General features: G+C 30.9%; 2 protein-coding genes and 1 long non-coding RNA gene across 4 annotated transcripts; 2 read left to right on the top strand and 1 right to left on the bottom strand.

Annotated features, from left to right (window-relative positions):
* Positions 1-17,168: 17,168 nt before the first annotated feature.
* On the top strand, positions 17,169-33,593 carry LOC143190382 (opsin, ultraviolet-sensitive). The gene is made up of 6 exons (XM_076394625.1): positions 17,169-17,280; positions 22,299-22,622; positions 22,681-22,811; positions 25,290-25,432; positions 29,512-29,774; positions 32,840-33,593. The coding sequence occupies exons 2-6, from the start codon at positions 22,342-22,344 to the stop codon at positions 33,405-33,407; spliced, it is 1,386 nt and encodes a 461-aa protein (XP_076250740.1). The 5' UTR covers positions 17,169-17,280; positions 22,299-22,341; the 3' UTR covers positions 33,408-33,593.
* Positions 27,834-29,086, bottom strand: LOC143190383 (uncharacterized). 2 transcript variants are annotated; one of them, XR_013004224.1, is made up of 2 exons: positions 28,984-29,086; positions 27,834-28,894 (listed from the first exon to the last, which is right to left on the bottom strand). It is a non-coding gene; the product is annotated as an uncharacterized LOC143190383 (long non-coding RNA). The 2 variants fall into 2 exon arrangements; XR_013004225.1 differs by having other exon boundaries at positions 28,968-29,086.
* A 4,607-nt stretch (positions 33,594-38,200) lies between the features above and the next one.
* LOC143190384 (serine protease inhibitor Kazal-type 1) lies at positions 38,201-59,652 on the top strand. Its single transcript, XM_076394626.1, has 3 exons — positions 38,201-38,355; positions 56,922-57,107; positions 59,349-59,652. The coding sequence occupies exons 1-3, from the start codon at positions 38,322-38,324 to the stop codon at positions 59,405-59,407; spliced, it is 279 nt and encodes a 92-aa protein (XP_076250741.1). The 5' UTR covers positions 38,201-38,321; the 3' UTR covers positions 59,408-59,652.
* The last annotated feature ends 12,437 nt before the right edge of the window (positions 59,653-72,089 follow it).

Genomic DNA, 72,089 nt, shown 5'->3' on the forward strand with positions numbered 1-72,089 from the left:
AAATCTTAACTGCCATCTGGGAGAATAAATCCATATGAGGCAGTAATTAATAATTGTTTTTATTCAATAATAAATATGGATTCATCTATACTTAATAAGAGTGAAAAAGAAAACAAAGAAAATAATTTTTCGGCTTGGCAATGAAAAAGGCATTGAGTAAAAATAATTTGTAACTCTCTCTCTGGAAATGTTTCTGATGTACGAATGAACGTCTGGTCGGTCGGAATGTGTAGCTATCGATGCGATTGTTTGTCTGGACACTCACTACTATTTTGTGGAAGGAATTTGCCCGAGAAATGAAAACACTGGCTTAAGAAATACTTGTTTATTTCGATTTAAATTGATACATGTGGTCGACGGGAGAATTGACCGGATATTAGGTTAGGTAAAGGAAGTACTGTAGTGCTGTGGAAGTGGTACTGTTACAAGGTGGTAGAGAAAAGAAAAGAGAGCGAGACGTCGTCGTGGTGGTATTTTATATTCGGGACCCGCATGGTGTCAATCCACCAGCGTTACGAACCTTTGAACTTGGTGTAGGTGAATTGGTCTAATTTTATTGTTATCCTTTATGGCTAAACTAACGGTCCAGTGGGCAGAACATATTTATTTTGTTACTTATTATATATATGACATGAAGAAGATCACCTCAGAAGTGACTATCTGTGTAACATGTATTATTATAATATTGCTGTAAAGTTTATAAGTACTAATTAATAGTATATCGTTGACATCGAATACACTATCTACATCCAATATATTCAGGTTTTCGGCAGGGTACTATCCTTGGTCTGTTGTTATATCTATTGTATAAAGCTGACCTACCGACCTCAAGAAACACTACTGTTGCATCTTATACTGATGATATAGCCGCCTTATCATCACACGAGGATCCAATATCAGCCACAAGAAACATCCATCTTTATCTAAATAAAATCGAATTGTGGTTGAAAAGATGGCATACCAAAGCAAATAAGACGGAATTTACCAATGTGACATTCACTCTTTGTAAAAGAACTGATATAGGGCGTAAATTATCCTTAGATAATAAGATTTTGCTGTATAGGTCAATACTTAGGCCTATTTGGACCTACGGTATTGAACTGTGGGATACTACTAGCAAATCAAATATAGCTATCCTTCAGAGGTTTAAAAATAAAGGGTTCAAATGCATACTTCCTTACGAACTGATTAAGAAAGAGACTTATGTGTCTCTATGGAGTGAGATATAATAATGTCTAGAATAAGTTGGAATAGTTTTTAGAATAAGCTAGGATAGTCTTTAAAATAATATTTACATTATAATATTTATATTATTACGTTTGTACAACAGATAACATATTGAAACGATTTTCTGCATGTCAGTATAGTTATATTATATAACGGAAGTTCTAAGAGATTAATAATACTAAAAATGTTGGTGACATCACCATCACTTAACATTAGGGCTAATTATTCGAGTTTAGACTACTTGGGCCTCACTCACGTTTTCTTTCATGCAGAAAGAAGACAAATGCGTCGTTTATGCGCATTTAAGATCTAAAATCTACTACTGAACGAAAGTTCAATTTTTTTTTCATTAAAAGATTAAATTAAAAACACCCAGGTTCTATAGCGTACTTAACCCTAATAGGTACTCTTCCTCTCATTCCATTCATCATTTAAAAACGTCAGTAATCTAGCTGAGGTATCATCTCTATAATTTATTATACTTTTTTTCTTGGATTTTCAAGCTAAAACCGTTTCTTTTTTAAAATTTACTTTGAGTAGTCAACTATTGTTTTTGTATTTTAACCAAAATTAATAAATAATATATAATAAATTAAAATATAAGTAATCTAATTCAAATAATATTAGTGTTTGAATAATTGACGCAGCATATTGATTCTTCCTGCTCTTACAAATAAACTAAAGGTACTCTACCTCGAAAAAAGTATACTGATTACGTATTATTTATAACCAAAATAAAAACAATTCTTCTACCTATTAGCTGTAATCATGTAGCTATATTGGTTCAAATGTACTTATATTTCTGAAGTGTTAAATTATCGTTAACTAAATATTAAAAATCTTAATACCATTACGACATAGCTATGAAAAATTATTTGAAGTGTTTAAATTCTAAAATTACAATTTTGAGCGACGTTGATAATGTTTGTAATAACAAGAAAACTTATTAAATGTATTACCTAAATTAACAATATTAAGTGAACTTTAAAGGTGTTTTCCCGACAATGATTTTCTTAGAACAACACTTTCTCGTCGGTACTGCATGCGGAGGGGAAGAGGGCGAAGATCTTACATATTGTCACCTATAATGAAAGTAGCATTCATTCCATCTCACGTCAAGCTGATGTAATTCGGAGCTATATGATCGTGTCTTTTATTCAATAATAATTTGTTACGTTTACATCATCATTAATTAAATAGATGCACAGATGGCGCATGTGTCTTCCTTTAAATGACTCGTTATATGGTATTATAAATCTAATCAAACACCTTGACTGATTTTAATTAATTATATCTACAGGTGTTTTATTGAATTGTACGTTGAGATATAAATTTCGTTGTTCAAATGATTACATACATTTTTAACGTTTATGAAATAATGTTGTTTGTTATTCTTCATAGTTCAAAGCAGTTTCCAATTCAAATTCAATAAAAAAATATACTCATTTTTAATGCCTTTGTAACATACCGTATTTTGTGGTATATAAACTAACTATGACCAATTTTGGGATCGAAATCTCGAAATGCTGGTCATTCAACCCATGTAACAATGATTAGAATAAATGATTATCGGAAGCGTAGAAGCATTTAAAAATTTGTAAGTCTTCATGAATTGTGTACTTTAAAACAGTGATATTATAAAAGCACATTGTACAATTCTATTTGTATAATTAAATAATTTAATTAAATACAGAGGTCAATAGCGAGGTGTTTTTTTTTCATTTCAAATTTACATTTAATTACTCTCAAGTTCTTCGTTACACTATTCCATGAAGTACATTGGATTTTAATATTTCAACAACACAGCATGACTTTCATCGGCACTTTATACTGCATTAAACAGGAGAAGTACAGCTTTTCTAAACACACTCTTTTGAAGAAGTTTAATTTTATATAATAAAAACCTTTCTTCAATAAGCTTCAGGAAAATTCACCTTCAATATTGATATAGGCATATAAATGTCAGATGAAATAAGACAAATATAGAAAAATGATGAAGTATAAACATAATATAATTCTTATATATTTTCTATTAATTACAAAAATTAAGTTAACATTTAAACATTTTCAATATTCTACTCTGTATATACTCTGTATTTACTATATAACAGGTAAACCGAAAAGTCCCTTGCCTGACACATAGATGGCGCTTCTACAATTAAATCCATATGTTTTTAGTTAGCCCTAAGCGTCAAAAGATGCGTGTATAAATTTGACAGCTGTCGGATCATTAGTTTGTGAATTATAACATTTTGAGTGAAGCAACTTTTGTTATTGTGAAAAAATGGATAAAAAGCAATTTCGCGTGTTGATAAAACATTACTTTTTGAAGGGAAAAATACAGTTGAAGCAAAAACTTGGTTTGATGCCAAGTTTTCGAACACTGTCCCAGGAAAATCAACCATCAAGGATTGGTATGCTAAGTTTAGACGTGGTGAAATGAGCACCGAAGACAGTGGAAAAAAATTCACAAAATGATTTTCAATGACCGTAAATTGAAATTGAATGAAATAGCAGACACTCTAAAGATATCAACTGAACCTGTACATCATATCATTCGCGAATATTTGGGTATGATAAAGTTCTGCGCAAAGTTGGTACCGCGCGAGCTCACTTTTGACCAAAAACGACCACGGGTTGATGATTCGGAGCAGTGTTTGAAGATGATCAAGCGTAATAAACCCGAGTTTTTTCGTCGATATATGACAATGGATGAAACATGACCCCATCATTTCACTCCGAAATCCAACCGACGGTTATCCGAGTGGACTGCACACGATGAACCCACTCCAAAGTATGGGAAAACTCAACAGTCGACTGGAAAGGTTATGGCGTCTGTATTTTGGGATGCGCATGGAATAATTTTCATTGACTACCTTCAAAAAGGGAGGACCATCAATGGCGACTATTATATAGCATTATTCGACCGTTTGAAGGACGAAATCGCCTATAAACGACCGCATTTGAAGAAAAAGGAAGTGCTGCTTCACCAAGACGTCAATGAAAACGATGGCAAAAATCCACGAATTGGGCTTCGAATTGCTTCCTCATCCACCGTATTCTCCAGATCTGCCATCCAGAGACTATTTCCTGTTCTCAGATCTCAAACCAATGCTCACTGGGAAGAAATTTTCGTCGAATGAATAGGTGATCGCCAAAACTGAGACCTATTTTGAAGCAAAGGACAAATTGTACTAACTACAAAATGATATCGAAAAGCTGAAGGGTCGCTATAATTAGTGTATCACCCTTGAAGGGAAGTATGTTGAATAAAGAAAACTAATTTTGCCAAAAAATGTCTTTTACTATGGTAGCCCGGGGATTTCTCAATTGAACTGTTATTGTATAATTTCTTTTATTTTAGCTTTTCTTTCCAAGTAGCTGATAAGAAATGTGGAAGTCGATAAATGTAATTAATAGTGAACTGAACTGAATAAAGTACTTTTCACTAGCCTCTTTTAAAGCCAACCTTATACCAGTAAGAGCGCAGAGATGGAGAATGATAGTTGGATAGGGTAAGATTCGAGCCATATGATGAATGTATCCAAATTTTTCAGCCAGTCTCTCTCAATTTTTGGCTAGCCATTAAATATTTTTTCTTTTAGTTATATTTTGGAGGTTCCTTTTAAGTAACTGGCGTTTATTTGGTCTGGACCTACTGTTTAACATGACCCAGTGTATGATCCTGTTTAACTGGTCCTAACTGCGATGATTATTCCTTGTTCGGTTTTTTTATGTTTTTATATTTAGGTGGTATAATCACAAACATAAAGTACATTCAAGCGGTGGCTTAACCGCCGCTGCTACTTATACAGCCTCACTAAAGCTGTCGTGGTCATTAGTTCTGGCTAAATTTGAACAGCCTATGATGAACAATTCCTTTCAATTCGATGCATTACCTTCTTTGTTTCGTAAAGCTTCTCCGGTCTTTCACCATGATATTTGTCACATATAATTTTTAATAGCCGTAATAAAGCTCAATTTATTGTCGTTTCAACTGGAATTTACAAATGGAGATTCAATCCATTACATATTTAACACATATGAAACACAAATATCGACTTTTTTTGATATCCAAACTTTAGAGAACGGTTAAAAACTGTTTTTTTTTGGGCAATTTTTGGTTCAATAGCGATATTAAGAGATGAAATATATGTAATGTCATCAATTTTTTCAAAGATTGGCCAATATTTTACATCGGAATATCTCGAAAAAAATAGGCAAATCCATTCTAACACTTATATTCACTTTAGTACTCATACTAAACAAAAAACAACTTTCAATGAACGCCCGCTAATTTTCTTTTCCATTTTGAGCGAATAAAAATAATGAGATTCTGTGCAAATCAAAATTATTTTTTTCTTAATCTTATAACAGGTAGGGCAAAAGTCCCGCTATCATTTTGAGTGCGCTCCATCTTGGTTATTTGACGTTTATCTCAGTTTCATTTTAATCATTGTATTGCGTGGATGTCCAAATTTTATTATGGATAAATATACGCGAAAAGAACAAGCAGAAATAGTAACAATATTTATAGAAAATAATCGTTTCATTATTGCCACTCGGCGGAAATTGCGCCAAAAATATCCCGATCGTCCAGTGCCTCACAAAACCACAATTTATCGTTTATATGCAAATTTTCGACAGTACGGTACGACACCACTCAGGCCTCGTTCTGAAAGACAACGGACGTCTCGTAATGCTGAAAATGTGGTTCTAGTGCGCGATAGTGTTGCAGTGTCTACAGAAAAATCAATTCGGAGACGTGCTTAAGTTTTTTTGTTTCAATTTATGGTGAATTTTAAAAATTGATGTGAAAATGTTAACATACAAAATTCAATTATTCCAAAAATTGCTACCGAGAGATCCTGATCAACGAGCTGAGTACAGTAATGCAATCCTAAGATTGTCTGGTGAGAATGAATATGTTTCGTCTAAATTGATAATGAGCGATGATGCCCATTTTCTTTTCAGTGGTCACTTCAATAAACAGAACAGCAGGTTTTGGGGAACACAGAATGCTCAATTAATTCATAAAACATCATTGCATCCGTTAAAAACAACTGTACGGTGTGGTACTCATGAAGGAAACCTTATTGGTTCCAATTTTTTTGAAAATGACCAAAATGTTGCAGTTACTGTTACTGCTGACCGGTATCAAGACAAGATTCGAAATTTTCTTGTGCCTGAAATATGGGCCTTTTTTTAGCTGATATAATTTTTCAATCATAAAGACAAGAAAATGTAAAGAAAATGTAAACTTTTTATGAAAACCAAAGTTACTTATCATTTCTTTGAACAAAGTTATAGGCAATCAAAATGGCAGCGGGACTTTTGCCGCACGTTGTATTAAAGTTAGTTATTCCCTAAAAAATTATATTGATATAGACTGTTTTTTATTATATTAGATATCAATTTATAGTAACATAAAATTCTAGAGTAATATAAAATATATTACACATTTTGATATAATGATTAGTCACTTCAATTCAACAAAATATAGTAAAAAACTACTTACTAGATTCCTTAATCTACACAAAATATAGCTATCTAAAATAACCATGCTATATAAATAAAATATCAAAGCAATATGAAGAATGCAAAGGAATATTCTAAAGGACATTGTCACAGAATTAGGTTAGAACTCATTAGCCATATTTAGCTTCCTGTGATACTTAGTTTTTTTCATACCCCTGAAAATTATTTCATGACAAATAATTCTTATCAAACAAAAACGCAACATTTTGTGTTATAGCTAACATTTTTTAAAAATTGATTAAATTTATTTGTTATGAATTATCTTCCTTTCAAGTGTTTGATAAAAATTATACGAACAAGATTAATTATAGTCGATAATTTAATAATAGAAATACATCAGTATAAACGAAATAATTATTATTATCTTATCTACAAAATATTTTAACGAATTATACAATATAAAGTTTATTAACTTATTTCTACATTACACATCTTTAATCGTAAACTTCCTCAATATTCATTTTCACTATTTGATTCATTACAAGTTCATGTATTTCCGGTAGTTTCTATTTTTATCAACAATTGGATAATTTAATTGAAATGTATGAATTGTTAAGCGGGAAATATTTATATTTCTCCATATTATATAAGACAGGGTTTGTTATTATTTGTCTAGTTTTGGATAAAACATATTTAAAATAATAATTTCAATATATCAAAATATGCAGTCTAATAATGATTCTTGTATTAAATTAAAATATATTAATAAAAAATAGACACTAGCTCAAAGTTTTAAATGTGTTTGTTATGTTTGTGACTGGTTATATGCAAGAGATTAAAATTCGGAAATGGGAACCAACTCTTTCAGTTATATCTTTCACCTAAACTTTAACTTGAATATAATATGTAATAAATTGAAAACTGTTTATTTAATTTTGTCATTGCTTTTTTGAAATTATTTTTACTAGTATTTGTTTCTCCTTTGGATCAGTTTTCTTTTTTATTTCTTAACTTAACCAAACCAAACGCAACCGTCTCTGCCACGTCAGCAATTAGGCTTCATACGTCCCAAAATCTTCTGTAATATTTTCTTTCCAAGTTGATTATTGGTAGTCAGTAGGCTTAAGACTTCAAAATCCGTGTTAAGCAATAAGTCATGTCGAAATAAACTCAAGTTGGAGTATAAAAAAGAAGACGAAATTTTTCTACCTTCAAATACAAATTATATAAATCAATATTTTAATTGATAGTTTAATAATAAAATAATATCAAGACGAAACTTATAATCATAATCATATCCAACAAATGTTTTAATATAAATCCATTTTAAAAATATAATTTAATTTAATTATATTGTTTAATAATATATATCTGCTTAGTTTGTTAACCTATTGCTTTCTTAGTGTTTTCGGTATAGTAGGCCCGTTAAAAAAATTAGTCCAATGAAAAAATATGGAATGAACCGTTTACTATAATTTCTCTAGTCTAAATTATCCAAAGCCCTTTGACGGTAATTTTTGTTAAGTGTAGGCTGAACGCTGATTGAGTAAAGATTAATGAATTACGTCGCTTTCAAAGACTATTGTGGACTATGTGGGTAAAATGTTATTCATGATGGAACTGTACGGCCGCGCTGCGTCGCCGTGGTTCACAAGAGAGCGCTTTGCGTAAAAATATTATTCATTTTTAGTATTACTCAAAATTATTGTCTTTCATTACAATTAAATTTTTAATATTTGATTTTAATTATCTGTCTGCGATTAGTCTATATATTTTAATAATCTACATAATCTAAATAATCGTTTCCAATTTGTAGTTTGATTATTTTAATGATATGAAAGTATTCCATAAGATATAAAATTTTGTTCATTGAGAAATGTATATCTTATATTATTATTTATTAAATTAATTTTATATTGTTATTATTTATTATATTATTTAGAACATGTGTAGACTTAAGTATAACTGTTTTTATTAAATAATATCTCAGTGATATTACTAAAAATTAAGATCTGAATAATTATTGTTCAATAAGTAATATGAGCAAGAACTGAGCTGAGAGACTGAGAAACTGAGCTACTACAATCGGCCTTTGAGTGCTGTACCCTGAAGTTCAAGCTTCTGTCTAAATGCCATTAGACTATGTTGTAAACCATAAATGGGATATTTCTACAAAAATGTATCAAGAAAACTCTTTCTTCTTTTTATCAAGAAATGAACTATTTATATGGGTATTTCATATACTTTCATACATTTAGTGTCTTAATTAATAATTTTTGTTTATGTTTTAGCCAAAAAAAGCCTTCACACCATCAAGTTTAACAACTCCAAGAATTTTTTGAAGTCACTTAATTTTGTGACCCATTTTGCACAGATTTTATGAAATCTTAGTATTTTTTAAATTTTTTAGTGACACAAAATTCTGAATATTTGTAAAAACACTATCGAAAACTAATCAAACTCACTCATCAAAATCAATCTGTGGTTGCCGCGAAAATTTCCGTCGAGTTTTTCAACAAGCGAATCAGTCTTCAGGGCGATGGTATGATCATTCGCAACACCATTTATACACACTGACATGAGTCATATATACTTCGCTATAAACCGATTTTATATCGTTAAAAATTTCAGACCGAGATTTTCACTTTTATTAATCTCTTTCGCATTTTGGCGAATTATGTCTGCCTGTGAGCATTCCAATACACTTAGTTTGTAAATATGATGCGTATTTAATTATTGGAATGTCCGGTTTCGGAATAAACGCTAAGATAAAATTATGGCAACAAATATTACGTTTTAGAGAGAGAAACAAGAAAAAATATTCTGATAAAGTTTTTTAATAAACCAAAGCCAGAGAAGGAAAATGTTGAAACAATATGAAACAAAATGTTGGAAACTGTGAAACAATTTAAATATGGTATGGTAAAGAATGATATAAAAAAGCAAAGAATAATCAAAGTAACAATAAGGTTTGTCTATTTAAATTTATAGATCCTGGACTCTCCTATAGGCTTTGTGTAGATACATTTACTACTCAGTTTGCTCGTCCAAATACGATGACAGACCTTTACAGGCTATAGTGAAAAGGCACCCAGTGAAAATCTTCGTAGCATAGATTCCATCCCACCTGAAAATATCTGCGAATAATCATACTAATGCTCTTCGTAAATAGGTTGCTTCTAGCCAATTTTCATACATCAATCGCTCCATCACACAGATTACATCCCCAGCATTAGAAGATATATCAAAAACACCCGTCAATTTCACCAACTATGTAGCCAACCTATATACACCGTCGCTCAGGATCCATGCCATTGGAGTCGATAGACTTAGACTGGTCCATAATCGGTTCGCTCACAGTCATTTAATAAACATATAGTTTATTCAAAGTTTATTTTATACATGCGTCATCGAAATTTGTGACGTCAAAACGTCGCAATGTTGCCGCCATCAACTCTGAGTTTTAGTTCAATTTGGCTTTAACATAAAACAAAATTTTAATCTAAATAAAATCATTAAACAAAAATAATCTAATGCATATATTATCGAAGGACTTAAAACTACAATTAAGAACACAGGTATAATAATTTGTAGGTTATTGTTGAGTTGTCTTATTATATTTACATTTAACTCTTTTCCACACCACCCATGAGGTAGAGTTCTAGGTACATATTTTTAAGTAGTTATACAACTATAATTGTTAATTAGGTGGATTAGACCTAATTAACAATTATATATCAAAGTAATGTATTTTACTTTAATTCGAGAGCATATTTACCTTTTTACATTTAGTTCTGGTTTCCTTCGATTGTGTGTTTACTTGTCAAGTCATCTTGATATCACTGGTTTTTTATTTCTTCTGCTTCTGCTACTACTCGTGTACACCATTCTTAATCATTGAATTCTGCCTAATGCATTTACCATATCTACAAAACAGTTAGTATTCATTCTCTTCGCATTTAATTTAATTTAATGCTCATGTTTAATTCTGAACAATTACAATCATGTCCTTGCACACAAATTGGCCATACCCTACAGTACCATTTTCTACAGTTATATTGTATTAATTATGTGCATATCTTTAGTTGTTTCCGTCTTTGGAGTCCGTTTTCCGCTATCATCACCCTGTCTCAGGAATTTCCAGCATTATCACATATCCTGAAAGTTTTCTTTAGTCACTTTCACTATTTGGGTCACTGTCCAAGTCAATCATTAATCTGTTTTTTTTTCAATCTGTCTAAAACATGTTCACGATCCACCATTTATCAATTACTTTCTCTGTATGTCTTATAGAGTTCATCCAAACCGAATGTGTTATGGTTGACAACGCTTCCTTCCACATATCCAAATAGGTCTTGATGGAATATCCTTCTCGACCAGAATATCTATTATATTCTTTGCTACCCCCCATATCACCTCGATTGGATTGAATATACAGTGATAGGGAGGAAGTCAAAATACTATGTAACCATATTGTTCAGCCATATGATGAACTGCATATCTTTTTTCGGGCTTATTTCTAAAAAAAGTTAATTGTAATAAACGCAATTAATACCTAGAAACAATTTGAAATAGTTCTGTTTTTTGGCATAGCCTCTTCAAAACTCAATTCACGTTTTGATAGCCATTTCTTCATTACAGCATTTGTTGATGCTAATGTTTTTCATTAATTAAAGTTTCAAACCATAACAAAAAGATGTTATGGTTCATTTCTCGATGGTAGTCGCCCTTGGATTTGGAGGAAAACACTAGTTCTGCACTAAGAATAAATCCATTCTTATTTCCTGCATGAATAACAATATATCTGCAATTAATTATTAATAAATATTATGATCAGTAAAACCTAACCAAATGCTATTGTAACTTTTACTTTTTTCGATCAATTTTTGTTGTCTTTACAGTTTTTTTGTCTCTGTCGTGCCAAGAGTGCCCCAATGAACTATTTCGAAATATCCAAGTTTCATCAAGATACACAAATTTAAATAATTGATCTTCCTTGATCTTATTGTATGCCTTTAAAAATTGCGTTATTTTTAAGGCATTGTCTGGAAGTTTCATTATACCTCTTCCGTGGTTATCTTTACACCATTTAAATTCTATGCCCTGTAGAGTGTATGAAGGGATGTCTTATAGCCCTTAAAAAACCGCATGCTCTAACCCTTTTATGTATACTTTCCAGACTAAACATTTTCTTTTACTGACTGAAATAATTTTATTAAATAACGATAACATATAACGATAAAATAGTTTGTGTACTTACTACTCTTATACATTTCGTATATTTGATTTCGATATCAATATCAAGATAGTCAAGTTTTCTTGGTTGAATCTAACATATTGTTTTTCGTTTTGTAAGCGATGTTATTCGATATTACACTAATATTCAACGCATTTGCAACAGGCTAAAAAACATTTTCAATAAAATTGCAGCAACTTATATTATTTAATATCATTAATAATTACCTCTCTAACGGAATGGACTGGCAAAAGGGGTCTTCATTATCTCTTTCCTTTTCGAAATAACTTATTAAAGCCGCAATTAATTTGTGACTCTGAATATATATTGTTTTCGGCATTTTCAAACAAGGTGATATGATATATTGCGGTGCCATTTAAAATTTATCAAAATAATAAATGCGCTAAAATAACGTTTGCCAGTTTATAACCTATAGTAATTATAACTAATATTTTGAATAATTTTACGTACGTCTAACAACCGGACGTTGTCAGACATATGCAAAATTCCTGAAATCAATAGTGATAAAAGGTTTTAACTCTAACCTATAAATTATTGTGGCTGAATAATTTACTGTAGTTTTTAGACATACTATAATGTTAAAATAAATTATACTTGATAACATTTTTGTTAAATTATTTTATTTAGATTACAATTTTGTTGTATGCCAAAGCCAAACTGAACTAAAAGTCAGAGTTGATGCGACAACATTGCGACGTTTTAACGTCACAAATTTCGATGACGCATATATAAATAAACTTTGAATAGACTACAGATAGTCCATCCCACTGCTACTTTTATTCCCACTTAACAACTTCTGTACACTATCTTATCGTCGAATGCTCTCGCTTAATCTTAATTCATTCTAACTACAATCAGGTAAACTATAGAAACACTCTTACCGAAGACTTCTAACATTAAGATCCAACTACTATTGAAATTGAAATCTACAACAAATCATTCAAAACCTATCTAATAGAAGCAAAAATACTAGAAATCATCGATATCTGTAGATTTCATCATAAATGGAGAGGGATGGTAATTAGAAGAGCCGAAAATAGAAAAAAGTGATTACAAAGCACGCTAATATAAAAAAACAAAAGATACAGTAAATGAGATGTATGTGTAAATGAGATACAGTAAATAATATTAATAAAACTACGATGATTGATGACGAATGCAAAACAAAAGATAACAGAATAATGAAAGAGAAAAACTAAAAATTGAAAATAAAAATAGTCGAAATATGCATGAGGGATGTACGAACAGTATTGGAAGTTGCGCCAAATAATAAAATAAGAAATGAATGGTCGGAAGCATTTTAAAAAAATCATTACAAGCGGCGACACCCTTCGCTGTCTTTTTCTTGCAAACTTGAAATCGGTGCTTATTTTTTCGAAATGTAAATATTTTTTAGTGTTGGAATCAAACTTCTGATAATAAAACTATGACGAACCATTATATTGTTTAAAGACTGTTTTTCTTTTATTGAAAATGAGGCTTTGTTTCAGTACAACTTTCAGTAATGAACATGGAAGTTTGGAGAAAAGGTAATTTCGATTATTAGATGGGTTCAAAGTCGCATTTTTCTAATACCTTTTCAATGAAAACATCATCTACAGATATACGATATACAGATATTTTTAATCTATTTATATCACTATGGAATTAAACATCCACTGAACCGTTTAAATAAAACTGGTCTTGTTAAAAAAGCTTGAAACTTGGGTTCGACATGAATTAAGAGATGTTTCTTTTTGTGAATCGCTGTTGAAACGAAACTTGAGCTATTATCGAAAGGTATGATTACAAGCGCATTGAATAATAATTGAAAAAATTATAGTCGACATTCAAGAAGCTTCACAAATACTTAAAAAGCTCTCATGGTTACCAAGGAAGATATGCTAAATGTTTGGCGAGAATGGAAATGAATTGTTAATTATGATCTATTTAATCCTGGCCAAATCAATCAATTTCAAATAATACCCTTAATTTTTCGTTCTTAATTTATTATTAACTTCGCATATTTTCTCCATATTGAATTCAATTAATTAATTTTTATAAAATGTTAAGTAAAATGTATACACACCCCGAATAATTTTCTGCAATAAATGGACATTTCATGGCATTAATAAAATTTATTGACATACAAACGAAAATCATTGCGTCGGTTATAAAAAATGTGAAGGGTTTAAGCAACACATTTATTTTACTTAAAAATTCCATTTTATTTTACTTGTAAAATTGGCGATTTCTTGAAGGACTATACAAAATAATACTGCGAGGTTAATCTTATTCTAATATAAACCAAATCATTGAACATGAAAAGACTGCTTAGCCTCCAGTATCCCATCGTTGATCAGCTGTTCCTGTTCAGCTGTGTTGAACCTGTTCTTTCAGCGCCACGTGTTGTTGCTGGAATAGTTAAACCAAATTTGGTGCCTCACATACCGCTGGGTAGAACAGAGTATCTTGAGCAATTAAATCTGCAAATTCAATAACTTAAAATCGCATTATTCACATAATTTATTCGTCATCTGGTACCATGTACCATGATACCTTTGGCAATAATATTGCGTAGACAACCTATACAGAGGTCTTCGTTTCTAAAAATGCTTTTGTCCATTTTTCTCATATTTTCTGGGCGGAGCTGAACAATCAATATATATACAGAAGAGTTCTCCAACACAGAAATACTTATCTGTGTTGGAGAAAATCGATTTTTCACCATAGAGTCACTTACATGGTATGCTATCGATCGTAGATTTTGGTTTTTTGAACAAACATTCAACAACTAACCAGGAAGAAGCCTACAGAGAGAAAAAAGTTTGCTCAGCTATATTCGTGGACGTAGCACAACATAAAGTCTAGAAAGTCCGTAACTTTTTATATGGAATTAAACATGAGTAAGCTTGCTAAACAAAACATCAGTAGATATTCTGTACATCTTCTTTACTAAAAATGCTTTTGTCTATTTTTCTAATATTTTTAGGGCAAAGCTGAACAATCAAAAATACTTACCTGTGTTGGAGAAAATCGATTTTTCACCATAGAGACACTTACATGGTATGCTATCGATCGTAGATTTTGGTTTTTTGAACAAACATTCAACAACTAACCAGGAAGAAGCCTACAGAGGGAAAAAAGTTTGCTCAGCTATATTCGTGGACGTAGCACAACATAAAGTCTAGTAAGTCCGTAACTTTTTATATGGAATTAAACATGAATAAGCTTGCTAAACAAAACATCAGTAGATATTCTGTATATCTTCTTTACTAAAAATGCTTTTGTCTATTTTTCTAATATTTTTAGGGCAAAGCTGAACAATCAAAAATACTTACCTGTGTTGGAGAAAATCGATTTTTCACCATAGAGACACTTACATGATATGCTATCGATCGTAGATTTTGGTTTTTTGAACAAACCTTCAACAACTAACCAGGAAGAAGCCTACAGAGAGAAAAAAGTTTGCTCAGCTATATTCGTGGACGTAGCACAACATAAAGTCTAGTAAGTCCGTAACTTTTTATATGGAATTAAACATGAATAAGCTTGCTAAACAAAACATCAGTAGATATTCTGTATATCTTCTTTACTAAAAATGCTTTTGTCTATTTTTCTAATATTTTTAAGGCAAAGCTAAACAATCAAATACACTTACCTGTGTTGAAGAAAATCAACTTTTCATCATAGAGACATTTACATGGTATGTTATCGACCGTAGACTTTGTTTTTTGAACATCAACAACTGACCAGGAAGAAGCCTACGGAGAGAAAAAAGTTTACTCAGCTCTGTTCTTGGGCGTAGCACAAGCCTTTGACAAAGACTAGCAACTCCGTAACTTTATATGTGGAGTTAAACAAGAATAAGCTTGCTGAACAATGAAAAGTAACCAAAGCAGGTGTACCGCAAGGCAGTGCTTTGAGTCTTGTTCTTTACCGACTCTATACATGTGACATATCACAAACAGTAAATATTTCTGTGTCTATATTTGCTGATACATACTGCGATACATTCTATTCGACATTAGGGAACAGACATGAGGAAAACTTCGAACCTGTGTTAACACCGAACTGCTGCAATGCTTAGATCACACTGAACTAGAACACAGACTCAAGAGAATAAAACCGTATCATCTTGAGGAGTTGTGTAGTACAAAGAGTATTGAAAAACACTGAAATGATCTACTAATTTTTATTTAATTTTATTAGAGACTAACTAAGGGTCCATGGGTTCTCCTAGATAACAACTAACTTTAAGTCACTGTAGAGATAGAAAATTGTAAGTTAGTCAACAATAGTTAGTAATAATATAATAATAAGTAAAAAATGTCTTTGAGACTTTTTCTTTCTGTTTCGCATGTTTCCAAACAAGTGATAATCTACTTGAGAATAGTTAAATTAGAACTTATATTGTACTATTTAGATGAAACGGGCAGTGGTCGTTGTGATTAATGGTATGTAATCTGGTTAAACAATTATTAGTTCGACCTTTGGGTAGATTCAAAAGATACCTCCAAAGTTATGCGATTTTATTAAAATTAAATATTTGCGAAGAAGCAGTGAAAATTTGAAATTGTAAACCTAATGATACATCTAAACCAATTTTTTAGTACATTCTATAACAATACCATACATTTTTATACCCAGAAAATGTACTTAATCCTCTTAACAAGTGGTTTACATACATAAATACTTAATTACTAGTTTGAAACAACTATGTTGGTGGATTAAAACAGTATTAGTACCTATTATTATTTACAAATAGACTTCATTTAGTTTTGTGTATTCTACTATAAGCCCAACAACTACTGAAGTCTTTTAAAATCGTTTTGGTAATTTTAGTTTTAATTTAATTTGAAACAATTTCCTTCACCATTCAATCATGAATGAATTTAATTTATTGGCTTAATATATTCTTTTTTTTAAATTAATATTGAATTTTAATATTAAGATGTAAATAATGAATTCCTACGATTTTTTTATTTTACAAATTAAATTAAATAATTAATTAAGTAAAAAAAAAATAATCATTAAACAGCAACCAGTAAAATATCTGGCATGGAAAATTTATTAACTATTTCCTGAAATATACACAAACTAGCACCTTCGCCATATGATCATAATTTTAATAGACGTATTCCTCATGTAGTAATGAAGTTCTTGATATATCATGTGGTCAAAAATAGAAGCTTGGTTTAAATTGAACATTAGCATGGATATACAAGTTCACGCTTTTCTTTAAATATTTTGGAAGTTAAATTTGCAATATTCGTTCGTAGTTACACTTACTCTGAAAGTTTGTTGTGCATCTATATAAAAGGATAAAATGTCTCATGGTATGTAGAATTTGTTTGTTTATATAAATAGATAAACAATGTTGTTCAAGAGACGTATGTTACGGAAGAGTTTAGAACAATAAATAATTTTATTTCTATTACAAATTAATTATTCAATTTAAAATTACTAAAAATAGAATTTTAAAGAAATATTGGAGCCATAAAATTTTGTTATTTGGCAATCCTTTTAGATTATGCATTATAGTGCTATTATAAATATAACTGATATTTCGATTAAAATAAATTATAAACGCTTAATATAACTATAAAATAATGAAATAGGAGATGAAGATAGCGGGAGCATCGTCCGTTCAGGAAAAATAACGACGGTATCAAATATCAGGTCAATAATTATAAATCTTGCAGAATAAATTTAGTTTTCAGTTCGGTTATGTCAATACCATCTCAATCACTATGTAAGTAAAATAAAAATTTTAAATTTAATTTTTATTATTTTGTTATTCAGTAGTGCATACAGAAAGGTGAACTTTCTAATGCAGAAGTTTCTGTGCATGAAAACTGTAAAAAAAATCTAACTGATACAGTGTCATATATATCGAGAATAAATACGGTCGAATATAACAATGTTTATTATTCTAATTAACTAGTTAAAACGGTTTCCTCCGTTATATCAAGTAGCAAAATACAGTTAGAATCCTAAAAATATTATTACAACTTTTTACTAAACAATTTGGGTATGAGAAACTTTGCAAAACGGGCGTTGCATTTGGTCGCAATGATTGAAAAATAATATGTTACTAAATATATCTTATTGGTTATTACTTTAGTATAACAAATAGTAATAAATTGTACTTCATACAACATCAAACCACCAGATGGTACATCACTGTATAAGTCAATATCAAGAACCCATTACGAGTACAACGTGTTAGTTAAATGTAGACAGTTATTTTGCAATGCATTGCATTAGTCAACATATATCCAGATTAAGATTTATAAGTTACAATAAAGCTCTGTACAGGTGGAAAATGCATACTTGTGTTTTTCTGTGCCAACGTTGTAGAGAAAACAGAAAAATCACGTAAATAATTAATACTTTTGCTCGGTGAATGTGGTCGGTATAAAGACAAAAAAAATGGCATACATATAAATATCCTGACGTATTATCAGTGTTGAAGCCAGTTCAACAAGCAAGTGGAAAAAATGCCTTAAGAACTTCGTCTTCATCACCAGTGAGCAATCAAAGCGATTTCATAAAATATCATAAGATCATAAAAAGCATGAAGAAATAAATTGGACACAAAATAAATTTTCTGCATTCATATCTTAACTTTTACGCGAAAAAGACTTGGGCGACACGAGCGAGGAACAGGAAGAGCGGATACACTAAGATAGAGCAAAAATCGAAATATCCTTGGTATCACAAGTTTAAGCTCTGATTATTTTAAATTCCATTCCAGCGTCTCTGGGTTTGTTTATCGACTGTATGTTGAATATGGAATCCTAATTCTATGGATCCTGTGGCAGTTTACACAATCTTTAGTCATAAACAAGCGGAATTTTCCTTTCGTTTCGCAAGCATTCCAAACCGACCATAGTGGACCGTTGTCTCTTCATTAAATTATAACGTTAATTTCAATATCTATGGTGAATTAGATGTTTGGACATTCAAGAACGAGATGGAACAGTTGTTTTTTTCCATTTTATAGTTAGAAATGATCCACATAAGGACCGGGCCACATATTTAACCCAACTAGAACGTTTATTGAGTGGAGTGCCGGCTTGTATATAGATTTCATAATCTAACAGTCTTTTTCTAATTATTTTTGTAGTTAAAAATGTATTATATAGTGTATCCAAAGTAGCAGTGAACCACGTCATCTCAATTTATGACGTAAACGGCGCAATGTTGCCGCGTTTAACCGCATTTTAGTTTATTTTAGCTTCGATATACGCAGTGATAGGGAAGAAGACGATCTCTTGTCATATCTATTGTGAATATTTTTCTGCCCTATTTCTAAAAAAGGAAATTAGATAAAACATAATTAAACAATTTATTTATATTTACTAAGTAACAATTTGAAATACCTCATTCTTTGATATGGTACCTTCAAAACATAATTAATATTTTGCAAGCCAATTCTTAATTACAGCTTATGCTGACCAGTTATCTCTGAAATAATTGTAAATTATTTTTATATTAAAAAAAACTATTCAACGTTTTCATACATTTCATTAATTTAATCATGAATAGAGATAGTACCAAGATACGTAGATACTAGGTGAATCCAAAATTATATCGTTACTCTTTAATATGGGAGATTTAGTTCTAGTGTCCATACTAATATTCAGCGCAGCTGCAAGACAATACAAATATTCCCAATAAAAACCCCAGCAGCCTAATATTTAATAGTATCAATACTTAATAGTTACGATACCTCTCTAACGCATTTTACTGGCAAGAACCGACTAGTTTTTTGGCCTTGGCATTTTTAACCAGAATAATCAAAAATATTAGCAGCGATTTTCAATATATCAAAACAAGCAAAGCGCCAAATCAACCGTCGGTTTATAACCCCTTATCACTAATGTTTTGAAGAATTTTCCAGACATTTGACAACCGAACGACTTTTACAGGCTGATTCGGTTATATGCTCGAACTTATCAGACATCATAGTATCTCTTTTTAACTGGAATAAAATTAGAAGGAAAATATTGTTTGATATAAAAACAAATTTACAAACTGGAATGGGCAATACATTATACATCTTGATGACGTAAGTTGGCTGCTACTTTGGGTAGGCTATATATAAATAGTATTTAAAGAAATGAATAGTAGAAATGCTTTTGATGTTTTTTCTCCTATTTAGAAAAATCTAAAATTTAAATCCTTATACCAGAATAACCCCCTATAAAAACTAATACATATTTGTTTTTTACCACTAACATATGTCATTTCTCTAAATTAGTGAACTTTCATCTACAATTCTATTAATTATTTTGTAAAACAAAATACCACTTTTGCCAAGTAAGCTTGCTTGAACAAAACATATTGATCCATGTACACGTAATACATAAATATTAATTAACAGTCCGTTAAATGAGCTGTCCGTTAATGAACGGTAGAAGAACTCTAAATGCAGAATGTAAATTTAAGAGACCAGGTTGGAAATGAAAATCAAAAGCAATACAATGAACGTCTCGGAGCTAATAGATTGAGAGAATGAAAAGCACACAGAACTTTTTTGGCCTGAAACCGGGTAGAGTTTAAAGAATCCTATTACGGATACCTGGTGGCGGAGACCCACAAGAATAAGCGAGTTGTACTGGTTATGTGGAGGCTGCCTCTGGGCTACCCACTTTATCAGCTGATATACCCCACCTTATCAACTGAATAGATGACCCTAACAGATACTTCTTATTGCTGGTAAGGAGAGTGTCCGTAACCGATGACATCGTTTAGATACACGAGGGGCAGGCAAGGACATAGCGTCGTTATCACACCATGAATCTTGCTGTACCTGAGTTAATCGCTCGACTGGAAAGGTCGAGACGATTGGGAGTAAGAGATAAGACCAGGAAGAGCCGGATGAGTTGTTTGCCTAAAATATCAGCGAGCTTGGTATATCTATTATCTGAGAGACGAAGAGTCAAGGAATCTTTCGAGTAGAGCTTGGATATAAAATCGTGAAATTGGGAGACATCTGTTTCTATATGAATTTGATTATTCTCGGCGAACCAGCGAGCATTAATTATTCTCCTGAGAATTTTTTTCTGTTTTTTTTTTAGTTTTAAGATGTTCCACCTAGACGTATTTGAAATAGACACTCGAGCCCTATAGAACGATTAAACGAACTAGCATCTTGTACAGGAGATATTTTATTGAGACAGGAAGCCTGTTGGGCTGGTTGACGAGTGGTGGTCAGCAGATTGACAATACCTTGACCTCTCTGGAAGGAACTTTGAATCTGGATGTTCCACCTAAACTCCTGATCGAAGAGAAGACCGACATGGATGATTCCTTCTGACAATGGAATTAGGACGTTCTCGATTTTTAGACGCGAAATGCTTGGTAGAAAACCTTTCTTGTGGAAGAGATGACATGGGTTTTCTGTGGGATGAATTGCAACCTCCATGAATGTAACCACTGGATCCGACACACACAGAGCATTCACGGACAAGTGACCATTAAATTAGTTCTTTGTTTTTAATAACCGATGATGATTCATTTGGCATTTGTAAAAGGGTTAAAAATTTGTAAAAAATTTAACACACGTTATTCAACTTTGGGGATGGTAAAATTATAACCAATTTATATAGTTATTCAACGGATAATGATACCATATATGATACGATAACGGAAGATAGATAATAAAACGAGAACTATGTATGTATCAAGTAATAAAAAACAAATGAACAGGACATCGTTGGGTCTGCTAGTATTTTATAAAGGCAATGGAATATTGAATGATATAAAAATACTTTTAATGTAAGATTATAACAAACGTTTAAATCATTCCTTCTAAAATTTCATTCTTATTAATTTCACGCGATATATGCTTGAAATAAAATATAAAGAAAAAAAGTGAAGTATTATTTTGGAAGACCAACTTAACGAACTGCTTTTCTATTATTTTAATATTTTGAAAGAATTTCTAATATTTTTGACCGAATGTACAACTTGAACTAATTCGGTAAATTCTTTTTGCCCAAGATTGTACCAAGTTACATAAACAGCAATACTGTTATGTGTATAGCAATATATTAGATTATATATTATAAATTAAAGACTGCTTACTAATCTTTTGTTCACCTTATAATAAAATTCTGTCACGACCAGATATCCCGATATATTTTTTCTACATCAGTTTATAGTAAATAAATTGTGTTTATTTAATATATAAGGTAAAGTAATTTTGTGTAGTGACGCTCATAAAAACCGGCCTTATATAATAAGGTAAATTTAATACCGGGCATTCCCGAGAGATGAATCTAATTCCCATTAAACTTTATGGATACTTACTCTTATAAATTGACGTTATGTTACTTTTTAATAGTTATGCCGAAGACCTGCGAGATGATTGTTGTTCTTCAACAGGAATGGATAGTATGAACGTGTCTCCTCTTAATGTAAATAATACTACTGAAAATGCCGATGTAGATGCGATGGAAGCATTGATCGGTGCCTTTAAAAGTAAGTGGAACGTAAATGAATGGAACAAGGGATGGTTTTTTGAAGAAAATATCTACGACATTAATACGCATTGGATGAAGTTCGATCCTCCAAAGAGGTCCAGTTTCACAATATTAGCTGTGATGTACACCTTTATTATGATTATCGGGTTTACTGGAAATCTGGTTGTGATTTTATTATTCATTAGGTAAGCCTATATTTCAACTGTTTCTATTGTGTTTCGATATTATTTTATTTGTTCGTAGGAATAAATCATTGCGCACATCGGCCAATACGCTCATAGTGAATTTGGCAGTTAGTGATGGTTTAATGATGTGCGAGATGCCTTTACTCATATATAACAGTTGCCATAGCGGACCAGTTTTAGGGAATATAGGTAAAAATATTTTTATAATTTTAATTTGTGTTTTGTTCAGTTACTCAATAGTACTGAAAAATATACCGGGAATAGGTATAATTATAGAGTACTAATAACTAGTAGGATGTAAAAAAATGATTATAAATTTATGTTGTTTATACAACACGTCTTCTCACACAAAACTAAATTTTTGCGACTTTTTCAGAAGTATTATTAGGTACTTGCTTATATTCTGATCATATTTTCACTTTAAAAAAACTTATATTGACAAAAATGGTACAAAATATATTAATTAGGTTTTCCCATATTAGTGGCAACATGATAATACCATACGAAAAAACGATATTTATTTGGTAGCAATCCAATTGTAGATCCATTTTCGCACTTTAAGCTATAACAATGCATCCTTTACAACTGTTTCAACGTGTGGCCAAACGTCATGCAAGAGAGTGAATTTTTGTTTGTTACTCGCTATTGATGGTCTCTTTTGCAACAATATGTCATTAAACTTATTCTACTGATGTTGGTAAATGCAATATGCTGCAATACTATTTCCATTCGGTTTTGGAATGTATAAATGCATGGAAGCAATTCGCTTATCGAGTGCTAAGCTATCAATAAAGCTAAGTCCTAAATAGTTTGAACTGAGTTGTCATCCAATACATCTTAAAATTCACATCCATTGTTATCGTCATCAAAATAACAATTTTTAAATCATTGAACCAAAACCTACAATTGCGATATAACGGAATACCATTAAGTTTGATGAAATTGTTATTATTTTATGCTGTGAGATGTCAATCCTATCGAATATAACATTTAGTTAACAGCTGTTTAACAGTTTTTTACACTGGTACTTTGCAGTATCACCAATATATTAAATATCGCTAATACATGCAAACACCTAATACTTTTTGGACCACAGTACATAATATTTTCTCTAATCTTTAGTGACTTTTTTTGGGGATGATAATTCAAAATTTCATTTTAATTATCACTAAAGTTATATTATTTATGTAATTTAAATTTTTACCGGTATTTTTATCGAAAGGCTTTCTGGCTTTTATAGTATTGTCTTTAATATTGTTTACAAACATCTGCATCTTAGCATTGTTTAATTTTCTTTATAGTTTCTATATGTATATATGATTCATATTATTCATTATTAATTGTTCATATCAATTACAAAATGTTTATTATTAGTTTTAATTATTTAATTATTGTTAGATAAACATTGAAAAAATGTATTTGATGCTGAATGAGACTGGTGATAACTTTCTGTGTTTGATCAAAGTTTGAGATAAAAGCTCAAATAATCACTGAATAGACAGTACTGAATGATACGATATTTCGTCATCGATTCATCACGATTACATCATAATAAAGTAATGTATAAAAGAAATGGGCATATTATGGATATGCTGATTGCTCATAAAATAATGTCGCTCTATCGCTGTTTAATGGATTGGGTACATCTTCTGTGTCAATCTTAATGAAACCCGAACTCATAGGATATATGAATTTTGCGTATGCATGGTTTAGGTCTAATTTTATGTGAATTTTATTCTAATTGACAAGTAAATTGGTTAGGTCATGTCTGCAAAATAAATGAATATCGACTTCCGTTGCAGAAAAGTATAGCTCCAATTTATTTACTTTATAATCAGAAGTATTTAAATAATAGCGAAGCATATTATTTTGTCATATATCAAAACAACACAGAACATAAACAAAATATTTCCTTAATAATTTTAAAAATGTGTAAAAATTTTAAATTAAATTAATTAATTTAATTTATCTATTTACGTATACAATAAAAAATACTACATTCTTTTATAGCTTTGTCATTCTATATAAATAATGCTTTTCCTGAGTTTCAAATGTTTTTCTTAAATAATGTTTCAATTGTTCCATTCTTCCGATTTTGTTCATTTTCTTAGTAATTCGATGAGCTCTTCTCTAAATAGATTTCTGACGAACTCGCACGTTTTCTACCAAATTTTTACTTATCTTTTACTCTCTGTTATAATTTTTCATTAGAGTTCAAAATAGATTATATACACAGCATTCTAAGATACAAGCTTCAGCCAAAATATCGCTACTATTATCTAAGAAGATGGAATTAAAATTTTAACTAAAATTATATAAAAATAAATTAATATAAAAAAATGAAAATAAAACTAAACTGTAACATAATAACATAACATTTTAATTTCATACATTCTAATTTTGTAAAAAAAAAAAACATTAAAAACTCTAAGAAATGATCAATCTTAAAAATTACAATCTTGGTATTAAACTATATAGATTAAAAATAGTTTAAATTTTCCTCATTTCTTCAAAATATTTCATAAATTATGTTCAATAACTGTTGAGTATTTATAGCTTCCTTCGAGTATAACGCACTGAACATTAAACATTTTAATAATTTGCATCAGAGTAATATATACATGATGAACGTTTTAGTATGCTGATGATAATCGAAATTAATTTCAGCTTGTCGAATTTATGGATTCATAGGAGGTTTGAGTGGAACGGTATCAATAGTTACTTTGGCTTCCATTTCATTTGATCGCTATTTTGTTATTACTTATCCGCTTAGACGAAAGTTTACGAAGATAAGGATAAGAGCCTCAGTGGTGAGTATGTTATTATCCATTAATATATAGAGAATGCCTCATATTAATTATTGTTTTAAAGACCATTACTCACACATCAGCTGAAAAAATTCCCCTCTGATCCATAGATCTAAAGAAATCTAAAGACTTTAGTTCAGTGATTTTATCGAGACTGTACTTATTTATTTTTTAATTTCTGGCAAATAAAAAGTACTAAGCTTGATTTAATGAGTTGACTTAATTTTAAGCTTAATAATGATATACAAAATGCGTACACCCAAGCAATATCAAAGACCGAAACATCTAATCACAGATTTTCATAAACTGTCACGGATAAGTAAACAATAGTTCGATTCACTTGATTCGGGAAACAAGAGAGTAAGTAAGTAGTAGTTACACCATCAAAAAAATTAGAGATGTAAAAAGAGAGGAGAAATGGAAACCATGCTCTTCAATATCGATATATCATTATATTATTTGGAAGCCGATGAAAGCTCTACTGGAAATGTCAAAAATAAATATTTCTCTAAATTGGACAGAACATAACCGGTAGCTTACAATCATTAGGAACGAGTGAGCTGTTGGCGTATCTTGATCAAAATTTCGTCACAAATGAAACCAAGATGTAATTCATGCGTTGGCTCGGGTATCGTTTTACAGACAAAAATTGTACGAGCACACCTTGATATTGGCCCTTAAAATCATTTTTCGGTTTCAAGTTCCAGTTTCTGGTAGCATAATATTGGACTGATTTATTAATATGTTGATTTCAGAATCTTCCACAGAAGTGGCCTACAAATATTAGAAATTATATCTTCAGTTTGCAAAAATATTCTTCCATTCTGAAATAGACTTATATCGAGTTAGACTCTCTTAATATCATCTAGAGTAATTGCTCACAACCAAACTATGAAAACGAGAAACATCATGGAAATCGGCCAGTTTGTATTAAGAGATAAATATTTGTTAATTCATCAAGTTGTGAGGTTAGCAGGTGAAGTAAACCGCATCATTCTTGGTAAAAATTTCATATAGGCGGATTTTTTAAACTTCTCCAGGACCTTTGATGGCCTGATTTGCCTGATTTTCAAAGTATCAAAGTTGAGTAACCTCAAATATCTTTTAAGTCTGATAAATTTAAGTTTAATATTTAATGATGTTTAATGGTTTGATGGTTTAATGATACTTATAGTATTTTAGAATCTGTTAATGTTGATATAAAGTGAATCCCTGTGTATATCAGGTATTAATTAAATTATCAAAATTTAAAAACCCATGTAGGTCATGTATGTTATGTATGGAGTATAATATTGTAATAATATCCTTTCTAACGTTGGCATTTGTTACATCTCTGGATATCTGCCAATGTTGGGTTCTGTATTTCTACACGGGTTGCAATCTGGTATCGATCTCAACCCAGCCAAGATAAAAAATTGCATATTTCTACAAATAAGATTTTAAGTGATGAAATGGTGTGACATTAGTTTCTGAATTCACGTTAACCGAGAATGTCTTATAAGCAATTAATAAGACAGATATTCATACATTCTCCAGAAATTTAAAAACACTATAAAACATACCCTTTGAATTCCTATTACTACGATATAAAAAACAAAAAAAAATATCATATTATTCCGACAGAAAATTAAACTCAAATAAAAAAATAGTTTATGTATTTTGGTTATCATAAATATTAGATTAGTAATTCATATATTGTCATTGAGCAACCAATAACTCTTTCTCGAAGACAAATTATATTATAAATCATTGTTTTGTAGCATTAATTGTATTCAGTGCATTTCACTTATCCGCAACACTTGCCAAGTCACTATTACCAAGAACTATTACAGAAACATTATTATTTCTCTACAGATCTTGATATTGGAATATTTAGCATGCAGTTTTCGCTATGTCTGCTTGGAAGCCAAATATATATTGTGTAATACATATGAAATATATAGAAAAGTTAAAACGTTATAAAAGTTATATATTTCCTAAAGGCATGTATTTCTTAGAGTGGACATTTTTCAGCTGATATGGTAATACTTAAAATTATAATTAATTAATAATATCAGTAATAATTCCAAAAAAGTAATATATTCAAGTAATTATGTTTCTCACTTGAGCTTCAATCTATCAGATATATACGATTTTCAATCTATAATTATTTAAAATGGAGAATTTTATACAATAATGCTAAAAAGGAAAAGGAAATTCCGAAGAAAGGTTCGGTGAAAAGAAAAATGACGCATTAAATAAGCTTCTACGGCTTATCAATGTTATAAAGAGTTTGAACAAGCTTGTAAGTACTTTAATTACTTATAAATTCAAAAATATTTATGCATTAAAGACATTGATGAAAAATAATAAGGACTATCTAAGTTATAATATGTGAAAGGATTTAGAAAACAAAAACTATTAATTTACTTGAAAATATTATTTTATTTAACGAAAAGAAGAAATACAAAGCGACACTGGGGGTAAACCAACCCGTCTCACTCATTCACCATTCTGGTAGTCAACAAAAACAGATAGCCGGATAGTCTGGGCCGTATTACATAACATCTATACCATCTATACAACATATTTGATGTCCACATTCACTAAGAGATCTAATATTTGAACATGAAGATGATGGAAAGATAATAAAAAATGACTATGATGCAATGAAAATAATTAAGCAAACAGTTTGAGAAGGATTAACAGAAGAACTGATCAACCGAATTATGAAAGTCAGAAGCAAAAGTGAAAATGAAGTAATTATTAATCTAAAATAGTAATTGAAGAACAAAAACTACGAACAAATGACAAAGAAGAATAAGATATAGTATAATAAATCTATTATTCTAATACAAATTAGTACAAATGCAATGGGATTTATATGGGATACATTTCTACATAAAATAATAACAGACTCCAAAAACCAACAATAATCTATAAACAAAAATGAAACAAGTTAATATTACATATTACATAATAAAATATGTGTATATACATTTCTTATAAATGGCTTTAATCTGAAGACGATAAAGAAATTGTACCCTGCAGATATTGTCGTCATAATTTTTTTGCTGGTAAGGATGGGCATGACATAACAAAATTGTCCAATGTTACTTGTCTTGCCTTCTTGTCTGTTCCATTCTTCAGCGATTTATAACAGCTAATGGATCGTTTTAAAGGAGGATGTTTAACACTTCAGGTTTATAACCACCTCTTTCAATAATACCCTTTAAAATGTTGGGATATTCCTTAGATGCGGCCTAATCGGCGCTAGCAGATTGTAAATATATTTTAATGTCTTCTTTTTTATTGCAAATAGTTTAAAGGTAGATTTCGCAAGTCCTATTGCCTTAAAAATTTCAACAATTTTCTCTCCAGCTTCTATACGACGTAATACTTCTAGTTTAGATCTTATCGTGAGTGATTTTCGGCATCTCTTTTTATCAGTCTCGGAAGTCGATAATCGTTTCGGTGGCATTTTGTCTGAAAAAATTAAATTATAAAATAAGTTTAAAAAAAAATACATATTAAAATTATTTAATTTGTACGTACTTACATATGTACTTACATACCAAAAATGACCCTAATTGTTTCCAATTTTTCAGTTAATGAGTAACAATCAGTAATAAATATGTACATAAAACACTTAACTAGCCTTAAGTCTTAACTAGCCGCTTTATGAGCACACACTGAATAACGATGGTAAACAAGAGGAAATAGAAAAGAATGTGAATCGAGAGTGCGCTTGCGTAAGATTGGCAACATGTAGATATACTGACATTGAAAAAAAGGTTTCTTTTGCTGTTTTAACGAAATATTTTAGGCTGTAAATCGAAAACGTGCCTTAATTGAAGAGGGCCGTTACATCTAGAAGAAAATGAATATTTATTTTAGTTTAATTGTGATAATGCTTCTATGATATAATAGTTAAGTGTACAATTGAATTAAATAAATGAAATCTGTAATAAACTTTGTATTTTCAATAATTGTAGTATATCCCTCGTAATATGTCCATTAAATCGAGTTGATGAATATTTTAATTTTAAAATTTAATTAGGAATACACATTCACGCGCTAGTTACCCAGAACTCATGTTTCAGATATGCGCTTGGGTTTATGGGCTGACCTTTTCGTCAATTCAACTGTTTGACATCGGTTTCGGGAAGTACCAGTACGAAGGATATTTGGTAAGCTGCAGTTTCGACTACTTGACCGAGAGCCGTCCAACGAAGATCTTTATCATGGTGTTTTTCGTGGCCGCATGGGTGATTCCATTCAATTTAATCACCTTCTGTTACTTAAGAATCCTTCACGTGGTTAAGAGACGACCATTTGGTTCGCATCCAAAAAGAGAATCGTTTAGGTAAATTATACAAAATTAGGACAGTTAAATTAAATATCACTAGTTTATTATTCTTAACTAAAGACTAGTTTATTATTCTTAATTATAATTGTTAAAGAAGTATTTTTTCACAGAATGCATTAAAGTAATTTGTTTTGATTATTATTTAGGAAATGGAATTTTCTATTCTGAATTGCTGAGAATATTAAAAATGGTAGTTACATCGAAAGTATATGCCTATAAATGTTATAAGATATCCCAAAGAGATATTGCCGAATACATTTTAGAGTCGTATAACCATATAAACCTATATCACTATTTATAATTATTATATTTTAAGAGAATTAACAAGTTTATTCGACCTATTTTGATAAATATTTAGGGCATGGAAGACGTCTTATGTTTTATTTTTTAACCGAACCGTATTTAGTTATAGTTGGATTGCGCCAGTTATCCTGTATTTCATTCATGCGTTCCTATAAATTAAAAAAATTAAGTGGTTCAGAAGAAATGGTGAATAAAGAGTACTATGAAGAAATCCTTCTGAAGCATTCAGATTTAGATTCGAAAAATTAATAAAAGGAAGGTCATGGAGCTTGATGATTAATTTAAAGCCAAAGCCAATTGTACTAACCAGATAAGAGTCCGTGTGACTAAAGTCGATGTTAGAATAGAAATCAATTTAAAAAAATATTTGAGGTATCAGTAAATCCTCACTGTTTAACAGGCAATAACTTCACTTCTAATATGATGTTAGACTAATATGAGGGCTAGGCATGCAGCAGTATATACTATAGTCTGTTCAAAGTTATTTTGTACATACGTCATTTAAATTTGGGACATCAAAACGTAGCAATGTTACCGCATTAACTCTGAGTTTTTTTGAAATCTATTATAATCTTCTGAATCTTCTAAATCTATTAGCATTATCTCCAATGGAAGTCTTCTTGCGCAACCAAGTAAAACTATTTGAAGAAAAGTTCTACTTCGTACACGGCACACTTTAGACCTAGCACCTTGCACCGCTGTTTCTATCGATGTAAAATGCGCTTATCGCTATATACTTTAGTTTACATATTTGAAAGAAGAAAAATTGCTACAATATAAGTCTTGTTCATTCGCTATCTTGGATATATTTGGATCCTCTAGGCCCTTCTTTGTCATTGATTTTAAAATCACCACTGTGAAATTATTGAAACCAAAACCTACAGCTGGGATAATAGGCGACATCATTATAAGTCTCTAAAAGCGTTTAGCGGGCTTCGACAGCAGATATCTTAAAATGAAACAATAAAAGTAATGAATGTAGAAAATGCAGTTTTGAGCGGTCTATAATTAACGTCTCTATGCACTGAATAATTGAATTATACTAAATGGAGAATGGTAATTTTATGTTCCAAAATCTCAAAACCATAGAATTTAATAGCTAGATTAGGTTGCTTAACAGTTGTTTACATTGGTTTATTGCATTTTCTCCAATTGACATGTTTTATGAAATTTAGTTGCAAATATCTAATAGATAGTAGACATCAAGCTAATCTTTAAAAAATAAATTGCTATTATTTAGAAACACTAAGTATATAAGGCAAAAGGTACTAGCTTCAAAAAAGTACTGAAAGGGTGAATCGATCAACAGCATTTTTCTTTAAGTTACCTTTGATCCAAATAATTTCCTTACTTGATTGAACTTATGCATTTATATGCTTTTTATCTATTAAGGGTTCGACAATAATCAATTCAATAAGGCATATATGCAATATTTTATTTACAATATAACAGGTCAATTGAAAAGTCGCCGGTCTACCATATAAAATATATTTTTTGGCAAAATTAGTTTTTTTTTATTCAACATAAATTCCCTTCAAGGGTGATACATTGATTATAACGACCCTCCAACTTTTCGATACGAAAATAGGGCAGTTTTGGCGATCACCTCTTCATTTGAAGAAAATTTCTTCCCAGCGAGAATTCGAGAACAGGAAATAGTTGCTGGGGCCCAGATCTGGAGAATACGGTGGATGAGGAAGCAATTCGAAACCCAATTCATGGATTTTTGTCGTTTTCACTGACTTGTGACACGGTGCATTGTCTTGGTGAAGCAGCACTTCCTTTTTCTTCAAATGCGGCCGATTTTCGGCGATTTTGTCCTTCAAACGGTCCAATAATGCTATATAATAGTCGCTGTTGATGGTTCTTCCTTTTTCAAGGTAGTCAATGAAAATTATTCCATGCGCATCCCAAATTGCACACGCCATAACATTGCCACCCGACTGTTGCGTTTTCCCACGCTTTGGAGCGGGTTTATCGTGTGCAGTCCACTCGGATGAAAGTCGATTGGACTTCGGAGTGAAATGATGAAGCCATTTTTCATCCATTGTCCCATATCAACGTAGAAACTCGGGTTTATTATGCTTGATCATCTTCAAACACTGCTCTGAATCATCAACTCGTCGTTGTTTTTGGTCAAAAGTAAGCTAGCACGGCACCCACTTTGCACAGAGCTTTCTCTAGCATACCTAAATATGTTATGATGTACACGTTCAGTTGATATCTTTAGAGTGTCTGCTATTTCATTCAATTGCAATTTACGGCCATTCAAAATCATTTTGTGGATTTTTTAAACATTTTCGTCGGTAACAATCTCTTTTGGGCGTCCACTGCATTCACCGTATTCAGTGATCATTTCACCATGTTTAAACTTAGCATACCAATCCTTGATGGTTGATTTTCCTGGGAAAGTGTCAGGAAACTCGTCATCAAGCCAAGTTTTTGCTTCAACTGTATTTTTTCACTTCAAAAAGCAATATTTTATCAAGTCGCAAAATTTTTTTTATCCATTTTTTCGCAATAACAAAAGTTGCTTCACTCAAAATATATGCTATAATTCAGAAAATAATGATGCAACAGCTGTTAAATTTATACACGCATCTTTTGAGGGTTAGGGCTAACTAAAAAACATATGGATTTAATTCCAGTAGCGCCATTTATGTGCCAGGTCGGCAATTTTTCAATTGACATGTTATATCTGGTTATATTAAATCTGGTATAACTAAAGTAAAACTAAATAGAATTATATAATTTTTCAGGCATACGAAAGAGGAACTCCAAAGAAAACAAGATGTTAAATTAGCCACGATAGTGCTGGGTGTCATATTCCTTTGGACATTGTCATGGACCCCTTATTCCGTAATATCCCTATTCGGTATCACCGGAAGAAAGGATCTAATAACACCCGTATCATCAATGATCCCTGCCTTGTTCTGTAAATCAGCTAGTGCTATCGACCCTTATGTCTACGCCGTTTCCCATCCGAAGTTTCGGGAGCATTTAGTAAAGATGTTTACCGGAAGACGACCTAGACAACAGAAAATTTGGTCATGCGAATTAACTAAATCGACACGCGTTCAAGACCTCGCCAACAATGATAACGTTGAAGAGGAACTGATTGATGTCGAAGTAAATGTTGATGACACCGATCGAGTCCAATATAGAAACACTGCAAAGCAAGATATTGAGTTTACTAGACAACAATCCTCCAATGCGTTGATGATCTGCTTTAGACCTTCTTTTAGCAATAGAACCTCGAGTTTAAGAAGAATTTCAAGGACCTTATCTGCAAAAACTGCCCATAAATCTAGGAGTGGCGATGAATAAATTTCAGGTAGCATCATAAAAAGTGTTAAGGAGGTTATAGTAGCTTGGTGTTCTGAAAAAGAATTTTTTTAAAGAATATTTCTTTCTACAATGTTGGGGCTTTTATTATTATATCTTCAATTACACCAAAAATAGCACCTTGCCTACTACTGGCCCTCAAAAAATACACTCTGGTGACAACTGAAATGCGTTATATTAGGTTTTTTTGGTCTCCTTTCTATCGTGCGATACCAAGCTAAAGGCTGCTACTCTTCCATTATTTAGTTGCATAACTCTGAGTGGAAATGAGTTCATAACATTTAACAGTTATGACCCGTCGTCAGCTCGATGTCACTTTGGGTACTATTGACCAGACGATGGCATTCAAACGTTCGTTGGCACTCTGTCTAAATCTTCTGTTTATTTTAGGATTTTATACAGTTTTTAAATATCATCAAATCAAGCCGTGGTGACTTCTGCTAACCATTTAACCATAAGATCTGTAATTTTTACAAAAGCCACTTACTCATTTTGTAAATTGAACCTATCTTTGTTCTTTGTTTGTGATTTGTTTTGGTGATGAGGTGTACCATAATTTGTTATAATCTCTAGTCTGATCCAGATCTCCTATAATGTTTTCTATCAAAATTTGCAGAAGAAATAAATACAGAGAGATCCTTTATAATCGTTCTTAATCGCGTTTGGAATAGAAGGAAGTTGTGGAAAATAAATCAATTACAATTGAACATTAAAGAAAATTAATATGAAATTTATTTTTTCATTATTTATAATAACATCAGACACAAACAAATAACAAAAATCGGTTATGCATATTTAATGATCAAATTTAAATAAGCATGTTATTAAATTTAATTAGTAATTTTATATTAAGTTATTTTATTATTAAGTTAATTATTATCTAATGCTTCATTAGTGATCTTATATCAGTAGCAATAATAATGATACTAAGTTCAAAATTAATGATAGGGTAACTTATTTCAGTGAATTCTACTTTTCTTTGATGTGCTATATTAAAAATGACATCAGATGCTGGAAATGAGACAAAAAATGAATATTGGATCATTTAATCTACGGCTACAGCACTTATGATTGCGGAAGAATTTTCTACTTCATGCATACGCGAGCGAGTTTCAATTGTTATACACATTAATTGTTCATATATTAATATTCCAACAGTTGTAGCTGTATTCCATTGCACTCTTCTACTTAGAGTGAATCATTTAAAAAATCAGGAACGTCTTGTTACTAAAAATATGACTTACTGCATATTTATCGTCAGTCTATTTTATGGAGCTATATGAGCATTTGAGAAAATAGTATAACCCCTTAAGATTAGTATGCTTATACACATATTTTATATGTATATAATATTTATTACTATATATGCATTATATTTTATATTATGTGCTATATCTTAAAATAATTATATATACCATAATAGTGTGTAAGAGTTAAACTATTTTAGGATTTTTAAAAAATAATTTGTATTTTTATAAAAGTGCGTGTAAAAAATATATGCATCACTTAGCAACATTTATATATATGCTAATAAATAAATCTTATTTATTGCTTTCTTAGAAATCTATAATGATATAATCAAAATATTACAGGATGGTACTAGAGGAAAAATTGTTGTACGCTGATAGTTATTGTTTACTTTTAAACATAATTTTTAAATAAATAATAAATTATAAAAAATCATTTAATTATTTTAATATAACTATTATCGAGATAAATTAACTAAAGTTCAGTTAAATTATATTGAATATTAAAATATATTTGTAATCTTATGAAAATCTTATTATTCATGAATAACAAATTCTGCATACTTTAACTTTACCGTAAGTAATGTATTATATACAATAAAATAATAGATATAAAAAAGGTGGTTAATATTTATATAGAATTCTATTTTTCAGGTAAAACTATATTCCGTTTTCAGAGACCGAAACAAAAAGTATCTGTACGGGTCCGAATTATACGATAGAACTCTCTCAATTTTTGCCCAATTTCTATTGATATGTAGGTTTTCTTGGAGGTAACGCCTTTCCTATTGATCAGTTCTAACAGTTTTTTGAATTGCCTACTTCGATTGCAGTAATTCTTGACGGTAGAGAATCGAACTAGGGTTTGGCCTTACCAATTAAACCAAACACTTAACATCATCTGCCTTGGTGTTAATGCCGACTCTGCAACTGATTGTGATACGTCCCCTAGTTCAGTCACGATATTTTTCGCATATTTTCGTCGTACGTGGCCTACTTTTCATCGCCCTGATCATTCGTTTCAGAAATGGCTCCAACCATTAAGCTTCTTACTATCATTCACGTGGAATTTAAATGTCAGGCTTCTTTTAGTATCAAATATTAAATAAATTCAAAACTGTTTCCGCAGCGTAGTCTCTAGATGAAATATGCGGGTCTACCTCGACGTGTTTAATAATTTCATAAATGATTGGAAAAAATTGACAAATAAACAAAATTTGATGAAAATTATCTTCGGCAATCTCCAAGTTCAAAGCGCAGTAAATTTTGAATAAGTGACCAATGACGTTATCTTAGTCTAGAATTATTCTATGTACTGTTGGCTTTCAAACGCGATATAACAGGGCTTAAGTGAAGAAGTATTACTTGGATATGGAACTCTAAAGCTATATACGAAATATTACTTTTTTCCCAACCTAGTATTGATATGTTTCAAATATTTCATTTTAATAATAACATCTGCATCATTATTTATCAACATATAAATTATATTTAATATCTTCGTGGAAATGATTTATGTTCTATAATAAATATTTTATAGGATGATCAAAACAGAATATATATATATATATATATATATATATATATATATATATATATATATATATATATATATATATATATCCATTATACTATTATTTTAGTTGTTATTGATTCATTATATGTGATATTTAATTTGATTTGCAATGAAAGAATGATTTGGTATGTAATTCAAACATTAACTTCTAATTTAAATTTAAATTATAAATATGTACCTTATAATCTGAGTATCACTTAGTAATGAGTAGTAATATAAAGTTTCGTTTCCTTATGTAAAATGTAAGATATTTCAATTTAAAAATTCCTTATAAGATTTATCGATTCAAAAAATTAAAAATATATCAAAGTTGAAAGTACTGGGTATTTTATTAATCGAAATGACAACAATCGGCCACATATTGCAAGAACTGTGAAGGATATACTGTTGAAGCTCAAATGGGAAGCTCTTCTGCTCCAGCGTACTCACCTAACAGCGTTTTCTGATTACCATGGGTTCGGATCAACGCGGCATGGCTCGGTGGGACACGGTGGCGAAATACTGAAAATACAAGTTCCAGACAATGTTGTTTATTTTGCGAGCAAAAGAAAATTACATCACCAGCAACTGATAATGATGCTATGATTGGATAGCTCAAATTCTGATGATTAGAAATCAGCAGTCCTAGAATATTGAATAAATATACTTGTCAACTAGTGACTTCACTCATCAGCAGCTAAATGTTCGTCTTTGGAGTTGGCAAGATTGTGTTTATTTTCCTGTGAGTATTAAATCTTTTCAGGGGTGTTATCCCTAATATTCTTCTAACTAACGTAAACTAGCTTTTATACCCTCTTAATTTGTTTCTCTGAAAACAGTTATATATATCTTTTAAGTACTTAGATATTATAATGATGCAAATTTATATTGATGTAATGATTTGTGTGAGTGATTTTATTATCAATTTATCGGTATGGATATGTATTCAGTATTAATACAATTTATTAATGTATATTATTTCGTAGATATTCACGCATCAATGCCTAAGCCGTTATAATAGTTTGTGCTTTACTATTCTTATGTTATTGGAATGTTCATTATACATTATTTCCTTTGTGCCAAATGTTAACAAATAATACTATTTGAGTATTACACATTGTTTTAATAGTTGATTCCGTGAAGCTATTCATTTTAGCAGGCTGCACTAATGATCGAAAACGTTTGTTTTTTTTAATCAAGTTAATACTCTTTCTTATGTGTCATTGGCATTAGTTCTTTGTGATTTTTCCATGCAGAATTCAACAATTTAGCTTCGCCGGCTTGGTTAACGCAGTGGTAATGGCGACAAGACGGTCGTCCTGCTGTTGTGGCGTAATCGTAAATTTATATTTGTACTTCTTTAACAGTTATAATTGTCCTTGGGCAAAATCCGACAAGGAAAATGATCCCAGTCACGCCAGTAAACACGCCTGGTTAAGACCGGATGTCTTCTGGGATGCTTTCTAAGTTGGTCACTCGTCAGTCGGTAGGTTTAATGCCGAGGACCGTGGTTCGGAGCCCACGTTAAACTGTAAGTCCAGTCCAGATAAACATTAGTTGGTAAAAACAGACTCCAGAAAATATATTTAAAAAAAAACAATTCAGCTTCATTAGATTTCTCGCTATTCCCAGAAATGCAACAAACAGTTATGAGAACGTTGTTTTGACCAAAACATCTTAATATATTTTAATGACATTTGTAGGTTTTCCATGAATAAGTGTTCTATTGTATCTGTGAACCCATTATACAGAATATACTTTAACATTTTACTGTATCTAAAGAAGGAGGAAAACAATGTATCATCATTATGTTATCGAGCTGGTGAAAATTGGTCAATTATCACCGCTCCAAACTGATTAGAAGATTATGCTACTAATTCACCATCAACTACGCTCTTTATTTTAAGCGCTGTAAATAAATCGTTGACAATGTTGTCACTTTTCGCGAACCACCCTGTAATATGCGAGACCGTTAATCCGTCATTCTTCTTGTTCTCGTTTAAACAATTTAAATAAAAGTGGGGACCCCTATAAAAAAACTGCCCACAGGTCGAACGGTTACCAGTAGCGAGTAATACCTGCAAATATCTAATCATGAAGTTGTCTTTGGTGTTGTTGGTAGTCCTTGGTGAGTATGTTATTGTTTTGTTACACCGTATAGCCGCACCAACTAAACGAAACAATAGTGTATTGTTTTCAAAATCATAGTTGAATATATTTTTCGATTAATGTTTATAGAATATGTGCATACCAATGATTTATATTATACAGACCATCTGCTTGCTGGCCAGCTTCAAACTAAACAAATTAAACAATCTAAACAAAATTAAAAATCCCAAATTATGGACAACAATTACATAGATATTCATAGCCACAAGCTTTTGTTTGTTTTTTGTTGTTTTAAATGGTTTAAAATTGTTTACCTGATTCCAATACCAAATTAATAATACTAAAATACAATTGACTCCAATTCTGTAATTGATTTAAAAGGTATAATTATTTTTTATTATTTAAACATATAATTATAAAAACACTTTTTAGGTAATCTAAATAATAATATTCGTTTATTAATCAATATGTTATTATTTTGAATTTGTTGTTTGTTTGTTTTTGAACAAAACTGTTAAAAATATTGGAGAAAATAATAAAAAATCAATTATATTAGTTATAGGGTCAAAAGTACAAATAAGAATCATAATGAACGTTCATTTTCTATAAAATGTTAAACATATTCTTAAATGTTTATCAATATAATTATTACTAAACCATAACTTACCATCTGTAAGCTAAAGCATTATTATTTCTTTATTTTAAATCGTACCTATAATATATTAAATCATTTTAACCAAGATATCTGGTTAATGCAGTTTATAACTATTTCTACCAACTATCCAATTCTGGATTATTTAATGTCCTAATATAGAAACATTTATTAAGAAAAATATTTTTATTCAATTCACAATATATGTTTAGTTGATATGAATATATACACCCAAACGCAAAAATAGTATCAATCACATAATTAATTTAAGGAAATAAAATTGATGTATATCAAATCCTTAAATATAATTCGTCCGTCAAGGATTTACTGTAAATTAAAAAAAAATAATACAAAACTTATTTTGTTACGGTTTCATCGTGACAAAGCAAAAATAATTTTAATGAAAACAGGAAAAAAAAACCATCTGACGAATAATTAAGGATAAACAGATAAAACCAATTTTATTTTTACGAAGAATAATATAATACGAATAGGTTATTGACCATTTTATCAAAAATTGATAATACGTTAATATAACATTTTAATGACAGCATCAGCCGTATTAATTAAAACCATGTTTTGTTATTTTGTTGTTCGAAATGTATTATTCATCACAAAATGGCGAAGTATTTTAATTAAGTTTTTCAACGACTTAAATATATTCATAGAGTAATAGAGATGCAACTCATTAGGGGACTCTGGCGTAAAGGTTTGCTTTACCCAACATCCAGAGGTCGCATAATTGGCCATTCCAGTAATTTGATTGGTTAATTTAAATCTCCATTATAGGCACCTGTAAGAAAAATATTTTACTGTGAAGACATTTGATTGGCTCATTAGTAATGCTAGGCACGTGACAGCCATGAGGTTATGTTTAATTGACCAATGATATTTAAATAAAAAACAATTTTTTTCTGAAATAAATTTATTAAATAAAATTCAATTAAATATAAATATATGTAAAAGTAAATAAATACAAATATAATCGATAACAATAAATATATAATGCAAATTTATCTATAATATATATATATATATATATATATATATATATATATATATATATATATATATATATATATATATAACCATAGGCAAAAAACTTTGGTGCATTACAAATCAAAATTATCGCATCCGTCTTTTTCATTTTTCATATTTGTTTAGTGCCATCAATTTAATCCATTAGATCCATACACCTTATTGTTTGTAATATTCTATATAGAAAATCATTTTGTAGGGTACAATTAAAATAAAAGGTTTTGAATTTACATTTTTTAAGGATATTTCACAAAAATATGTTATATTATCGACGTGGCAATATCGCGGGATAAAATAAGGGTTTAAAAATTGAAAATTAATTAAAAGGGCCCTACTGGCAGTATAATGAAACTATATTCTGGGGCATAAGATATTGCCTTGCCTCGTCTATTCATATAGGAACATTTGGAATTTCAGTTATAGAGTCATCTCCCGCTATTATAATTATTTAAAGAGCCCACATGTTCTTCCTCTTCACAATTTCCTAGAGGCCAATGAGATGAAAAAAATTAACTTGTTAAACGATTCAAATGACTTCTAAAACACACTAGCCGAGGATGTGTATTCCTGAATCCATTAGCTGGATCCAAAAAAAAACTCTCTTGGTTAATAAGTTCGTTTAATAGGTGACATTTTGAAAAAAAATTAAATAAAATTTAAAAATTCGCTCCCTTAATCCCTCTGTGTTATCTCCCATACCACGCGTTAGTCTATTAAAATTTACTAAGAATCGATATTAAATTAATCTTTTAATATAAGGCGTGATTTCGATGAAATAAAGCTCAATCAAAAAACTCAACCCTAGATAAACGTTTAGATCAGATGGACTGTGCATTAAGAAATTAATAAACATAATCATGCGTATACAAAATATAATAATACGTTCTTTGATGGATATGTGCCGATCGATACATTTGTTAAACGACATTTGTGCTACTGTGATTGTCAAACTATTAAACGCGCCAAGTTTAAATACTCTTTACTTTTATTAAAAGTATCAATTTTGTGCGGAATTGTGATTTTGCCTTTCGGTAAGAACCTTCTCCAATATATTAGAAATTTTAAAAATGATGTCGTTCTCTAGTTATGGAGTGACCAAAGGAAATAGGAATTAATTTATATATTTAGAGAAAACTATTTTATTTATTTACGATTCAAATAACGCCTATTAACTAACTAAAGTATTTTTTTCTTTTAAGTTTTCTTTTCGTAATACAATATATCCGCAACTGTTGGATGATCTGTGAATGAATTTGTGGTAGGTTGCGGTTAATAACTAGATCTTAACATATTAAACATAGTTAAAAGAGAAACTTTTGTTTAGATTATGACAAGGTTTAAGTACGTATTTATTCGAAAGTTGTTTTAGTTCTTCTCTAGTAATTAAGTTAAAGGCCGGTAAAAAATTAAATAAAATATTAATAAGAGGTCAATTGAAAAGTCCCCGGCCTACCATTGTAAAACAAATTTTTGGCACATTTAGTTGTTTTACGCAACATAATTCCCTTCAAGGGTGATACACTGATTATAGCGACCCTCCAACTTTTCGATACCATTTTTGTAGTACGATTTGTCCTTGGCTTCAAAATAGGCGTCAGTTTCGGTGATCACCTGCTCATTCGACGAAAATTTCTTCCCAGCGAGCATTCTTTTGAGATTTGAAAACAGGAAACGGTCGCTGGGATGAGGAAGTAATTGGAATCCCACTTCATTTTTCCATCGCTTTTACTGACTTGTGGCACGATGCATTGTCTTGGTGAAGCAGCACTTTTTTCTTCAAATACGGCCGTTTTTCAGCGATTTTGTCCTTCAAACGGTCCATTAACGCTATGTAATATTTGCTTTTGATGGTCCTTCTTTTTCAAGGTAGTCAATCAAAATTATTCCATGTGCATCCCAAAATACAGACGCCATGACCTTGCCAGCCGACTGTTGCGTTTTCCCACGCTTTGGAGCGGGTTCATCGTGTGCAGTCCACTCGGATGACTGGATTGGACTTCGGAGTGAAATGATGGAGCAATGTTTCATACATTGTCACATATCGACGCAATAAATCGAGTTTATTACGCTTGATCATTTTCAAACACCGCTCTGAATCATCAACTCGTTTTTGTTTTTGGTCAAAAGTGAGTTCGCGCGGCACCAACTTTCCATAGATCTTTCTCATACCCAAATATTCGTGAAAGATATGATGTACACGTTCAGCTGATATCTTTAGACTGTCCGCTATTTCATTCAATTTGAATTTACGGTCGTTCAAAATCATTTTGTAGATTTTTTAAATGTTTTCGTCGGTAACAACCTCTTTTGGGCGTCAACTGCGTTCACCGCCTTCGGTGCTCATTTCACCACGTCTAAACTTAGCATACCAATCCTTGATAGTTAATTTTCCTGGGGCAGTGTCCGAAGACAGGCATCAAGCCACGTTTTTGCTTCAACTGTATTTTTTCCCTTCAAAAAATAATATTTTATCAACAGGCGAAATTCCTTTTTATCCAAACCAATAATCCGAAAGCTGTCAAATTTACGCATCTTTTGAGGGTTAGGGCTAATTAAAAAACATATGGATTTAATTCTAGTAGCGCCATCTATGTGTTAGGCCGGGGATTTTTCAATTGATCTGTTATAGTGACTATAGCTACTATAGCTACTATATAACTGCTGAAAAGGAATAATGCCATTCGTTTAATCACTGAAAACTCATAGCGCCTTGAAATGGAGATTGTATTGTCGACATGTCTTGCTCTTTTATAACTCAAAATGGAAAAATCCCGGCTTATCGAGAATTTAGTAGTATTTAAGGTCATAAATACTTAATTAAAAGCTAGTGACAGAATCCTTTTGCTTGGTTCATTCAAGAAATTTAGATGTTTAAATTATTGCTGGCCTTTTCTGTAAAATATCTATAAAATTTATAAAAAAGATCGGCTATAAGACAGTTTTAAAGCATTTATATGAGAGAGTAATGTAACCGATTGGTTCGATGGTATATTAAATTGAGTCGATCAACCTCAAAATCAAAAGACAATACTGATTAGTCGGAAGAATCTCTCAACTTAAGATTAAATAGATTTAACATCAAAGGGACCAGTTCGTTAGTTAATTACAAATGTTATTTGAACTTATTGAGTTCAAATAGGATAACTTCCTAACCAATACATCAAACCGACTAACATCAAACAGAGTAATCTAACACTGCCAAAACAAAGTTCTTCGATTAATTGATAATTTTTATCGTTACGTAGCCAAAGAAAAACTGCATAATGACCTCGAAATCAAATTAATCTACGAAGTTATCCACGTTTTCGACTTAAAAGAAAAAGCAGAACAGTACACAGTAATTCGAAACAACAGTAATTTTTTTTTATAAATTAAAAGCATTCTAATGTAAGATGTAACGAAAATCAAATTTTTTTTAATAATTAATAAAGGTTCGCATTCTTATTTTGATATTATTAATATTTATATAAAATTAATTAATATAATTTGTATATGTAACTAAGGAATTCATTGTGTCGTTTTTCAAAATTTGCTTCAATTATTCAATATAAATTATTATTATTATTATTATTATTATTATTATATCGGCAAATTCTGTCAATTTTCACAAAGACCTTTTCGTTTAAATTTATGATAAAATTGTTTTTTTGTGTCCACAGATCGGACAACTGCGTAAAAATATTCGCGACTGTGTACGTAAATTTATAATCTTGGGCTTGTTGTGCAAAGATTGGAGTGACATATTTGCTTATTACGAATGACCGACATAAATGTTCTAACAAAACAAATTTTATTTAATTTATCCCGCTTAACGAGCCACTTGTCGCTAGACAACAAAATATCCGGCTTACGATTTTCTTAAAATCTCATTCGCATCGTTTCTGTTAATACAATCTGCTAGTTAATTATACGTACACTGCTGAACAAAAATAGTTACATTTAGGGAGATTTTCAACCTTAACTTTACATGTGTTTTAATGTTTTTTACTAAATATTTTAATATAATTTATTGTATTTGCAAAATGTACTTCGTCGAAAAAATCCAGCCAGCTTGGCAGAATTAGGCGACAGGATGGTCTTTCTACTGTTGCAATCGTCGCGGATTCAAATCCTGACGGTTGTAAATTTATCACTAGTGATAAAGCCCTGTGATCGAAGTTCGATTACAATGTATTAAAATAATAAAGTTTCTCTCATAATAGAGTAAAAATACTAATTTAAAAATGATATATTACTAAAACTTTTTCACACTATTTTCAAGGTAAGATTCAAAATGTATTTGATACATAACATTAATTAAAATAATAAATGTCTGTATATTAAAATATATGCAACCTATCTCAATAACTAGCACTCACTAACAATTGCATTTAATTAAATATAATTTCCATTAACTTTCAATAATCAACAAAGTATTAATTATTGTACATCGGTACGCTACTGAACATTATAACAAAGTATCATAAGTAAGAGTACTTTCAGAACTGTAACAACCTTAGCGCATCAAATATAAGATGATGACCTTTCTTAATGTTTATGGTATAAACATAAGTATGGAATAATATATGAAGTTATACATGTTTATATATTAAAACAGAGAATATATAAATAAAACAATTTTGAAGTCGGTAATTGAATTTAGCATGTACGTTAAACCAAAAACGAATAGAATTATAAAGGAATGCATAAATTAACTATTGATTTTCTGAACCTTATATATAAAGTAAATAATCAAAATAATTGATACAAGGTTATTGCATTAATCATTAAACACCTTGAAACAAAAATCTTTACAAATGTAATGTTAATAACTCATAATTTCTTCTATTTGTCCTATGTATGCCCTCTATACAAATTATGTAGTTAGTTTCATTAGAGATCAAGACTAATTGGTAAAGAGGAGGCTTTAAACTATAACAAAATAACATGCTAATATTGACTTTAATGTTCTTAGAAAGAATTATTTCAATGTAGTTGATTGAGATTGAATAAAAAAGAGCTAAATGAGACGAAATTATCATGTCATATCAAATCTGTTTCAATTTAGTGTTTGAGTTTGGAACGACTATTTAAACACAAATAATTGTTATATAAGGAAAGTACGATAAGGTAATTTTGCAACATAGTATTTGTTGGAGTCACATAGTCTGGCTGGCCAACTATAAAATTTATCAACTATTATTCATTGTTATAAAGTAAGTTGATTCTTAGACGTTTCAATGAAAAGCGATGTTTTTGTAACATAAAATGTAATTGGTAGGTTAAATTTAAAAAAGTCACGACTATTGATTTACATTTACTCCTGAATTAATAAATACAAATATTATTGTTCTACTTATCTTTAAAACATTTATGATTTTGATGGGATTAAAATACCGTACAGCATAATATTCTTATAATACTATGTTGATATTTTTTAGTAAATAATCTTGCATAGGGCATTAAAAATGTGAAGTCGTAAAGTATGTGTTCCTATTGAGAAGTAAATATTATACACTATACAATTATAAAGTATAATTTTATTGTTCAAAAATACTATAAAGTTAATTATTATGTTATAGATTTCAATTGTTTATTAATCACTTAAGATAAATTAAGTGTGTGCTTCAATTATAAGCCGTCGGTATTATACTAGTATACAGACTGGTCAGTAGTTACTATATCAAAAGACCTCCCTGTCCAGCCTGACTGCTGGTATCTGGGATGGTTAGTCCCTTATGGGATTTTGCACTGTTTCCAGATTTGCAGCTACAATCATAGACATAAAGTAAAATCCATAACCTGGCAGTATTCGAACCCACGATTATCGCAGCAGTGGGATGACCATCGGCTAATAACTCAGAATTTTACGAATTTTTACGTGAATAATATATCCAATTATTAGGGGCATTATTGGAGATTATTTTTACTTCTAGTTTTTTTTATATTGTAAAGTCTTATTTTTACCATCGAAGGTTTATATAGACAGGACCTACTGTTTTTAACGTGGGCTTCGAACCACGGTTCTCGGCATTAAGCCTACCGACCAACGGCCAGTGACCAACTTAGAAATCATCCCTGAAGACATCTGGTCTTACCCATCCTGGTTACTAGCATGACTGGGATCATTTTCCTTCTCGAATATTGCACTCTTGTCTAGTACAATCACAAACATAAATTTACGACCATGTCCCAGCAGGATTTGTATCCGCGACTATTGCAACAGTCGACCGTCCTGTCGCCTTTACCACTGCGCCAATCAAGCAGACTATTTCTAGTTTAATTGCATCTCTGAAATAAATGATCTTTGATGAAAGAAGTTTCCTATAAGAAGTTTCATATCTTGTGAACTCCCTGGCCAACACACTGGCTTACCATTGATCAGCGGTAGTATCTGGGTTTTTAGTACTCGCTTGTGTTGGTCTTGTCTCATTGTTCCTTCTATAATATATAGGCTTCCCATGCCTTTGACTGAGATAATAGACCAGACCCTGACACTAACCGGGTGTTTAACTCTCTCTTCAAGGCAATCTATGTGGAATTGTTCACCAATGCGTCGTCGTACAAGAGAATTTTATCAATCAAAATTTGGAAGGTTGATTAGCCGGAAGAGAACATCATCAACACTTGACTTCAGTCTGCAATAGTTATATTTCGATGTTGTCTAGTCCATTGGAGTCTTTTGTGATGTAGGTTAAGCGTGTTTATTTGGAAGGTCACTGTCCTATTCGATTATCTTCAACCACTATCAGAGGACAATGTGGAGGCGGTTCCACATTGTCATCTCCGAAATCTTAAATTCTTCGTCGATTATTATCGTAGTCAAACGAGCAATACTCTTTTTATAATTTCTGAGGTAGATGTTTTTAGATAGGTAAGAGGTATGGTGATACTTTTTCTGTCACATTTACCAATATGATTTGCTGAAGAGGCTTTTTATTATCAATTTTAAAATTAAAATTAGATTGACGACACACTTTGAAATTCCAGCAAAAGCTCTCTAGCAATGTATGGAGTGCAGTAACAAGGCTTGTATTATCTTGTATTAACTTTAGTTTTGTATTAACTATTAATAAAAAGTTCGTAGAAAAGACAGCAAGTGTATTATTATATGGAACATTACTTATCTTCTGATTGTTTTAGACACAAAAGTTTTTTAAAATTAATAAAATTATAATATCTAAATAATACAACAACTATATACTTTGCAAGCTGCAAATATACTGCAAAGCGCGCATTTTAACGGGCATTTACTGAATAATATGAAACGTCACACAATTTACAGATGACGTGCTTATACATCCGATGCGATATCATCCTTAGAGACAACCGAGTGAAAGCTTGAAAACTATGAGAAGAAAAGAGAAAACACCAATCTTTCTTTCTAGTCTTAATCTATAATCACAATTACTAATAACCAATGAAATATTATTCAATCCACAACTAACTTGAACCTAGTATACATTAAAATATAGTAGAACATTCGAAATATAATTATAAGAATGTTTATGTGTATCATTATTTCTTTAGCCAACTTTAATTAATACATTTTTTAATTATTTCAGCTTGACAGAATTGACGCTATTATTTTAATACAGATCGTTTACTATGTTACGTACTATATTATCTTTTCGTAGAATCTGCCACAGTTACATCCTATATATACGAAAAATCTAAAACCAGTTTATAGATAGCGATATCGTAATTCGCTCTTCAAAAGAAATATTCTCATAAGCAGCAATATGAGCCTTGAACCAGATATGATGTATAAATAGATTCAAATGATTCTTTAATCAAAATCCCATTACAAAATACATAAACTACATTCTAAGTTCATCTAAAATAGAGATATAATGAGATTCTATTTTGTAATTGTATAATTAGATTCAGTGTAATGCAGTGTAAATATGTAAATAATTTTAAAATATTTATTCTCGAATTTCTATTCTAATACAGTTGTATTAATATTAATATTTTTTGAATACACTGTGAACAACTAATGCTAAAATCGACACAGATTTGGCATTTTGACGTTACTCATACTATATTAATTACTTGAAAATGAAGTATATGTACAGTTAATACAAGCAACACTAAATAATAAAAAAGACAAAAAAAATACACATAATAAATATTTCTGGTCTCATGCATTTTAATATGTCCAAAAAATAAACTTAATCTTAGTTATGTAGCCTAAGACAATATATTGATTTTGACATTGTTCCATTCAAACATATTTCGAGTTTATTCTCTGGGCAATATATTTTCCACTAATGGAACCACTTGTTCTATTTATTTGTTGCTGTACATCCAGATACACAACACTTCTAAGATCGAGAATATACTATAACGAATTCATATTGACTATAATTTAGTCACAAAACCTAGAAAAACTAAATGTACTTTTCCTTATGTAATTCAAACAGAAAATGCCGTCCAAATCAAACATATAAATGTTTGATAGAAGTGAATTGAATCAATGAAATACCTTTGCGGGCCATAGCGATTCAAACAAACCTATAAAATGTAAGGAAAACAGTCTAAACTGGATAGTGGATATTGTGAGATGGTTCTCCAAATTTTTTTATGAAATTAACATTTTATTTACTTCATGGTCTTAGTTCCAATTACATTTGGCTGCTGTTATGTTATGAATGAATGTTCTCCATAAATTGATGGCCACGCAAATGGTACACAAACCAATTCGATATAATAGGCTGTATAATTTTATTAATCCTATTTTATTATATTCAAGTACTAGATTTCTTTTTATACAGTTATTCATTTAAGTTTATCACTGAACCATACGAACTTGGGTGTATATAAATATTACCGTTAACTTTAGCTTAAATAGCTTAATTTAAATTTAATTTGGGAAATACATATTGATGTGTTTATACCATACTCGTCTTGATGTGCAAGTACAACATAACACTAGTAGCAAATTATAACATTATATTTCGAGAATAAGAAGTAGTGACATGTTGGATTCACCTGCATAGAACAAAAAATGTCATTGAAAAGGCCTATGAAGGTTAAAATTATAGTCAGCTATATTCGAAGTTATAGCACAAGAGTTCGATAAGGTTTAGCATAACTGCTTCTTTTATAAGTTACAGAAAGTGTTGTTGAAGCGACACAGTAAACTATTAAAATATTACATCATAATTAGAATATTTAGAGTCAAACAAGAGCAATCTACGCTAATAAAAGAGGTTAAAACAGGGGTAACATAAAGAAGTGTATCGGGGCCAATTATTTACCTAGCTTACATATATGATGCCCTACAAATGGAAAATATCACGAGGCTACATTTGCTGTCAAAGACAATAACAAAGAAGCAATCCAAAAATTAAAACAGGCCAGTGACAATATAAATAAATGAACCCAAACCTGTAAAATAAAATATAGCCAAAGCAAAGATATGCATGTACAGATAACTTATAGGCAGACCGTGCATAGGACAGATCAATAAACAATATATATATATATATATATATATATATATATATATATATATAATGCAAGAGGACATGAACAAAGACTTCATTCTCATGTTAATATGGCAGTATTAATATTCCTAGTCAACACCAGAACAGGACACAGACTCAAAGGGACCAAACATATTTTATTTAGGTAGAAATTAAGTTAGGACCATTATATCGTAATAATATATTTCTCAGACCTTATAGAATATTCGGGATATGTTCAGACGGTTTTTTTACAAACTTGTTTAAAACAACTTATTACGCAACATCAAATATGACTGCCTGCATTGCCCGAAATTAGTATCACATGTTTTAGCGGATGTGGTCACAATGACTGCTGTTTTTTTGTGGTAATTATATTAGAAAATAACTTTTTTATTACAACAAGAAACTATTAGACGTAACATAACATTTAAATTTATTCTAAGACTGTTCTTATAAAAAATATATCCACATTATTAGCTTAGTATGTATGATTAATTATCTTTTAGTCTTCTCGTTTTCTATGAAAATATTTTTTGAGGTATAAGAGAAGCTGAAAATCAGAGGACATTAAATTAGCGAAACAAGAAGGATCTGAATATTCTATTATGAACATTAATGAAAATATTGTTTTAGTTATTGAAAGTACTCTATGAACAAAATTAGTAATTTTTAGAACACCGGCTTCCTACCACTCCTTAAACCTTTTGTTTAAATTTTTATTTAAATCAAACTAAGCCCAAATATGTTTTAAAGTCGTATACGAATGTATTTTTATTCCACTGCTGTTAACTAATGAATGAACAGGACTTAAAATGTTGATCATTAGTACATTTACTTTTCGATTTTAATTTCCATAGTTTATAAACCATTTTTCAAAGACTTAATTTGACTTGTATTTTGAATTGGCAAATTGAAATGAAATTATAATGTTATGTTCTTCTGAAATGTGAGTCAAATGGAATTATTTTAAAGAAAAAAATAGTATAATGCTGAATATGCTTTCGTGTATTCTGATAATGTTTCACTTTTAAAGGACATTTATCCAAAATTGATGCAATATATTTTAACTAAATTACTTGTTATCGTATTCTACAACTTTTCCCATCTTCATAGTAACGTGGCTATACTGTGTCGAAAGGAAGATATTGGTCCGACAGCAATCCAATCGCAAATCCATTTTCCCACTTCTTCAGAATTTGAAATCGTGTACGAGACAAGCTATGCTGCATCGGGCTGAAAAAGTGGTAATCAGAAGGTGCTACGTCTGATGAGTATGATCGGTGCTTTAGAACTTCTCATTCGAGCTGCAACAATGTATATTTCACAAATCCGACAACGTGTGACCGAGTGATGACAAGATAATGATTTTGCGTCCATTACTCGCTACCGTTGGTCTTTTTTGCAACAATGCATAATTCATTTTGTTTATTAACGTTGTTCGACCTATGCAGTAACAGTTTCTTTCAGTTTTGCCAGCTTTTAATACACTACACCTTACTGAGCTCACTATATGAAAAATGAATATGGCCATGAATATTTCGCTTTCATGTCGATGTTAATGGCTCTCCTGCACTAACCCATGACTTTTTGATATATATTATACCATTGAGATAAACCTCACTTTTTATCACTAGTCACAATATGCATTAGAAAACTGGTCTCTTTTTGTCCGGTAAACTTCGTTAAAAATGTTCGAAATAACCTTTTTAATTAAATTCGTATGGTAGGCACTTTCCCTTCTTTTGGGACTTTTCTATCGTCACATAGCGTTTTGGTATAAGTAATCCATCCATTGCTAAGCTGTCGGAAAGATCTTTGAGGGATTGAGCTGTAACTTTGCCCAATAAAAATAGAATTACATTGTCTTCGTGATTTTTGGCCGTTTTTAAGTAATTGAAAGTATGACGGAGTAGCATCATCAGTTCCTAAAAGCGTTTGATGAGCTTCGGCATCAATCACTTTTATTACAGCAAAAAGACTGTCGAAGTAATCCATCCATTGCTAAGCTGTCGGAAAGATCTTTGAGGGATTGAGCTGTAACTTTGTCCAATAAATATATAATTACATTGTCTTCGTCATTTTTGGCCGTTTTTAAGTAATTGAAAGTATGACGGAGTAGCATCACCAGTTCCTAAAAGTGTTTGATGAGCTTCGGCATCAATCACTTTTATTACAGCAAAAATGTCGAAAATACAATTTTGAGCGTTCCGTAATTATTGTCTGTATACAATAAATGAATGATACTAAATAGAAAACTGTTATTTCATGTACTTTGCAAAATGCAAACACTTAATAATCTAGCGTTCTCATTAGAATGAAATGTAAATATTTATAATAAGATATATGGACTAGACCTCGTACAAGTACAATTTAAATTGGATTAATTTGCGACAATATCAGTTTTAAGAGGTCGTGATCTGTTAATATTTGACGCAAATCTATCGAGCTTTCGCAACGCAAAAAAATATTTATTTATAGAATTTATTTTCGTTTTTGTTCTATTGGCGCGACATCGAACGATTATTGCGCGTTCGAGCCTCAGACGATATACAGAAGGTGTGTCAACGAAATGTTTATCAAACAACTGTATAACGATTATGCGTATGACTTATTTAGATTATTCGTTTCGTTTGAGACGATTTCACAATTTTTATCGATGGAGGACATTTAAAAAATATATTTAGAAGATCTTTTACAACTCAAAATCATAACGCTGAGGGATTACAAGATCATGAATCATTAAAAACTAGTGTAAATACTAATTCTAACTTACTGTTCCATTGTTGAGTGAAAATAATCGATTATCACTAAATAGCAGTATTAACTTTGATAGATGGATTCTTAGATCCTTTATTGTTTGCTCCCGAACTTTTGGCCGTGCTTATTTAGTAATGAAGCTGATTACGTGATTTATTGATGCTGGTCTTTAATACCAAAATGGCTTTCTATCCTGCAACACTCAACAATCTTTTTTGCATGTCCAAATTTTATTCAGCAATGAAACAACTCACTGAAAAAATGTGTTGTTCCTAGGCAAAGATGAAACGTACTTAATAATTGTACGAAAGTTGATACAGACGTTACTAGCACATAATTGTTTCATCATTCTAGCGATTGTTCCTTGTCTCATTCAGTTGACTGACTGATTCAGCGATTTGACTAATAAATATTATTAATAAATTTAATTATTAAATTATTTAATATAAATTTAGAGAAAAATTTAGTAGATCAGTTTTAAAATTAAAAAAAAACATAGTGGTTAGTCGGAAGATACTTTCTTCAAGATATTCTTGACTTAAGATAAAAAAAGTAGTTTAGCAGTTGGCATAAAGCCTACTTAGACTTATGGTGTGCAAGTATGAGGTTAAACTAAGATATTAAACCGACTAGTAATCTAACACTATCTTTTTTATAATATCTTTATTAGATACGCTTAGTACAATCTTAATTATAAATTAATTTATTACTATATTTCATTTGTACTTGGATTAATTCACAAGCAGGACAAGTGCGAGAAAATACATCAGTTTGTATTCCTCAATATCTAACACTATAAAAACAAAGTTATTAAACTAACTACCAAAGTTTTTCTCATACGTAACCAATGAAGTGTTGCGGGATGTTTGCAGTTTGCAATTAAAATTACAAGCATTTCTAATATAATAAAAAAATTATTTTTTTGAGTTAATTCTTGTAATATAGTCGGTTTATTATGGAATGAGAAAGGTGGGTGTTCTACCACTCAATATTTAACACAGTTTAATAAAAAAAAACTACATAAAAACTCTATATAAAATATACGCATATTTCACCGATATTTTTTGTCACACGGAACACTTTTCCAAATAGCAGACATTTATTGATTCCCAAAAAATAACTGTTTAATACTTACTGAAGTGTCTGTACTAAGCCGCGTTTGTTATAGTACCTAGTAATTTTTAATACTCTGTATTTCTTTAATTAAATAAATCTTACAGCTATTCTACTTGGATATAATTAACTGTCGCTGTAGAAAACTAAATTCATATTTGCATTGGTACATTCTAAGTCAACTGGGAGATAATCTGCTTCTGGTTTACAATGGTATATAGACTCCACAGCTAACCCCATCGAGACTGTATTGTCTAGATAAAATTTTCTGCTTTAGTTAGTTTGTTAAGTTATCTTTTAATGTTTTGATCTATTTGCGAAAGCGAGAAATTTTTATCACGTTATATATGGATGACTAATCAATTTTAATATGTTTCCAGAGTTCGATGTCGAATTCTTTAAACTCATGTTTTTTTTTGACATGAGACCTTTAATTTCCACTGAAGATCACCGTTATGTTATTCAGATTTTATTTCCTTTTTGATTTATTCCGTCCATATATCACAACTTCGAGATCATACAAACAAAAATATTGTAAATGTGTTATTTTGGAACACCCCGATAATTCCCCGTCTGTCTCTCCATCTAAAAAGTCTCTGATTGATGCTTTAGATGAATATATATGTTATGTATGTAATATAGTTTTGTTAGTGATGTGCAAGTTATTTTGACATATTGCTGTAAAATAATAACAGTTCAATTGAGAAGTTCCCGGCCTGACACATAGATGGCGTTACTAGAAAAAAATAAATCCATATGTTTTTACTTAGCCCAAAGAGGCATGTATAAATTTGACAGCTGTCGGATCATTAGTTCGTGAATTATAACATTTTCAGTGAAGCAACTTTTGTTATAGTGGATAAAAAGGAATTTAGCATATTGATAAAATATTACTTTTTGAATGGAAAAAATACAGTTGAAGCAAAAACTTGGCTTGATGACGAGTTTCCGGACACTGCCCCAGGAAAATCAACCATCAAGGATTGGTATGATAAGTTTAGACGTGGTGAACTGAGCACCGAAGATGGTAAACGCACTGGACGCCCAAAAGAGGTTGCTATCGACGGAAACATTAAAAGAACCCACAAAATGATTTTGAATGACCGTAAATTGAAATTGAATGAAATAGCAGACACTCTAAAGATATCAACTGAACGTGTCCATCATATCACTCACGAATATTTGGGTATGAGAAAGCTCTGTGCAAGGTGGGTGCCTCGCGAGCTCACTTTTGACCAAAAATAATGACGAGTTGATGATTCGGAGCAGTGTTTGAAGATGATCAAGTGTAATAAATCCGAGTTTTTGCTTCGATATGTGACAGTGGATGCGACAGTGTGCTGCTTTACCAAGAAAATGTACCGTGTCACAAGTCAGTGAAAACGATGGGAAATGTCCATGAATTGGGCTTCGAATTGCTTCCTCATCCACCGTATTCTCCAGATCTGGCCGCCAGCGACTAGTTCCTATTCTCAGATCTCAAAAAAAGTTCACTGGGATAAATTTTCGTAGAATGAAGAGGTGATCTCATAAACTGAGGCCTATTTTGAACTACAAAAATGGTATCGAAAAATTGGAGGGCCGCTATAATCATTGTATCACCCTTGAAGGGAATTATATTAAATAAAAAAAGGATAAACTAAAATAAAATATAAGAGCAAAAAACTACACTCAGATAGCGACATAATTGCGCTCTAATGATAAATAATATATGAAATGACGACTTAAATGACGCATGTGGATACAAATATTTTTATATATCAAGATAAATTGTTAAAAATATTTGTTAAGTTCATCAGAATCACTCGTGTTACAAATTATATAAATATTAAACCATGCACGTGCTGCTTATCACATTGATTGATAAAAAACGGACGTAGAAACACTGTATCTATTAAATTTAATAAAGACTGAAACTTTACTATTCAGTATTCAGTTGGTTTGATTACGATGGGACCGTGTGTTGACACACAACGATGATTGGGTACTCACATGCTATACGACTTTGATACAAACTGTTTATTGTGACCTGTTGTCCTTGTTCACCTGATTTCTATGTATATTGATATGCCGAAAACGAAAACAATATGGAAAAACTTCCAGGGCGTAAGGATATTTTCTACAATCCAATACTATACAATACAATAGCATGTTTTCGTAGACAGTTTAAAGCAGCTCTTCTTCATAACGGCAGTTTTTATGTTTCCATTCCTGAAGGACAATACTTTAAAGGAAGAAAACAACAAATTAAAATATGAAGATTATGGTTGGTGGTTGTGTGGCAAGTTTTCTGCATGGTGCTTGAATAACAAGCTGGGTTTACCAAATTTGTTTCTCTTTTATGTCTATGGGAGAGAAAGCTAGAGTAAGAACGGTTGCTGATGAAGCTTAAAGTTGGTGAATGTCCTCTAAGAACCTTCATAAAAAATATTTTACCATCGCTGCACCTATAGACATAGTCTTCAGTCTAACTAAGGAAACATTGTTTCAGAATTCGACTTATTCATCGACATATTGTTCTTCAAGAAGCCTTTTTCAAGGATATTTTTTGTAGAATGATTTGTTTGCTTTTAGCGCCTCCTTCTTTTAACTTCTGTACATTCCGCTGAAGTTTTTTTGTTAAATGTATAATAGTTCCGCTTTCGTTCATTTTCTTGCTTTAAAAGTTCCAAAAAAGCTCGGAATCGTTGACACATTATTATTTTTTGGACCAGGTATTATAAAACAAGGTCTTCAGTTTGAAGTCATCGTACACATACTCACATACATATTATGGTGTATAAACATTTTATGTACAGTACCTTCTGATGATTTGAAAATGTCGGCTGTTTTATTTGAATTTTGTTGGTTTCAAAAACAATTTGGTTATTTTGTAGACTTGTTTATATTTTTAAATCAAGACTGTTGATCAAAGCGTTCGGTATTCTCGGTTCTTCTATAAACCTGATTAAATTCAGTATGTAAGTCAATAATAATTGATTTATCTGGTGTAGATCTCCAAAAGTAAAGTTTTGTATGCAATGGTCTGTTTTTCTATGAAGAAACAAAGTATAATCAAGCAATTAATGCAAGCTAAAGTCAATGATAACACATCTGATTTCTTGCGTGTTGTCCATTAGCTGTATTGCTTCCGCGTTGCTGTAATTTAGCAACCTTATTTCATGTTTTGGGACGAAATCTTGGATCCCTTGGTGCATCTATTTGATTCCGAGGTCCTCGTGCAGCTATTTATAGGTTACGTAGCGATAAGTATTGGGAATTAATAGAGGAACTTTGTTTTGTCAGCATTAGATTGATAGTCAGTATAATATTTTAGTGCAACCCCATTAGTCTAAAATAACTGATTATAAACTCGTTGACTTATTATTCACTGATAGTAGCTGAAAAGGCATATAATTTTGAAACATATTATTTGATATTATCAGTAACTAATTGTATTCATGTCATTTATACCAATAATAGTATGTATCAGATTTTAGACTTTTATAGTAACGTAGTGTCATATACAATGCTATAGTCATAATTAGTAATACAAATTGAGATTATAATAAGTCGACTAATTTCATTTTTCAGCCATTCTCTGTACCGTTTATGGTGCACCATCCAAAGGTTCAACAAAGGCTTCCTTGAAAAAGAAAACCACCTGCGCCAAGGACTGCGGCGATACCTATAAACCAATTTGTGCCACCGACGGTAGCAAGAAAATAAGCTTCGGAAGCGAATGCGTGCTTAGCAACTACAACTGCGAAAATCAAAAGAGTAAGTTAACACAAAACCACAAATTGCCTCAGTATAATTCTCAGCTTGTGTACAAATATTGATAATTTTTTTTTCATGTCTGGAAACGGAAAATAATCAGAGGGTACTAAATCTGTAGAATAAGATAACTCTAATATTAATTTTCATGTAATTTCACTAAATTGACTCATTTTTTTGCATCAATTTATACGCAGATCCTAGAAAGGTTCTATTAACAATACGTATCAAGAATATTTTCAAATATTTTAAATGAAATCAGTTTAATTTTAGTTTTAACGACCTAAATCGTTTATGGTATATAAATGAAACGTGTGAAATATAGGAAACAGCATTTTGCATATACGCTTGATAATAAAAAGTAATTAAAATAGCCGGTGTTAAGTGGAAATTGATATCAATCACAGCCTGTTATGGTGAAATAATTAGCTCATTCAATTAGCCACCACAATAACAAAAAAGAACAAACAGGATGTTCAAGAACAATACGTTCAAGGTTGTTAATTGCGTGTCTGTATATTATTTATATAATTCCATTCATTTTATATCACACTGTTGGTTAGAAAATGTACTTTGTGTATTGATTTTTTTATCACATATTTGCTAAAATTGAGTGTACTAATCCTAATAAACAAAATTCATCACTTCAATCTTTGCTAGACTTTAAAAATAAATTTATATTTATGTTTTATATATTATATATTGTGCAAGACAAATATTGTGGTTTCATAACAGTAAATTTCCAGTGGAATAATTTTGCATATAAATAGATTGTGGTGTGATCAATTTTATATATATTTTTTAAATGAGAAAAACAGAAACCGTTTATTTCCATTACCGTTTTTAATGCGTTAGGTCGTACAAAATTAACTTTATTTGTGCATTTGTGCGGTTAGGATAATAAAGACAATGAATTTTAATGTTCTATTTTAAATAGTTGTATTAAAAAAAGTATTATCCAACAGGGCTCGCTACTTTTTCTCATTCCCCTTTCTGGAGGCCTATACATATTACCTTCTATAAACAGTAATTAGTAAGAGGCTTAATTAGATCATTCACTATTTGTCAGAACAAGTGATAACCAAAAAGATATCGTCTATTGAATATTAACTGTGGGGTTCCTCAAAATTAGTTGATTTTATCTACCTAACCTGGACCAGATTGGATAGAATAACTGCATGGAGCAAGAGAACATAAGAGAGGAGTGGACAGATTGTAGTGGAAATACGTCACATATCTGTCGAATAATGTGTTTTAATAAAAATTAATATCTACCAAATATAGTCAAAAACATTAAGAAGAAAACAATTTCTAAAGTTTCCTCATTAGCAATTTGTTATATTCTGCAAATTTTAGAAAAAGTTTACATAATAGAAAAGATGCTGCTGATTCTTTTTTTAAGTACACTTCACTGCACTACAAAAGATCAAATGGTTCAAGTGCTTCAGTATTTTTCTTTGAGTCTGTATCTCTCTGTGTCGAATGTTACCCAAGGATTGCAATACTTTGGTATTAACATGAGAGTGAAATTGAAGTTTCAGTATATAGCCTATCCAAAGTAGCAGTGAACTCAAGTCATCTCAATTTAAGACATAGCCACAATATTGTCGCTTTTAACTTTGATTTTTAGTTTATTTTAACATAAAAGTTACAACATTATAATGCAAACAAAAATGTTATAAAATATCATTTATTTTAACGTTATAGTTCGCTGTTCACTCGTACTTTGACTATAAATAATTATTCCGATACTATATAGGTACTTCTGAGAAATTTCTATTTTATTTATCATTTTTCGCCCAACTGGATCCCCATAACTGGATTATAATTATATATGTTTTAGAACTTGCTTGAGCAACAAAAATGTATTATGTACCTACAGGTAATTAAAATGTGCTTCCAAATAACCAATACATTTTGGATGATAGTATAGTTGGTGTTATATGCAGCTTGATTATATATAACCTCAATATGCACTGATTTGTTTTCGTTGACCTTTAATGTATGTCTGTTAGTAATTTCTATTAAAACTCACCTGTTGTAATTTTTTAATTGTATCTTGTCGGTTGTCTGTCCAAAACATGTATCGATATATCATATTCAAGAGTAAGTAGTGTTCAGATAGTAACCAACAAATATTTTATATGTTTATTTTAAAACTTTTTAGATATTTAACTTATTATATTTGACATATATACTATTAATATTAATTGGTGTTTATATAATGTTATTTTTGAATTGCAGACTTTAGAGTCGAAGCTCAAGGAGAATGCCCTGGTGGTGGTGGAGTACGTCTTTCCTAATACAGCAGAAGTCGATCCTACGACTTTACACCTAAGTCCAGTTAACTGAAACATGACCCTCATTAAGCTGTCGATACTCATGTGCTTCATAACAGCTATTGGACATTAACATGGATTTCTTAATTTGTTTTGTAAACATTTTGATAAAATTTGTATAGTTTCAACAATGAACTACTCGCTTTTTCGGTAGCTATTTATAGTTAAAATTATCAATCGCTTATACCAAAATAAAATTTAGCAATATTTTTAGTGTTATTGTTATTGATAATTAAATTGACATATTTTCCTATCAATTCTTCGAACGACTTCTAATGAACTTCTGCAAGTAATCCATGATGATTTAGCCAGTTATGTTATTATACGAAAATGTTATAATGGCAGATAAATGGTGGATCCTTGGCCACTTATGCACTTATGTAATAATAATTGTCAACAACTTAAGACATTACTTTAACAGTAGTTTTAGGATTTGAGAAAGTAAATTTAATCCTTACAAGAGAGACTATTATTTTAGAAATAGACAACTTACGCTAAATAATCATTATACATCGCTTATTTAAAACTGTAAACGTATTGTGCTCATTAAAGGCCCAAGATTGAATCTCAGAACCTATACAACAACGGTAATTCTTCAGTATCTAGCTAAAATGAAATAACAGTTTTAGAACATAATCCTTATTTATAAGATTTAACAATATGTGAAACAGTTTCGAGCAGAGGGATTCTACTCAGAATTGAATTAATATTCAAGTCTTATTAAAATACTCCTTAAGATAGTTAGCTCAAGGCTTTTAAATTATTGCAGCAGAGAATTAAGTGAATAATTATAAACGGCAATTACTTAAAAATGTTTTAAATAATAATTGTAGACTTTTATGTCTTTCTGTTCTCAATAGTTGTAGATGGTTCTTTCGAATACCATGTCTCAAATAAAATAAAACAAAACGTTTGGAAGTATTTTTTTTTCTAGTACCGGGAACAGTATTAAATGCGCCGTTCTTACACTATTACGTGATTGTTAGGAAACTGTTTAATATTCTTCTTTTCTCTGGAAAACCATTTTAAATAGGTGCAAAAAAATCTATTTTTCAAAAACTGTAGTTCCATCAAAATCAACACAGTTCCTGCTGCAAGAAAACATGTGTTTTTTGGAAAACTTTGGACTCCTAGTCCTAGGATTTTAGGCGCAAACATCACAGTTCAGTGTGTATAGCTACCAAAAGTGTATTGTTAATCAATAGCTTAGTTGTTCAGCCATCACTGCGTCCAGCTGAAGACTCCGAAACTTAAGAAGACACTTTACATAGGATATACCAAGGAAGTTTGGGTAAAAATACTGCATTTCACAAAACTATTTCACTAACACTCACAAATAAATTTACTACGACTCTATGCTGCCCAGACCAACCCATTTCATCGTTTCTTCAGAAGAGAGGTGCTATATAGTGTCACTAACATGACGAGTTAAGTGTTTACTGTCAAAGTTTTCGTCCTTACTTCCTTACTTCCTTCCTTCCGTCCTTTCGTCCTCCCGTAGAATAGGATCAGATCGCTAGGATCGACTATACCATCGACTCAACAACTTGCCGCTTCTTATCCTTAAAATAAAACAGCTTTAAAATAAATAAAAAGAATTTTAACTCCTACATATTTCTAACCTAAAACTGACCTATTTAATGTGAAATAAGATACAATCATGAATCTACATGCAAAATTTATGTTAGACAGAATATATTTTTATACAATTACTTATTAGTTAGAGTAAGGCTGTGTGAGATGTGTAATTAATCATTATTATATTGAAGAAATAAATGAAGTCAGTTTGAAAACACCACCTATATTGTTTATTGTAATAAACCTTTCTCTGTAACCTGTTTCAGAGCAACATGACTGATCAACATGAACTCATTTTCAATATTGTTAATATCTCTAAAAATATCTTTAATTTTAAATTGATCAAATTCAGTTAATCTACTGAAGCGTTTCATGAAGCTTTCAAGTAATGTAATGTAATTTTACCAATACTAAGAAGATTTAATCTATATTTAACAGAGAAAATTCCCGAAATTGAATACTAATGACAAGGTCAATGGAAGACTACAATTTTTTTTTCTTATATAGTTTATGCCAAATATTTCAGCATGTATTTGGATCGATGCCTAATTTGGTGTATATATTTATAGAACGTAAACAATTTAGGAACTAAATCAAGCCAACCATACTGACTCATCTATTATAAGTTGATTTTTTTTTATTAGACAACGTTAACACTTAAAGAAAAAATATTTTTACAATTCAACTGTATAAATCAATCCAGAAAATATTAAGTAGTTAACTTTGCACTATATGAGTAAAAATACAGAGATTGGAACGTTGGCTATTATTTGATTTGATTATAAATTATATAATAGATTCAAATATTGACCATCTGTCAATTTATTTTTCAAATACGTATTATTTTAATATTGGCAATAGTAAAGCGGTTAACAATGAACATATGAAATAGACCTTTTACATAGATACATATACAGAGATAATAGTATAACGTTAGGATATAGTGATATATTTCCGTACTGAATTTTCTTCGTTAAAAGATACGAAAAATATTTATAAATATTACAGACTCTCAGTAAATGCAAATTATGTGTTATTGTGTTATTTCAATAATTCACATAAAGTTGGGGGAACATTAATCTCAACTATCACTAATAGATTGGTTTAAAATTCGCATGTCTCTAAAAATGGTAAAAGCCAATAAGTTCTGATATTTACTAAAGGGGAAATGGGAAATTCCTCCACGGACATCACCTTATCTAACCCGGACAAGCGGAGCTTCTCGACAATTCATTCGAGAATAAAATGAAATACAATCCATCTCTTGGTCCAACAGTAAACCACCTGAAGAATCTCACTAGCAAGCAATTATCAGAGCTTGCCAACATCAACAACTCCATCCTGAGGTTAAAGCATTTTCCAAAGAACTGGAAACATGCGCTTGTCGCTATCAATCCAAAAAAGAAAGCCAAGTCCAATCCATCTGGAAGCGATAATACACTCTTTAAACAGTCGTGAAACTGTTTTCGAGGCACACGACATAATCCCGAACGAACAAATCGGTTTCCGCGTCGCAGCAACAATCCACCAGAGATTAAGAAAAGGTCGAAAAACTGGAGCCACCTTTTTAGATGTTTCCAAAACTTTCGACCAAGTTTGGCACGACGTCTAATATTCAAAGATAAACAGCTTGGTCTACCGAATGACCTAATCTCCCTGATAGATTAATACTTCGACGGTAGGTCCTTTCAAGTGAGGATCGACAGTCTCCTCTCGAAAACAAATCTCCACAGGAGGCCCACAAGGTGCTCCACTAGCCCTATTCAACCTGTACATGGCTGATTTACACATTCAAACATTTCCATTTAAATACTCCCACACAGTATTTTATGCAGATGACACAGTTTTTTTCTCAACCGGCTACAATTCTGACACTATTCGCGACAGACTCCAAGTGCAACTGAACCAGGCGATTGCGTGATACAAATTCTGGCAGTTGCAGATAAACCCGAGTAAAACTCAGGGTATTCTGTTCCATCGCAAGAAGGAGTTCCGCGCCTACCGCCTCCAAATCGATAAAGTTTCTATCCCCTGGCTCCAGAATGTTTTATACCTCGGTCTCCAGTTCGACTCCAGGTTTCATTGGTCAGCCCAAATCCAGTACGCTGTCTGCAAAGGCAATTGTGTATACAGTCTACTCTTCCGACTCTGTAGAAAAAAACTCCCAATCCACAGAAAGCGAGTCTGCACAAAATGCTAGTCCGTCCAGTCTCCCTCTTCGGAGCACAAGTGTGGTACATGTACGTCTCTGAGAGACAACTTGCACTACTTCAAGTGTTCCAATTCAAAAAAGTCGGCGCGTTACTCAATGCCCTATAGTTTAAGAGGAACGTCGACAGGCCCTCGAATAAGGCATCCCGTTCGTGAAGAGTTTCATGAACATGCTCAGGGTAAGATTCTCCCTAGGCGCCTTAGAACACGAAAATATCTTGATTAAATCCCTACCTATCCATAAACCTTGATAGATAACCAACTACGACAATCCCAGTCATAATTCAGGGCCTCTGTCGCCCGCAAAACACTTCACTATCCCAAAGCGACATCAGCAAAAGACCATTTGGTTCTCACTGGTCATTCTGGAGCAAGAAAAAAACTACAGTTCCGGCTTTGCTCAGTTCGGCTACCATTTGTTCTGGTTTTTTCAAAGCTTTTCTAATGGCAAAAATCTGACTTCAATAGAGGTACTTGGTTTAGATTTTCGCAGGAAATATCAGAATATCTAGAGTCAGAATAGCTGTAAAACTCATGAAAGGTAAAAGGTCATGAAAATATTAGGTGTACTTAATTTTTTTCAGATTTTTCAATAAATTTCACAAAAGCAATTGAATACAAAAAAAACTTAACTTTAGATATATTATCGATTATTTTCTATAACCTTCATATAATGTATGTGGGCCGTCGGGAAAAGCATTTCATCAGATACTCATTCTGATGTTTATCCATTGATTTTTTTATTCCATTGATCTTACTAAATTTTGTGCTACCCAACCTGAATTTCATCAAACGGCGAGATTATTCATAGATTAGGAAATTCCAGCTTTCTCTTTTTAATTTCATTCCATCTATTTATTCCTTTTATTATTTCTGATTCCTCCTTTATTTATTTATCTATTTATACTTTTATATTTATCTACTTCATTCTACTCTATATTAATATGTTTTCGTATATTTCCCAAAGTTCTAAAATTAATGTAAATTAAAGAAAACGATTTCATTGTTGCAACTGTAAATAATAATTTATACTCTTCTATAAGTCAGATACTGACACCAGTTTGGGTTTATTAACAAGCACTCAACAATTGACCAGGTCCACAGAATAACAAATATTATTGAAAAAGCCTACGAAATTAAAAAAGTATGCTTAGCTATATTCTTAGATGTAGCACAAGCTTTCGATAACATTTGGCATGAGGGCCGTGTTCATAAACTACAAAAAATGCTTCCAAAACTACACACCGAACTATTAAAATCATACATTACAACCAGAATGTTTAGAGTCAAACAAGAACAAGCTTACTCTACAATAAAAGAAGCTAAATCAGGTATACCACAAGGAAGTGTACTGGGATCAATGCTTTATCTACTTTACACTTGTGATATACCGCAAATGTAAAATATCACGATAGCTACATTTGCTGATGATACTGCGATTATAGCTGTCGAAGACAATAGTGAAGAAGCCTCACGAAAATTATAATAGGCAAGTGACAATATAAATAATTGGACACAAGTTTGGAAAATAAACATTAATGAAAGTAAATCTGTACATGTGCAGTTCACCTATAAACAGACCGTACAAGCACCAATAACATTAAATAATACTATCATTCCATATAGCAACAACGCTAAATATCTCGGAATGAATCTCGAAGCAAAATTTCTCTGGAAGGAACATATAAAGAAGAAAAGAAAAGAACTGGAATTGAGATATAGGAAAATGTACTGGCTAATTGGAGGAAAATCACAATTGTCAGTACATAATAAATTGCTGTTATATAAGCAAATATTGAAACTTATATGGGCATACGGAGTTCAATTATGGGGATGTTCTGCAAAGAGTAACATAAATAAAATATAAATATTTCAGAACAAAGCCCTGAGAGGTATTGTGGGTGGACCCAAATACTATAGGACTGATTACCTATTAACCGAGACCTTCAGATACTCACAGTCAGTCAAGAAATCAAGAGAATTGCAAGGGAGCATGAGGAAAGACTCCATTCTCACACGAATATTGAAATATTATAACTATTGGATACCACCAGAACAGGACACAGACTCAAAAGAATCGAACCATCTGATATTGTGTAGTGTTGTGTAGTGAGGTGCATATATTAGAAAATACAGCAGAGACATGTATAAACATTATTTCACCAGAGACTGAGATAGGGCCGATGGGTCCTCCTGGTTATGTATCTAGCTTTAAGTTATCATAAAGACAAATTGTAAGTTAGACAGAATCGACTAGTAACAATATATTAATTAAATAATTAAAAAAATCTGACTTAAAGTATCTGTCGTGAAATTAACCTATCCTTGGTATATTTCGTGTGTATTTTTTATATTATCACCCTTTTCATTAAAAATTGGTTGTTCAGGTATGTTTTCATTTCGTTTTCAGAATTGTCATCCTACTACATTGACATTAACATCTTGCACGCTTAGAATTTGCTTTATTTATTTGTAATTTTTTGTGTAACTAGGTGTTATATCATTCATATCTTTATAATTTTCGGCATCCATCACAATTTTCTACAAATTATTATTTTTTATTACCAAAAAAACGATTTCAATGCACGACAAAGCGACTAGATTTCATAAATTACTAACAATTATTAAGAAATATAGAAAATTCTTTGAAATATAATAAACTCCAGCGTGTTTTTTAATTTTGACCGACAATTTAGACGAATTAAATAAATTCAACGGAACATAATTACGCCATCGAATGATATCGATCAGCATCCGTTTTCTGCTGCGTAAAATCTAAATAAAACTTTCCAACTGCGATAGAAATTCAAAAAGCAAATTTGGTGCACTTTAATTTTTCCGAGAACATTCGGGCATCGAGTGGGCTTCGTATTATCACGGCACGTTTGGAAAATATTTTGAAAACGTGATTAAATTGGACACTGTTAATTCGCCTAGTTGCTTGATTTTTGCAAATATATTATCAGTAATTGACCTTAGTGAAAAAAACAAAAAAGTTTTAAAAAAAACTTAATAAAAAATTTACTATCCAAAATACCTTGCAAATTTCAGTACAATAAGGTACTATTCTAGTATTCTAGTACTTCATAGCTAAGAGAAGTTTGAGCACCTTCAGTCTATCTTTGGTGATTTTAAAGCTTAAACTGCAATACTTTTGCTGGAACTGAGGAACAACTATTTAATTTTTTGATAAGCAAATTGATTGCGATTAAGATAATGAATTCAAAAGAGAACAACTTTATGATAATCTTGGAACTATCCGCGCTGGTTATGCAACGTAGGGTTCAAAAACCCAGAAAATAAAACGATTTTATATTAACGGAACAAAGTGGTGACTTACTGGAATGGTGAACACTGTAGAACCAATTATATTTTAATATAAATAAAATTCAAACTATCCAGCTAAATATTTCTTAAAAATTTTAAAATACTATTTTAGGATCATATTAGTTATTATCAAGTTAGTTACCAAACAATTTTTATTTATCTGGATCTCTATATCATCAAATTATTAAGTAATAACCAACTGTTTCGTGGGGATTCTTGATATTTACTTCTTTTAACAAAAATATTGGTAACTAAAAATTTACTCAACTGCGCTATACTTTAGTTTTAGAGGAAATATTCTATTAATCGTATATATTTTAATATTTTGGCTCATTAACAATGGACAGTCGGTTCAGTGGCTCTATTGAGAAATATTGTGAAGATTAAAATTCCGACCAGATTAGCTTATTAATTATTTATAAATCTTACGGTCTATTTTATAGTCATCACTGTGTTTTGTCTTTCTCGAAACCCATAGTTATATAGATTATACAATTGATATTTTTATCAAATATACAAAATATATTAGTTTCAAGTACTTTTGAGGGTCAAAACAATAATACATTTTATCGGCGAGGCAGCACAATATTTAAAACATTGGTGGTAAATAGATTAATAACATTAAGTCAAGTCGATGCATAGAAATGGAAGATGTATATGGAATAAATTTCAATATCTCGATTCTTGTGTAAAGATTGTATTCAGAATCCATATTAATTTGTTCGAAGCAGAAGAGTAACCCTTAAGAAAGTGTCCATGGGTCAACCTGCACAATGGATGACTTTTTTGAATTTACGGATATGATTAAATGTTAGTGTAACTAAGAGACTTACAGTATAGTATGAAAGATTATATGAAAATCTTTATGAATCAAAATTCGTATGAAAGAAGGAATGAAAATGAAATTTCATAACGGGTCAATTGAAAAGTCCCCGGCCCGACACATAGATGGCGCTATTAGAATTAAATCCATATGTTTTTTAGTTAGTTCTAACCCTCAAAAGATGTGTGTATAAATTTGTCGGCTGTCGGATTATTGATTTGTGAATTATAGCATTTTGAGTGAAGCAACTTTTGTTATTGCGAAAATAATGGATAAAAAGGAATTTTTCGTGTTGATAAAATATTGCTTTTTGAAGGGAAAAAAATACAGTTCAATTAAAAACTTGGCTTGATGTTGAATTTCCGGATACTGCCTTAGGAAAATCAAGCATCGAGGATTGGTATGCTAAGTTTAGACGTGGTGAAATGAGCACCGAAGACGGCGGACGCAATGAACGCCCAAAGGAGGTTGTTACCGACGAAAATTAAATTAAAAAATCAACAAAATGATTTTGAATGACCGTAAATTGAAATTGAATGAAATGGCAGAAATTCTACAGATATCAACTGAACGTGTACATTCACGAATATTTAGGTATGAGAAGGCTCTGTGTATTACATAGCATTATTGGACCGTTTGAATCAGAGGCCAGTGAAAACGATGGCAAAAATCCATGAATTGGGCTTCGAATTGCTTCCTCAGCCACTTTCAAAATAATGCTTGCTGGAAAGAAATGTTTGTCGAATGAAGAGGTAATCGCCGAAACTGAGCCCAATTTTGAAGCAAAGGACAAATCGTACTACAAAAATGGTATCTAAAATTTGGAGGGTCGCTATAATCAGTGTATCACCCTTGAAGGGAATTATGTTGAATTAAAAAACTAATTTTGCCAAAAAAATGTGTTTTACTATGGTAGGCCGGGGAATTTTCAATTGCTATATATGTTCCTACAGACTGGACTTATCATAGAACATTACAAATTCAAAGAATTAGCTGTCTAGAATTACATCTGTTATTTCTTATTTTTTGACATTTATGTATTCCCTTTTATGGTTTCTCCTGCATTCTTTTTTGTACCTGCGTGTTACCTTCGTCCTAGATTCGCTTAGATCATTTTCTGGTTCTTTTTTCGTCATTACTTCCCAGACTCTCTTAGAATATCTTATCTCCTCCATATACTGTAGGTATTCCAACTAACTAAGTTGTATATTTCCTATATAATTTCCGAATAGTTCTATATAATGGCTTCTCTTATTTTCGTATTTCTCATCTCCCCCTTCTAAGATCATGTTTCGTGGTCTATATTCTACTCGATCTATACCTCCATTTTCATATTATTCGATCTCTTTTTTTAATAAATATATTGTACTTGACAAGGACAATGTCCTCCTGTTCTCATTCTTCCGTTGCTTTTATTCTCTCTTCTCAGATAATAAGAATTTGATTTATTCCATCTTTACTTTATAAAATAAGAAATTTATTTCTTCTGGTTCTTCTATAACGATAAATTTTGGTTTGATTTCTTACTGTGTTCCATCTGTGTAAAGTATTCTGCAGATAACCGGGACTATCATTTATTATCAGTTTGCTAAAACTCGTTGAGACATTTATATATATTAATATTACGTGTTTTTTTAATATGACATTTTTTATTTTATCCTTACGTGTTATGAACAGAGTTGGGTTTGGGCCTCCCTTGTTTTAGTACTGCTTGAGTTCTGAAGGTTTCATTTCTAATTATCTGTAATTACATAATCTATGTTTGTCCCATATATTTCATAATTACTTTTATACCAAAACAGTAACATTGTGTAATTTATTGCTTTAATATTTTGCTTATTCTGAGTTGGAATAAAAACATAGATGTATTTAAAAGTGCAATTTTATTTCATAACCTAATTTTGTTGTATATATTATATGATAACCTTAGCTTAGTTTATAAGTTATCTTTGTTAATAGATCTAATGAAGGTCAAAAATGTATTCATTTCATAGCAATACGGTTTGTGTATATATTTTATTATCAATATTTTCTTCGTATGGAATGGAAACGACTTGATGTGAACTAAGTAAATATTGAAATTATTGACGTTATTATATTAATTATACCATTGTAATGTAGCTAATTTGAAGAGCTGCAAAATTGAACAAAAATCATTAATTGTTTTATTTGTTGATTTTAAGATGATAGGTAATGTATGTATTAATAATATAGAAATATATAAATATCAAATAATAATCAAAACGTGTGTTCAAAAAAGAATATAGCAAAGTTGTTTCAATTTGATGAAAAAATCAGCCTCTTTCATAATATGACAGAATAGTTGCGATAAAAATGCATATATGGACCAACTCTATTATATTATTTTAATATCACGAATTGTGCAATTGTTTTAAGATAGATAAAATTGATTTTTTTGTTTTAAAATATTTATTTAAATTAATTAAAAAAAAATAATTTGACTCGGTAATCCTACCCGATTCCATCTTTATCATTCAGAAATATAATTCAGTTAATACATCAGAAACAACCAAGTTACCTCCATCATTTTTTTTAAATTTTAAATTGACAGTTTCATTAAATGTTAATACTTTCGTATAGTTAATGGAACAAACTTCATCGTCAGGCCAAATTATTGAGAATAAATATTTTCACAATTTTTCACACATTTTAAGTTTTAAATAATTTTAGGTTCAACTGATTGAAATCCTAACCACTGTACCCATAACGAAATAGTTTTTAGGCAGATGTTTTTAGAAATACTTCCAAAAAAAGCCATACCATAATAATTTATTTTTCTGGCTGAAACCGTTTGTCTCGCAAATATTTCTTAAGCTCCAGAAATAACAGGGTCATATATGCGTTGAAAAGCAACAATATTCTATAGCTTAAAATTTAGAATATTCTTTATTAACATTTATAAATCATAACTGTAATGGTGCAAGATTTCCAAACCTTCTTTATACTCAAATTAGCTCATACCTTTTCTAAAGTCATAATATGAAGTACTCACTAAAATGTATTTCCACGTCGAAGTGGCAATGCCAAAATCACCGTGAGCTCAGAAAAGATTTTAGTTCTATTTTTCTTCTATTTTGTTCTACTTCCTGACGTACTAGGAAATGGTAGGTCATACTCGAAAAATAATATTTTTAATATAATAATGCATTTAGAATCCTCCAAAATATTTCTTCGACTATTTACTATTTCACACATTAAATCATAGAATAAACACTTTTGTGATTAAATATCTAATTTTGTTAAAAATAAGTTTCTAATTATCCATTGTAGTGTATTGAATTCTATTGTATTACATGCATCGGGTGCATGTACGAAAATATTTTTACTCTATAATAACATTATGTATTAATGAAAATGTTTTCCGGCATTTTCTAAAAATATTGCTCTAATTCTGGAAAAACGTGGCCAAGTCGAAAAAACGAGTCGGTTGTGTGAATCAGAACTTCCCATTCGATCTGGAGAAGTATCACTTCTTTCGCACCTTCACCACTTTTGCACCGTATTGCCGAGCGTTATTATACCATAGGATTATAGCATCTGGCATCTGTTACTCGCTATTGTTCAGTTGGTTGTCGGTATATAATGACAACAGGAACGGCACGGCAATTTTTACCAACGAAAAAGCGATACTAGTTTATTTGTGTTATGTAGTCCTATAAGTAATCCCGCACTACTCTGTAACACTTTTCTGATGCCACTATAAACATAGCAAGACTTTATTATGGATATTTCGTTTCGGTATCGATATGGAGGACTCTTCTGGACGAACCTATGGCTTTTTGTGCATGGAATTCTTGTAATAGATTCAATTATTTTCTCGAATTACAATGAATCACAAAAAGCTTTTTTTGTTTGCCTGCAAGCAATAAATCTTCGATGTTGAAACTTTTCGAAATGACAATTATAGTGAATACGTGAGGAATTTTCTCTTCTTTTCGATCTTTCCCATCGCTTAAGCTCGTGAGATATCTGAAAGTTCTTTCAGAACCTTACAATTCAGTGTCATCGATTTTTTTTTTAATCCACGAGGTTATTATTTGTTGACATCAAAATCATCAATTTTAAATGTTGAAAACAAAATCAACAAGTGGGATATGTCAGAGAGCGTTATCATAAATTTTTAAAAGTGTTTTGTGGGTTTCGCTAACAGATTTTTCAAATCAAACAAAATAGTTGTAAATATAGGAAATGTTTTGTAATTTCTTGCGTTCCTAGATAAGCGTCTGTATACACTCAACAAATAAATATAACACTAAATAAAAATTTGGTAGTTTATGTAGCGAAATGTCAAGAGACTTTGAATTTTACAGGTAAGTTTGGCAGGTTGTTTGGCAGGTTGTTTGGCAGTTATTTACATTAATACTTCACATGTTCAGATGTGTGATCTTACAAGTATCCTATTTTTTCACTAATGTAGGCATTTTGTTACAAATATTTAAAATTCCAGATTTAACGATATATGTTATAAAACTAAAATCAAATTCTTAATTATTAGTGACATATATTGATATATGATATTGAGTAGTGACAAAATATATAACGAGATATATAAACAAATCCGCGAAAATAAAAATTACAGGAATTATGAATACGTAAAATGAAAATTTCCAGGAAAAAAAACATTATTTAGATTATTTTTATATTTAGACTTGGTATAGCTGCAAAAAATCGGCGAGTAGTGTTATA

The sequence above is a fragment of the Rhynchophorus ferrugineus genome, unplaced genomic scaffold, assembly GCF_030347505.1.
Source record: "Rhynchophorus ferrugineus isolate W39M unplaced genomic scaffold, kcgeb_rfMv2 rfM2, whole genome shotgun sequence".
In the NCBI taxonomy this organism is placed as follows: Eukaryota; Metazoa; Arthropoda; class Insecta; order Coleoptera; family Curculionidae; genus Rhynchophorus; species Rhynchophorus ferrugineus.

What these genes read in the sequence shown, in the direction of transcription:
- LOC143190382 (XM_076394625.1), top strand. Translation starts at nt 22,342, where the DNA reads ATGGATAGTATGAACGTGTCTCCTCTTAATGTAAATAATACTACTGAA. An exon ending in TAAGGATAAGAGCCTCAGTG is followed by an intron (nt 25,433 to 29,511) that starts GTGAGTATGTTA and finishes CTCATGTTTCAG; the next exon opens with ATATGCGCTTGGGTTTATGG. An exon ending in CCAAAAAGAGAATCGTTTAG is followed by an intron (nt 29,775 to 32,839) that starts GTAAATTATACA and finishes ATAATTTTTCAG; the next exon opens with GCATACGAAAGAGGAACTCC.
- LOC143190384 (XM_076394626.1), top strand. Translation starts at nt 38,322, where the DNA reads ATGAAGTTGTCTTTGGTGTTGTTGGTAGTCCTTG. An exon ending in GGTGTTGTTGGTAGTCCTTG is followed by an intron (nt 38,356 to 56,921) that starts GTGAGTATGTTA and finishes TTCATTTTTCAG; the next exon opens with CCATTCTCTGTACCGTTTAT. An exon ending in CAACTGCGAAAATCAAAAGA is followed by an intron (nt 57,108 to 59,348) that starts GTAAGTTAACAC and finishes TTTGAATTGCAG; the next exon opens with ACTTTAGAGTCGAAGCTCAA.